The sequence below is a fragment of the Heptranchias perlo genome, chromosome 6 (assembly GCF_035084215.1).
Source record: "Heptranchias perlo isolate sHepPer1 chromosome 6, sHepPer1.hap1, whole genome shotgun sequence".
Lineage (NCBI taxonomy): Eukaryota > Metazoa > Chordata > Chondrichthyes > Hexanchiformes > Hexanchidae > Heptranchias > Heptranchias perlo.
This window is the reverse complement of record NC_090330.1, coordinates 55604371-55676459: the sequence shown is the minus strand read 5'-3', so window position 1 is coordinate 55676459 and position 72089 is coordinate 55604371. Positions and strand designations below refer to the sequence as shown.

Here is a 72089-nt window from a genome sequence, read left to right as displayed (position 1 = left end):
CAGCCTTCCCCCTGGGCTGCTCCATGCTGTAATTTTTTCTATTTGTTGCAGCATCTGTCAGTGGAGGACTGCCCCTTTAAATAGAGCTCCTCCAGCTGACACATCTTACTGAGCATGCGCAGCCCGCCCGACGCGCAGATCAGCAGCGGGGAACCCGGAGGAGCAGGTAAGTGGATCCAATTAGTAGATCGGATGCTACAATCGCGCGGGAAGCTGACTAATTTCACCGGGTGCGTTACCCACGCGCCCGATAGCCCCCCCTCCGAGAATCCGCAACCCTGCTAACATCGGGCCCGTGGTGTCATAGTAACCTTAAAGAGTTGTAGATCGTGAGTCAGGTTCTTTTATTCCTAGAGATTGTACTCAACCACTGAGCAACCTCACTCGGGCCTCCCTCTCTTTATGCATGGATTTGTGGCATAAACACCACTTCCAAATATTGCGGAACTCCTAGTCATAGACTTGTCTGCAACAAATTAATTGCTCAAAAAGTCTGGATCTATTGCTTGTTTCAAACAAATATGTCATTTTCTAATTAACTCTTCTGGCAGTATAACAATGTAGTGACTTTTGGGCTCAAAGGCCTCAACTCCAACTTTTTAAGCTAGGTAACTGGGGTAATTGCTGGTGTCTGATGATTGGACTTTTTAACTTACTGGTGGCAGTCAGTTACAATGTGATGGGTAATCAAGATTGCAGGCTCTCTGCTAAATGTATTCGCTCACCGTGTATAAAGTGCCTTTATTCACATTAGTCCAAAAATCACTATTTAGACTGCAATTTTGGAATATAGAGTATCACTTTAGAGGAGTTGCAGGAGTTATATTTCTTAATGTAAGACATTCCTTGTAGATCTATCATGAGCAATCTGTCAAATATAAAGAATATGTTCAAAAAATTAAATCTAATTCCAAGTCATGTTGCACTTTATTTTGCATGTGGGTGGGTTGAGCAGATTGCAGCTGTGCATTCCAATCTACCTGGAGCCTGACCCCATTTTTTATAAAGCACCTGGTATAGTGACAGATGAGTCAAGCTCAGTGTTGTGTCCAATATTCTCGTTGACATGGCAAGATAAGCCTGGAAATTTCAGTCGGCAGTGTTATTGTGCAAATGCTTGACTTGCTTGTATCGAATTCCTCTCTGCTTTTTTAATGGAGGCGTTAACCTGTTTATTTTAAACAGGTCAATGCATCCATTAAAATAACAGTGGAAGGAATTTGATATGAGTATGTTAAGTGTTCATATGATAACATCACCAAGAGTCATTTTTATCTTATTGTGGAACACAGTACACTTGCCTGTTTAAAAAAATGCAAACAAAAACCCTTGGGAGAAATAAGGGTACATAAAATTACTTTGCTTTGTTAAAGAAAAGATAGGAAATATACTAAATATTGATCAGTAAAAGGATAGATGGTAATTATGAAAGAATTCTAGCTATTCTAAATTAAAATTTAATGGGGAAGGGGTATTCCAAAATGTCAGATGATGAACTAACACAGGACTGCTTCTTTACACTGGACCATAAAATTATGTACTTACTCTAATATTTAGCATTGAGTCTGAGATGGTGGAAAATTTAGGGACAGGGAATATAAGGGCCCCAATAATCATAATGTAATTCAATTTGATATTGTTTCATGGGTAGCAGCAGTTAAGAAAATTAATATTGTTTATTTTAGGAAAGCTGATTTTAAAGTCATGATGGTCAAATGGAAATGATAAATTGGGATAAAACACCATTTGAAATTGTGATCCTTTTAAGGCTATATTGGAGAGAAAGCAAATTAAATCCATATCATATAGAAGCAGGTGGTCTTCAAAACCTGAACAGTTAAACAAGGAAATTAAAACACCATCAATATTTTAAAAGTCTAAAGAAAACAGGGAATGATATTAAAATTACTAAAAGAATAATCCAAGTTGAAAAGTAAAAATATAAACCTCAGTAAATATTAAGGGAAACATGCATCAAAGGTTGATCTTGTTGAGTCTGTGATGCGACAATGTTAATCTTTATAGTTCTGAATCCTGACTGTTTGAAAATTGTCTCTAAAAACTACTTTACCACCAGTCAGTGGCCAACTTTATGATGCAGGTCTCTCCCTTAAAATAAACTGGGCACTGGAGGCTCAAGCATAAAAGTAAGTAAAGTATTTAAACTTAGAAAAAAATTTTAAAAAACAGAAAAGTTAGAATAGATTAGGTAAAAATAAAATAAATGCAAAGTTAAAGTAAGAAAAAAAGGGGGTTGAAAAGAAGAGAGAAAATGGGGAAAGGAAAGGAAATGCTTAGTAAATGGTAAATTTTTGACTTTACGATCCTTTCTCAAAGGGGAGCTTTGCCCTGTGGGAGTGCAGATCTGCAATTCAGATGCACTCTGCGCACTATTTCCTGACTATTAATTTAAATGATTGGAAAATCATGCACGTATGACAGCCCTCACTATTGAAATTAATAGAACTGACATTGTTAGCAATTATCATATGAAATAAATTTCTACCAACTTGTTATCAAGGAATGTGTTTATAGAACATATAGAAATGTATTTCATATAAATATGAAAGATGACATTCCAAATATGAAGGATGGCAGTCAGTATGAAAGAAAGAAGGGTCTTGCATTTATATAATCTTTTCATGTCCTCACTTCACAGCCAATGAATTACTGTTGTTTTTGTAGGTAAATGTGACAGCTAATCTGTGCACAGCAAGGTCCCACAAACAGCAATGAGATGAATGATCAGGTAATCTATTTTGGGTAATGTTGGTTAAAGGATAAATATTGATCAGGATGCCAGGAGAATTCCCATGCTCTTACATAACTTATATGACAGAATTAATATTTTTTGTGAAACACCTGTGGCCCTCTTCTGGGATCAAAAAGACATTCAGAAAAAGACCATTTAAAGGGATTGCTTTACAGATAATCAGATGTGCCCTGGAAACACTGACCTGGCAGAAAAAGGAGTTTTCCAATCGAGCTACCCCATATTGTTATGGAATGGAACTTAATCCAAACCTCCAAGGAACTCTTATTGATTTGTTACACCTATACTTTTAGTTAAAAGTAATGATTGTTCCTTTTCCAGTAAATGGTTTGACTACAAAATCAATAGGTTTCAGGCTGAAAGTACTATTCAATAAATGTCATTTGTTGATGAGATACAGAGAATGAATATGTATTAGGACTGGGATTTTGCTGCTACTGTGAGAACAACTTTATGGCTGTTTAAATCTCTCATGAATAGAATAACATTATAAACAAATACATAGTTTGTATTTATAGAGTACTTTATCAAATTAAAACATCTTAAAGTACTCCAAACAATCAATTGCTTTTTTAGAGTGCAGTAACTGTTGTGTAGATTAATACAACACCAATCCTGCATTAGGAGTGCCCCACAAACAGCAACAGGGTGAATGACCAGTTCATTTGCTTTTTGGTGGTAGTGACTAAGGAAATAATGTTGTGACATCACAATTTATTCCTTTGCTACAATATAGAAATGTGGAATGTTATATCATGACATTAAAAGGAAACATTATTTGGTAATGACTAATTCTGTCCATGTGTTTGCAAAGTGCCATTATAGTTTTCTGTTGATTAGTCCTAACAAACAGTTTGGACAATTCTATCCTTGTGGCCTGTCGACTAGTTCTTAATGCAGTTGTATCAATTTTCCCATCAGGTGATTCAGTCATTTTGATTGGTTGCGCATCATTTGTAGGTGTTAGATCTTGACCTCTCATAGAAGTAGGTCATTCAGTCCCTCAACCTTGTTCCGCCATTCAATTAGATCATGGCTGATCTGTACCTCAACCCAATTTACCTGCATTTTGTCCATAATATGTCTTGCAAATTGCAATTGACCCAGCATTTACAGCCTTTTGGGGGTGAGTTCCAGGTTTCCATTACCCTTTGTATGAAAAAGTGCTTCCTCACTTCACAGCCAATGAATTACTGTTGTTTTTGTAGGTAAATGTGACAGCTAATCTGTGCACAGCAAGGTCCCTCAATGACCTAGCTTTACTTTTAAGATTATGCCCTATTGTTTTCGATTCCCCACCAGAGGAAATAAACCTGCCTGCTCTTTTTCAAATAGTGCCATAAGATCTTTATCTGATCCACCAGAAAAGGCAGGTCAAATTATGGTTTATACGAACCATTTAAAGGTATCTCAAGTATTATTCCCCATCTGCAGCGGTTGCAGTTTGTTTTGATTCACTGATATTCTTAGCAATTAATCAAACCTATCCAATTTTGAATTACTTTTACATTGACAAATAAGAGACAAAAGACATTTTTTGATGTGATTAACTTCAACAAATAAAGCTTAGCCAAACAAAATTTGACTTAATTAGATTTAGATGCTGGACAAAGGTGTGTAATTCATTGGGCTCTGAAGCTATGACAAAGGAAATCTTAACAAATGCACAAGCTGTATAAGGCTTGGCCCAGTGGTAGCACTCTCATGTCTGACTCAGAAGGCTGCAGGTTCAATCTCCACTTGAGAGACTTGAGCACATAACATAGACTGGCACTTCAGTGCTGTACTGTTGGAGGTGCTATCTTTTGGGTGAGTGATTAAACTGAGGCCCCGTCTGCCCACTCAGGTGTATGTAAAAGATCCCATGGCAAAATGTTGATGTTTCAGGCATAGTCCTTCATCAGAACTGGAAGATATTACAAATGAACAGCTTTTAAGAAGGAAAAAAGTGAGGGAAAAAGAAGGGAAACAAACACAAGAGTTTTTAAAGTGATCAGGTGGAGAACAGGAGATGGTGAACTGGCAGAAGTGATAATAGCAAAGGACAAAAGGAGGTATGATGAGAGAAATGAAAAACATACTTGAGACCCAGATAATGTATGAATATTTCTAACAGGTTAGCCAAGTTGGAGAGAGGGAGCATGAAAGCATGGTGAACTGAAGTGAGCTCCAGTAGCCCAGGAGTCCGGTGGAAGAAAAAGAAAAAGCCGTAGGGTTGAAGAGAATACAGTAGTTGCACAACATCAGGTTTAGTCTGAACAAGTAGCAGGGGAGGGGGATGGAGTTTGGGACGGGGTACAAACTATGTAGTGCGAACCAAATAAAATGGCTTTGGACTTCCAAATGTTCAATTGGAGAAACTTCTAGCTTGTCCACGACTTAATGCCACATAGGCAATCTGACCCATAGAGGTAGTCCTGGAATTAAGGGTGGTGAGGTAGAGCTGGGTATGGTCAGCGTACAAATGATAAATGATCTTATGCTTGAAGAGAACGGGCCTGAACATCTGCAAGTTGTCCACTCTCAATCATCAGCAAAGTGATGGAAGGTGTCGTCGACAGTACTATCAAGTGACACTTACTCACCAATAACCTGCTCACCAATGTTCAGTTTGGGTTCCGCCAGGACCACTCAGCTCCTGACCTCATTACAGTCTTGGTCCAAACATGGACAAAAGAGCTGAATTCCAGAGGTGAGGTGAGAGTGACTGCTCTTGACATCAAGGTAGCATTTGATCGAGTGTGGCATCAAGGAGCCCTAGTAAAATTGAAGTCAATGGGAATCAGGGGGAAAACTCTCCATTAGCTGGAGTCATACCTAGCACAAAGGAAGATGGTAGTGGTTGTTGGAGATCAATCATTTCAGCCCCAGGACATCGCTGCAGGAGTTCCTCAGGGCAGTGTCCTAGGCCCAACCATCTCCGACTGCTTCATCAATGACCTTCCCTCCATCATAAGGTTGGAAGTGGGGATGTTTGCGATGATTGCACAGTGTTCAGTTCCATTCGCAAACCCTCAAATAATGAAGCAGTCCAAGCCCGCATGCAGCAAGATCTGGACAACATCCAGGCTTGGACTGATAAGTGGCATGTAACATTCACACTACACAAATACCAGGCAATGACCATCTCCAACAAGAGAGAGTCTAACCACCTCCCCTTGACATTCAACGGCATTATCATCACCGAATCCCCCACCATCAACATCCTGGGGTTCACCATTGACCAGAAACTTAACTGGACCAGCCACATAAATACTGTGGCTACAAGAGCAGGTCAGAGGCTGGGTATTCTGTGGCGAGTGACTCACCTCCTGACTCCCCAAAGCCTTTCCACCATCTACAAGGCACAAGTCAGGAGTGTGATGGAATACTCTCCACTTGCCTGGATGAGTGCAGCTCCAACAACACTCAAGAAGCTCGACACCATCCAGGACAAAGCAGCCCACTTGATTGGCACCCTATCCACCACCTTAAACATTCATTCCCTCCACCACCGGTGCACCGTGGCTGCAGTGTGTACCATCCACAGGATGCACTGCAGCAACTCACCCAGGCTTCTTCGACAGCACCTCCCAAACCTGCGACCTCTACCACCTAGAAGGACAAGGGCAGCAAGCACATGGAACAACACCACCTGCACGTTCCCTCCAAGTCACATACCATCCTGACTTGGAAATATATTGCCGTTCTTTCATTGTCACTGGGTCGAAATCCTGGAACTCCCTATCTAACAGCACGATGGGAGAACCTTCACCACAGGGACTGCAGCAGTTCAAGAAGGCAGCTCACCACCGCCTTCTCAAGGGCAATTAGGGATGGACAATAATGCTGGCCTTGACAGCAATGCCCACATCCCATGAATGAATAAAAAAAATCTGCAATTCCGGTGGTTATGCCAGATCATGTTTGCCGGTGTCTCAGCCAACCAGAGTTTGCGGGATCAAATGGGAGGGTAACTAATTTGCATGGGGCAGGTGAGCACTTGTGGGATTTTCGGATGACGGATGCGTTGGAGGCGGGGGGGGGCTCTGAAAATTGCTAAAATCCGGAGTGGGTTCTGAGCCCGGCTCCAACCTGCTGACTTCCGGGTTCCCCAGTGATGCGTTCGAGTGCGCGCATGCCTCTAGAATGCAGGAGGCCTACCGGCAATTAAAGCCGGTGGGATGATAATTTACATAGTTTATCAGATAGTTAAGGTACTTGAAATATTTGATTGAGTAGACATTTTGACAGGGGTGCAATTTTGAAGGATCCTCAGCGTGTTTTCCGTGCTGTGGGAAACACTCCCTGTTGCAACAGGCATGTTTAAGCCAGCAACCAATGGGAGATGCAAATGATTATTTGACAGGTGGGGAGAAAACCTCATTTATTGCAGCAGGGCACTCTGTCACTTCAGACAAAGTTTTGGCTGCAAGACCTTTGCGTTTTCACTCAAAATTCTTACTTTCCACCCAAACCTCTGCTGTGCAAACATATTTACCTACTTTGCGTACTCCCTCAAACTCACACCGTCAGGATGGGGGGGCGCCATGGCTGCATTCATCACTTCATCCGAGGACGAACAACATCACCAGCCTCACCAGGCATGGCGTCCACCTCCGCCATATGAAGCTCCACAACACAGTGCTGCGCCACAGGCACCTGCACAAGAGCACAGAATGCGACAACAGAGAGAGTGACGTCGCTGGAGGCACTACCCTCGCAACAGGGTCTACAGACCGAGACTCAGCTTCCCGGACCTCTCTGAGGAGCAGTGCCTATGGAGGCTCAGAGTGAGTCACAAGTAATCACAGACATCTGCAGCCTCCTTCATGCCAAGCTGCTCCCAGCTGGGCCGAGCAGCATCTCCTTACCTGTCGCTGTCTAAGTCACCACTGCCCTCAACTTCTTTGCCTCTAGATCATTCTAGGGTGCCACCGGGGACATCGCCGGGGTCTCTCAGTCGTCTGCACACAAGTGCATAAGGCAGGTCACCGACGGCTTGTTTCATAGGGCCTTACAGTACGTCAACGTTCCCATGGACGACCTCAGCCAGACGGAGAGGGCAATGGGATTCCATGCTGGCTGGCTTCCCACGGATGCAGGGTGTAAATAATTGCACCCATATAGCAATATGAGCACCTCCACACGAGCCAGGACTGTTCATCAACAGGAAGGGCTATCACTTCATCAACACTCATCTCATTTGTGACCACCGCAAGGGATTCCTTTGTGTGCGCCAGTTACCCTGGCAGCTGCCACGTTTCCTTCATCTTCCGGGAGTCCAACATCCCGCCCCTCTTCCAAGCACCGAACACCCGCAAGGGCTGACTCCTCGGGGACAAGGGATACCCCCTGCACACATGGCTCATGACGCCTCCGAGGAACCCCACCACTGAGCAACAGCATCAATATAATGACAGCCACATCGTTACCAGGTCTACAATTGAGCATGCTATGGGCTGCTCAAGATGCACTTCAGGTGCCTTGATCGTTCTGGGGGAGCGCTTCAATACGCACCAGACAGAGTGGGACGCACTATAGTTGTGACCTGCCCAACATGGCACAACAGAGAAGGATGCTGCTTCAGGAGGCCCCATCCACAACTGCCACCCACATTGAGGAGGAGGAGAAGGGGGAGGAGGAGGAGGAGCAACCCATGGGCAGAACAGTGGCTCACCTGGCTGCTCGTGAGGCTGGGGAGTCACTGATATGTGAACAGTTCTCCTAACATCAGACAGTGTGAAGAGTCCATTCCTCACCACCTGGATAGAGCAGCGGCCACACCAGCCCCCACTCCCTGCACAAAACAGTCCTGCAACTACACATACGCCCACTGTAGAGTGACCCAATGGGTAGCATCAAGTGTGGGCGTTCATGGTGAACCCCATGAAAGGGCCTTATTACAGAAGCCAGTCAAACATGGCCAAGACGTGGCAGTAGTGGTGACAGTAATAATATTTAATGTGTGTTTAACAAAAAGCAAATATAAATAAAAAACATGACCAACCATCAAACACCCTTGTGCATCCCCTTTGTGCTTACAAAACCTTCGCCCTTTGCTTCCGACTACTTCTACATGGTGCATCCCCTGTGGCTGCAGCAGAGGTAGTGGCAGGTTGCTCTTGTTCATGCCTTGACCGATTAGATGCTTTGGGCCTACGCCCTCTGGGTTTCGGTGCCCGTGAGTGCCCTCCAAAGACTGCTCAACCTGCACTTGTGCAAGGGCAGACTCGGCCGTTTGGAGAGGAGGCAGCATTGCGAGTACTGGTTGAGAGGGGGGAAACGGGTGAGACATGGGGGCGCTTTGAGTGGCATCCCCACTTCCATGTCCCCTTTCGCCATCATCCCTCCCCTGGGCCAGGCCCACACCACTCCTGCCACTCTGCTGGACGACAGTTTGGAGGACATGTGTGAAGCCTTATAAGGCAAGTGCTAGTGTATTTGCCTGCCTGTTTAAGGCTGCAGAATGTTGTTCACCCTGAGTCCGAACGGCTGTTGTCAGGGCCTGAATGGACTCATTTGTGAGCCGTGCTTGAAGCTCCATGGAGGCTAGCCTTCCATCCATCGCAGACATTCCCGCACTTACCCGCGACACTATCTCAAAGATGCCCTCGCGTCCCTGTGACAGTATCTCAGAAATTCCCTCCCGTACCCCTGCCACCATTCCACTCGTGCAGGAGTTGGACTCCTCCATCCTCTGTGCGATTGTGGAGAGTGTGCGTGGCACCTGTTCCAGCACTTTGCAAATGTGCTGCTGCCCCTCGATCATTTTCCTTTTAAAGGATGGTCCACAGGGTTCAGCATCTATGTCCAGCTGAGCAGAGCCTGGAGAGGAGAGCTCCCACCGACGTGGACTCTCCACAGCTGCCCTTGCCACCAGTGTCTGCTTGTGCTCACGTGTGTGGTAACTCAACATGTGCGACCCCAACTAACTGCGGACTGGGACCCACCGAGGTGTGTGTATCTGCGCTGGTGGATGGCTCCTTCAGATATGACGGTGCCCCCTCAGAGGCAAGCAGGTCCTCTGAGGATTTGCCCTCTGCTGTCACAGCGGTCGCTGACGGCCCTGTAAGAGAACAGAAGGCAATATTAAGCATGATCACAGATGTTGAGGTGCTGAAGATGGCAAGGCATGTTAATATCAATTCATATTGTGTGTGCTGAATGTTAAAGTTCTGTCACCGGACGTTTGTAGGGTGACAGTCTCGGCGTCCCCAACGGACAGGCACTCGAGGGTGCGGCTCAGCTCCAGCGCCTCCTTCTCCGCATCTGTGAGGATGACTATCTGTTGCGGACCCCCTCCAGTCCTCGCCCTCTCCCGTGCATTCTGGGCTCTCCTCCTATAAGGGGAAAAAGTACAGACGCTTGAGTGAATGATGGTGGCATGGCCAGCTGATGAATGTCTTGGTTTGGATGAAGCGGACCATGAAAGAGATGCATCAGAAGGTGAGTATGCGACAGAGCCATGACATTGTATGAGGATTGGGGTGAGTGGTAGTGGTGGGGTGAGTAATGGGGAGGTGAGGATGTGCTGAGGGAGTGCAGGTAAGTTGAGGAAGAGCTTTGAGTGGGTGTGAGGAGCGATGTGATAGAGTAGTGTGGGCAGTGCAGAATCAGTTGGGGGGTGGGGGCGGTGATGTGAAAGATGGAGTATAGGAGAATGAGTAAGTGTACTCACTTTGGCTGACCTAGTTAGGTCATTGAAGCGCTTCCTGCACTGGATCCAGGTGCGGGAGGAGATGCTGCTGCTGGTGACCTCCTCTGCCACCTTGAGCCAAGCCTTCTTGGTGGCAGAGGTAGGCCACTTCCTCCCGTCCACCGGGTAGATCACATCCCTCCTCCTCCTCACCCCATCCAGTAGCTCCTGGAGTGAGGCATCACTAAATCTAGGAGCAGCCTTTCCCCTGTGTTGCTCCATTGTGCTGTTTGGGTTTGTGCTCCAGGAGCAGCCATTGGAGGACTGCCCCTTTAAATAGGGCTCCTCCAGCTGACAGCCTGTGATGCGGCTGTGCAGACCGCCCACTGCGCAGCTTTTCGACGGCAAACCCGGAAGCCACGTTAAGTGGTTCCAATTTACCCGCGATCGCGTGGGGAATGGACAGATTTTATTGGGCGGGTTACGCACGCGCCCAATCGCCCCCCCGCTGCCATTCTGCCTCCCCCGCTAATATCGGTGCCCAGGTGTCTGCCTCATGCATGTAGTTAGAAGATCCAGCATGTCTCCACTGCCCGGCAGGGGGTTGCCTAGGTGTCCCTCCCAGTACCTAGCCATGTCCCCTTTAGCCTGCTGTGTAAGGGGGCGAATAATTTGTTTTTTAAAATGTTGGCTCATTCTTCGGGAGTCCAGGTCATTTATGCCCATCTGGAGGCCAGTATGCCTGACCTCACTGGGCCTCCTGTGCAATGCTGGCTCACGAATGAGCCAGGGGTAGAGAGTCCCTGCCCTGGCTTCACAACCCTGACAACATTTGTCTTGAAAGGCACGGGATAAGACTCCGCTCTTAAAAGGCAGGCTGGAAAATTCTGGAAATGGCTAAGATATGGCACAACTAGGTCCGTGCCTTTTTCCAGTGGGTTCTACAGGTCTCCTGCCAGGGTTACGGTGAGAGAAAATTCCCTGAGAAAATTCAAAGTCAATAGTTGCAAGTGGGGGCATGTAAACAAGGAAAAGAAGGGTGCCATGGATGCAAACTTGGGGCAGTGTGGAGGTGACTTTGTGGGGCTGAGAGGAGAAGCCATTGCTGGAGATATGCTGGCTATTAGGTAAAGCTGAAGGCGGAACCATGTGAAGGCAGCATCCCAGAGATGGAGCACAGAGGAGTGACGATTGTGGAGATTGGACTGGTCAACCATGTCAAACACAGCAGAGAGTTTGAGGGGGACAAGGATGGATAATACACTACGTTCAAAGTTACAAAGAATGTCATTGTTGACTTTGACTAGGGTGGTCTCGGCTGTGGCCAAGGTAGAAATCTGATGAATGGAATTTTGGGAGAGATTTGCATAAAGCTGGGTAGTGGCAATGTGTTCAAGGACGTTGGAGAGTAAAGAGAAGTAAGATAACGGGTTGTCGTTGGAGAGAGCAGAGGGTCGAGAGTGGATTTTCTGAGTGCAGATCGGGAAATCACAGGCACACCAGCGCCATTTCTTCATCCGTTACTTTCACTCTAAATGAGGGGTATGCTCTGTAACATGTTTTCTCCCCAACATCTAGCCTGCTAGTGCAACTGCTGATAGACTAATTAACATTGGGACAAGTTTGAATTTTTATTATCATTGCTTTAAAATTTTCGAGTAGAAAAGCAAGATTTTGTTTCATGCTCTGTGATAGAGGCTGGCTTTAAATATGATTAGGTCTCAGGTTGCTTTCCTCTGGGGGACGGGAGTGCAGACATTCTGGAGCATCAATTCAGAAATATTTAAAATCCTAAAACTGTTGTTAGCCTTACTGCTGTGACAATTTATCTTTATTAACAGTCAAAAACTAATGGCTACTGGAGCAAAGAAATTGCTTTTTTTGAATGGATGTAAATATGTGAACATTTGAATTTCACTTGGACTCTATCTTTCTCCTCTCAATCCGTTGTTTTAGCTGATTATTTATTTGCAGATAGCAAGCAGTTGCTTGAGATGTTGTGTACTGCCTGTGTTAGAGTAGCTTTATTGATCTGGCTAAAATTAATGGAAAAATCAATCTGAACATCTTGGGTACAGGCCAACAAATGAATGTGGGAGACTAAACTGAGCTTAATGCTGGGAAGATAATCAGATTGATGGATCATGATGTCCTTTAGCTCCTATAGCTAGTGCTTACTGTTCTGACAATAATATACTAAAATATATGAAAAACATAAGAGTCCCAATTTTAACTCAGGGTGCAAATTGAGCGGGCAGAGGGCAGGGGGAGCGGGAAGCCCCCATGATGTTGCCAGCATGAGGCCCGGATGATTTTAACTCCTGGGCCTCATTTGCAGTGGACCGTTAAGTAGGGGGGCTCTGTGTAAGTTTTCAGGGCAGGAAAATGAGTATGTCACCAGAATCGCAGAGCAATTAGCTGATCCCTTGCATCTCTTGTTACAAGGCATTGAGGTGGTCCTTCTTCTGCTGCTTCCTCGCCTTCCCCCTGGTCTTCCTTGTCTGATGAAGACTGCTGATGTGCCTCTGCCAATATGCAGCATACCACTACGATGCGGGAGACTCTTCATGGGGAATATTGTCTGGAGCCCCTGACCTTTCGAGACATCTAAGCCTCTGTTTCAGCATCTGTGCTCAGTGTTGATCCTGGTGTCCCTTGGCTTTGATTATATCTGTGATGCTCAGGCGTGGTGGGGTTGCGGAGGGGTGTCATGAGCCACGTGTGCAGGGGATATCCCTTGTCCCCCAGCAGCCATCCTGCCACATTCCTGGGAGGGTCAAATATTGGGGGAATAGTACACTGTTGCCAGATAAATGCGTTGTGTCAGCTGCCTGGCTAACTTTCACAAACTTGCATGATCCTGTTTCTGTGATAGGACACTGGCTGGACATTAATGGAGTGGTAGCCTTTTCTGTTGACGAGTGTTGCTGGCTGGTGTTCTGGTGCCCCGATGGCAACGTGTGTGCAGTCAATGGCTCCCTGGACATGAAGGAAGCCAACCAATGAGCTCTCTTGTGTTGACTGTTGACATCAATGAGGTAGATGATGTCCTGGTCAGCCCTGGCAAACAGGGCTTCAGTGACCTGCTGAATGCAGCTGTGTACTGCAGACTGGGAGATGCAGTTGATGTCCACTGTAGCAGACTGAAAGGAGTCAGTGGCAAAGATGTTAATGGCTGCGGTGACTTTCACAGTCACTGGCAAAGCATGGCCCCCTGGTCCAGCAGGCAGCAGGTCCTATTGAAGAAGGCTGCACAGGCCTGCTACAGCTTGCCTGGTGACGCAGCCGCCCGAGGAACTGCTCTTCAGATAGAACCAAGGAAGTGACTCTTGGCCTATACACCCAGTGTGCTGGATTCGGCCTTATACTAGCAGCCCCCTCACCTGTTCTGATAGGCCCAGATGCTGCTGTTACTGCTGCTCCTCTTCCTCCAACTGTTCCTCCATTCAAATAAAACTGGCAATGATAGAACCAATGATAAGCAAATAAAGCTTACTGAAGGTATGTAAGGCAATAAAAGTGGGAAAGAAACAATCTGAAAGATGGAAACTCTCCTGGCAATCCAAATAGCACAAAGATCCTGTGATTCAATTAGCTTCAGGTGAGTGCCAGTTTAAATATTGCTTCAATGACTCTGAGGCCTCAATCCTGCCAGGTTTTACTGGCGGGTGCAGCACTGGGCGATTTTTTTAGTTAAAATGATGTTGGGTTCCTAATTGCGCCATAGGATCCTGATTGAAATAAATTCACGAGGCCCCCTCAGAAAAGTGTGTGAATAAATTGGAGGCGGCGGGAGGGCAGCAATAAGTACTCTACCGCTATTTTAACCACCCGCCTGCCTTGTTCCCACTGGGGCTAATGTCTGTGAAGGAGTTACTGTAAGCAATGCAATGTAAGCATTCCCCCTTTGTACTTGAACCTAACTGAAAGATATTGAGAACTGTTGAATTATAACACATGGAGAAGATTTATAAAATGCTTTTCAGTTGCATTTCAAGTATTATTTAATAGTGGCATTGTCCACTCACATTGTGTTACACAGCTATTTGTCCTCAATCATTACATTGTTGCATTGGGCCAGATTTTGCTCTAAAAATAACGAGCCTAACAGCACTCACCGTTATTTCAGTGCAAATGGCAAAGGAACTTCCGGCGACCGTACATGCCTAGTTAAACATGGAAATCCGGAAGTTGCTCTACCAGATGCCCTGCTCCTCTGTAAGCTGCGCGAGAACTGCATCTCGCTGGCTGACTCACCGTTGAAATTAATGCAACAGCACAAAGTTCCTCTACTGCCCTGATGGAAACAAAGTAATCTCGCCAGAAAAAAGTACATCAAGTTTTTTAAGTCTAAGCAAACTTTCAATGGCGTGGTAAGTCTTAATGACTGCCAAACAACTTATGTGGCACTGAAAATTAACTTTAACAAGTGTAGAGTTTCATTCCTTCAGATTTTAATTGTCATTGGACGTTTTAAAAAAAAATTCTTTAATTTTTATTTTTTTACTTTTTCTTTCTGTCTCCTTTATCTCTGCCTTTTAATTCAATATTTCTTACCCTCTTTTTATTTTGCTTTCTATAACTGATTTTACATTGAATTTACTATTCTAACTTACATTTCCTGGTTCTGTGTCTGTGCTGCTTATTAACATGCTTCAATCTGATTGGTTAAGGGGATACACAGCAGCGTGCCCCATTCACACAGGTCCCAGATGCCCGGGAGAGGGCACCGCACTGGATTGAGGACCCGATGAGAGGAACTTGCAGTGTAAAAGCCCATGAAAAGTCTATGGGCAAGTCCAAGTCCAACAAGCGCGGGTGCTGTTCGTTCACCACTCAGGGCATAATCCAACATCTTTAACGGAAGTGCTCATATTCTAAGGACTGGAAAGCACACATTAACACAGATGCAGCAATTATTTTATGGTAAAACTTTATTCTGCATCCAAACAGGTCAAACATCTTACAATAAATATAACAAATGTACAAATACATCACAAGTGTTAATATTTGTCAAGCTCAAAATGCTTGCTACTTCAATGAATAGGAGGCAACCAAAGCCACTCAGCAACTTTAGTCAAACAGCAGGTCCTTGTCCTATTCTTCTTCAAGTAGGTGTCACTTGTATGGACAATAAATGTTAAGTATTTTGAGGGTCTTGTTTTAAATCAGAAGGAGTCACTTTCTCTGAGACTTCTATGATATGCATAGAACAGGATTCCACTCTACATATGATCTAAATCTCTCTAGAATTAGAGCCACAGGAAGAACTAGAAAGTTAAACATAACCAGAAGTAAGAGGAAACCCAACATTTCAGTCAGCCTTGCTATAGCTGACTGGGGATCAGAGTGCAAAGTAGAAAAGTATTTAATTCTCAATCAGTACTTCCTCAGTCTAATGAGAAAGAACATATGTAAGACTTATGTGATTATATAAGATGCCTGAGTTATTAGAATAGCTTCCTTAATATAGTGAATTTGAAAATGTAGGGACAAGCAGCATATGTAAGATGTTAATAAAGGATGAAGATCCAATGGGAGTACTGCTGGCACCAGCATTTTTATAAATCTCAATCTGGCAGGAATGGGAGTTGAAGTGCTTCTGGCAAACATTACAGACAGGGCTGGAGGAAGGGAGTATGTTATTATAAATAGGGGCCAGTTAAAGAAACATCCAACCCACCCCTAATTTTACTTTTGTGTGGTTGTATTGCAAATAGCAAGTGTAAAAGCAACTGGAAACTAATCCCCACTAGAGTGTTAAGAAAAATATATTAAGGTGCTTCCCACATCAGATACAGCTGGAGACCTGAGGATAAGGATGTAGCTGCGGGAGTTGGCGAAGTCCATAAATATGCATTTCATTATATATTTTTTTAAACCCACACTGACTTTTTGACCTTTGTTTCATCATTGGTGACCAAAATGCTTAAATTCAGCTCAGGAGATATCTATTTAAATTTACAGGAGGAGAAGAATTTTTTTTGTTAAATTACAATTTCAGAAATCCTTTCACGGTTGTTTTCTGTTGGTCAATGAAACCTACACTGCAGCCACCAGAGGAAAATGAACGCTGAGGAAAACGGGAAAGGCTCAGCTGCTGATAGTCTGAGAGATTTTGAACAAATACTTCTCCCTATCACACATCCTCTAGCTTTCTGTCACAAACAGGCCAGGTCTTAATGAGCTTAGACATTGCAACTAGTTGATACCTGTGCATGAGAGAGATTCAGAGTGAACCTTCCAACCATCATTGTAACCATAGTGATACAAAGAAAAAGCAGGTAATGAGAACAATGGGAGTAAGCAAAAGTCAATTAATGAAACTGAGTTTTATAACAAGTGAGATGGATAGTTAATAGCAGCAAGAGAAATCAAAAGACTAACAAATGCAGTAGACAGAGTGCTTTAAAGAATAAGATGAGTTGAAGTATCACAGGGAATCAAGAAATAACATCTGTATTACATAAAATCTTCATTAATAGAGAGGATGGACAAATTCCACTTGCAACTAAAATGGTTTTGAAGCCCTATAACACATATAGAGATCAGTGTCTATTATGAGGCAATTCAAAGCATGTAGAATGTCATTAAATTCTTTACCCAAATTGGAGCGTGGATGAAAAATGTATTATTAGTTGATTTTCCAACAGTCAGATTTTTCCACCCTTTGTTTATTTCAGTGGAAACTGTTTCCTGGAGGACAACTCTAGATATAACTGGCAATGTAGCCCATTTTTTGTGTGCGTGCATCCAATTAATTTTAGACTTGTTATGATTTTCAATTATAACTGCAGCTTTCTGCAGATGAGCAATTAAGAAGTAATGAAACTATGTTTAAAAATTGCGCACCCTAAGAAGGTAAATACAACTTCTTTGGAGTTTGTTAGCTTTTAGGCAGTGGTCAGGCTTAGAGAAATGGTGGTCTCCCCCGGGTCGATTTCTTTTGTCACAGATCATTTATGCATGTTTGACAGTCCTGACCAAATGTATGACTTTTGAAACCTTATTCATTTTTTTGGCAATTATTTGATAACCAAATGACAATGCTTATAGTACATTTTATTCTTTGGTTCTCAGTAATGTATGTAATAATTTTATAAATTAATTAATCAATTTATCCTCTCTGTCATAGATAATGTAGCTGAGGCTAGAAAAAAAATGTTCCTCCAAGGGAACTCTGAATGCAAAGATACTAGTGGATTGAAATTGTGATGTGCAGTATCATGTTAAAATTAGTGGGTTGGTATCCTCATTGAAATAAGCTCTAGATTCCATACAAATGCATTAACCTGCCCAATACTAAGATCACAAAGCTGATAGAAAGGCACGTGGACTAATGTAGCAGCAAGAAGGTTTGAGGTTTCCACTGGGATACTACAAGCAGCATCAATGAATAGATGAACAAAGAGAATTAGGATTGTTTGTAATCAGGATTTACGATCCTGCCATTTTCAACCTCACCAACATAGTTTCAAATATGGGAATCTAGTAAATGATTTTTTCTTCACAAGGAAGATATTTTCATGATATTTCCCATTGTTCCTGTTGGAAGTAATATCATTCTAAGATCCTGGTTCTTTAATTTAGATATTTTTAGGAAAATATTTGGGTAGTTCTGCTGGCATAATGGGATGTTCAAGAGGATGTCAGTTATGTAAAAAATACAGTTCTGTGCAAACAAAAGTACAATTTATTGTTACTATCTACAAACATGATATTTGAATTCCATCAAACACATAGGGCTCGATGTTATCAGGGCTGCGGGTTCGCGGCGGGGGGGTCTATTGGGCACGTGGGTAACGTGCCCGGTGAAATTAGTCTGCCCCCCGCGCGATCGCAGCCTAATTGGTCTGGTCTTCCGGGTTCCCCACTGCTGATCTGCGCGTCAGGCGGGCTGCGCATACGCAGTAAGCTCTGTCAGCTGGAGGAGCTCTATTTAAAGGGGCAGTCCTCCACTGACAGATGCTGCAACAAATAGCAAAAATTACAGCACGGAGCTGCCCAGGGGGAAGGCTGCTCCCAGTTTAATAATGCCTCACTCCAGGTATCAATACATGGGGTGAGGAGGAGGGGGAGGACAGAGATCTTCCCCCCGGCGGGCGGGAGGAAGCGGCCTGCCTCTGCCACCAGGAAGGCCTGGCTCGAGGTGGCAGAGGAGGTCACCAGCACCAACAACATATCGCCCACCTGCATACAGTGCAGGAGGCGCTCCAATGACCTAAGTAGGTCAGCCAAAGTGAGTACACTTACTCATTCCCCTACACTCCATCTGCCACATCACCGCCCCCACCCCACATCTCTTTCTGCACTGCCAACACTACTCTGTCACATCACCCCTCATACCCACTCAAACCTCATCCTCATCTTACCTGCACTTACTCACCTCGCCAGTACTCATCCCGCCACGACCACTCAACCCAATCCTCATACAATCTCATGGCTCTATCTCATACTCACCCTCTCGTGCATGTCTTTCACAGTCAGCTTCACTCAACCTGCCACTACCTGTGCTGCAGCCACAGGGCATGCATCACATATGTGCAGTAGGCAGCGTAAGGCAAACGTGTCGTGAGCATGAAGGGGATGCACAAGGGTGTTTGAGGGTTTGTCATGGTTTTTACTTATATTGAATTTCTGACCAACTCACATTACATATTATATTGGCACCACTACTGCCACGTCTTTGCAAATCTTGTCTAGTTTGTGCAATAATGCCCTTTCCTGAGGATCACTATGAAGACCCACAACTGATGCCACCCATTGTGTCACTGCGGAGTCGGTGTAGGTGTATTTGCAGGGCTCTTTTGTGCAGACGACTGAGAGACGTCGGCGATGTCCCTGGTGGCACCCTGGAAGGATGCGGAGGAGAAGTTGTTGAGGGCAGTGGTGACTTTGACAGCGACAGGTAAGAAGATGGTGCTTGGGCCAACCGGGAGCAGCTCGGCATGAAGGAGGCTGCAGATGTCCACGACTACATGCTGCTCAGAGAGGTCCAGGAAGCTGAGCCTCGGTCTGTGGACCCTGTGGCGAGGGTAGTGCCCTCTGCGATGCATCTCTCTCTGCGGTTGCCCTCCCTCTTGCTGTACAGGTGGATGTGTCACAGCACTCTGTCATGGAGCGCCACGTGTCAGAGGTGGACGGCGTGGCCGGCGAGGCTGGTGAGGCTGTTCGCCCTCCGAGGAGGTCATGACTGCAGCTACAGCGGCCCCCATCCTGAAGATGTACATCTGAGGGGGTCCGGGGTAAGTGTGCAAGTTGGTGAATTTTCTTGTCAGGAGGAGGGTGGTGGAGGCCAGACTTTGTCTCATGTGACAGAGTGGCCTCCTGCAATGAGTGAGGGTCTCCCCCCCCCCACCTGTTAAATGGACCTTTGCAGCTGCCACAGGCTGACAGCTGCAACAGGTCCATTTCAACTGGGAGTGTTTCCCACAGTATGGGAAACAGTCCCAGTTGTCAATAAAATCCCACCCCTCTTCACATATTCACTTAATCAGGTCTGTTAATGACCTGAAAGACCAAGGAAAATATTGTTAAGTGGAACCCCGCTGGCTTTAATTGCCTGTGGGAGTCCCACATGCGGGGGCTGCGCGCACACGTCAGCGCGTCTGTGGGGAACCCGGAAGTGGGCGGGTTGGAGCCGGGCTCCGAACCCGCTCCGGGATTCCCCGATTTTCGGAGCCCCCCCGCCAGGAACACACCCGATAGCGGGTGCTAAAATGAAGCCCATATTATACGAACATACGAATTAAGAGCAGGAGTAGGCCATTCGGCCCCTCAAGCTTGCTCTGCCATTTGATATCATGGCTGATCTGATTGTGACCTCAACCCTACTTTCCCATCTACCTACTATAACCTTTGACTCCCTTGTTAATCAGGAGTCTATCTAACTCAGCCTTAAAAATATTCTATGACCCTGCCTCCACCGCTCTCTGAGAAAGGGAGTTCCACAGACTCATGACCCTCTGAGAGAAAAAAATTCTCCTCATCTCCGTCTTAAATGGGAGACCCCTTATTTTTAAACTGTGGCCCCTAGTTCTAGTCTCTCCCACAAGGGGAAACATCCCTCTCAGCATCTACCCCTTCTAGTCCCCTCAGGATCTTATATGTTTCAATAAGATCAGCTCTCATTCTTCTAAACTCCAGTGTATACAGGCCCAACATGTCCAACCTTTCCTCATAAGATAACCCCCTCATCCCAGGAATCAGTCGAGTGAACCTTCTCTGAACCGCCTCCAAAGCAATTATGTCCTTTCTTAAATAAGGAGAGCAAAACTGCACACAGTATTCTAGATGTGGTCTCACCAATGCCCTGTATAACTGTAGCAAATCATCTCTATTTTTATTCTATTCCCCTTGCAATAAATTACAACATTCCATTTGCCTTCCTAATCACTTGCTGTACCTGCATACTAACTTTTTGTGATTCATGTACTGGGACACCCAGATCCCTCTGTACCTCAGAGTTCTGCAATCTCTTTCCATTTAAATAATATACTGCTTTTCTATTCCTCCTGCCAAAGTGGGTAAGTTCACATTTTCCCACATCATACTCCATCTGCCAAATTTTTGCCCACTCACTTAACCTATCTATATCCCTTTGCAGGCTCGTTATGTCCTCTTCATAACTTACTTTCCTACCTACCTTTGTGTCATCAGCAAATTTAGCAACCATATATTCGGTCCCTTCATCCAAGTCATTGATATAGATTTTGAAAGAGTCTTGCTTTTCTCATATTAATTTCAAAGCTAGTTGTCTTTGCAACTCTACATGTAAATTCCATTTATATGCAAATGAAAAAACCTGTTAATCCTGCTCATTTTAGATATATGTATGTATAATTAACACATTTTACAATGTACCTAATCCTGAGACATAAATAATGTACCTCCTTAGCCCAGTGCATAACCATATTTCTTTTACTAAATCTTAAAATGATTATCATATTGCATTCGCAATTTTCCCATAGTTTATCATTCATCTAGTTACTACAATACTGTAAAGCAACCTAACCACTGCTTCTGTTGAAAACAACACCGAATATCATCATTATCATAGAATTTCGCGTTTTGTCATAACTTTCGGGTCTGTTGTCTACATCATATCCTTTGCAGCCATCTGTCGGCTTTTTGGGTGAGAAATTGAACTCACTGCCACTTGTTTTGTGCCTGAAAAACGGGTGGCCAGCAGTTGATAATCGGGGAGGGGGGAGGGGACACCTTGGCCGCCCCTTTGACACCCAAAGTCTGCCTGATGCAATACTCAGATAGGCCTATAAATGGTTGGGTACCCGCCAGTGGTATTCGAATGAAGGGACCTCTCGAGACCCCAGGAACTTTGGCAGGGTCAATGGAGGTCTCTGGGGGGTGCATCTTGGCACTTACACTTACTCACATGTTTTGCTTTGCCACCTTTCTGTAGGCAGCCTGATTGGCAAACTTTTGGGGTGGGTTCACTTAGACCCAAAGATGGCACACCTTTGCTGCACACCCCTCAGCATTATCTCCAGGGCTTTCTATGTAAAGGGGACAATCTTCCATATTCCGTAGGCCCTTGCCCTACCGACAACCATCTGTGCAATTTCTTCAGTTCCATTGCTGTACAATTCAAATGGTATTTCAGCCCCGTTAAAGGACAGCAACTCTTTTAATCTGCTGAGGCACAGGACAATCCATCCCTGTGGATTTTGTGCTCCTTGCAAATGGCCTGATCTGCAGATGGAGTATTGAATAATTATCAAAATGAACAGATATCGCAAACTCTCATCAAGTCCAGTCTATGTCCATGGAACATGAGATGTGCTTACAAACTTCCTATCCTGCTGCCACTATGCACCTGGCGCTAAATTGATCCTATACTTCTTTTACCTGAGACAACTCATGTAAGAATATTGGGGGCAGATACAAATTGATATCTTTTCCTTAACATTAATAACCACCATGCTTTGTAAACTGTGTTGCTTTAATTTGTAACTTGTGATTTTTTAATTTGCTGAATTGTAAAATACTGACCATTGACTAATGACTGACCTTGGTCATTTCCATTGTGTGGCAAGACAGCTATGGACAATGACTCAGGAAAAGCGGTAAGGATGATGATGGTGATAAGAACAGGATTCTAGATGTATAAGGGTCAACCAGATGGTCACTTGATCTCTGTGAGAAATTACTTTGCAGAGGGTTTTGTGACAGGTTGAGTCAAGCTGACCACTTGAATTCTGTAAAAAAAACAACCTTGCAAGGGATCTTGTGACTGGATGGGTCAAGCTGGCAACATTGTATTTTGTAAAATAACAACCTTGTAAATCTATAAGGGTTTTGTGAATAACAACACCATATATAGTATGAGGTTCCTGCCATGGAGCTTTAAAAACCCAATATCTTTTGAGCTCAGAGCAGAGGACGGCACAGAGGAATCAGCGAAGAACACACAGCTGTCAGAAGACTACAACCTCTGCCCAGAGATCAACCAAGATGTCAGAAGATTCAAAACAACTACACCGCCAACTTAATTACAAACTCTGCCCAGAGATCAAACAGGGTAATGGTGTTTTTATCTCTGTATTATAATTGTCTTCACTCTATTATTACTGTCTTATAATATTGGATACTTTTACATGTTTGATTTGACTCTTAATAAATAAGACATTGACTACCAGAAGGAGTCTGATTAACACAATTTGGGGTCAAGTAGTAAAATTTAGATTACTGTGTGTAAGCATAGAAGACCAAAGAGAAATGGTTCAGTCCCAGTGATTAATAAGTAAGCAAACTAAACTGCAATCTGAAATTGCTTCCAGTCTGGCAACTTAATATTTTGCACTTTTTGATCTGTCCTTCATAGACATAACTGGCGTTTCAATTTTCTTTACTACCTTAAGGGCATATAATATTATAAACTGTGCAGAGTGTGAGTTGAGAGCACTGTTCAGTGCTCTTGACATAATTTAAATAAACATATCACTCTTGATGTGAGGTAGGAACAGGTAAGAGGTTGCAAATATAAATAATGATGAACCATGGTTTGCACAGGCAGATTGCAGCAGAAGAGATAATGGAGTAAGTCAGGCAAGGTTGAAAGTGTGTTCCATAAGAAACAGTCAGAGAGCCCTGACAGGATTATTTATTGAGATTATGGAGAAACAAGGTGCTCTAGAGCAAAAGTGGGGGTCGTCATTGACATAAGTTAAAGAAAATAGGAATCATTGGACAACCATGTAGCTATGTCTGTTACTAATAACTATATTGAGTGTTTTTAAAGAGCACTTGTGGTTAATGTATAGTAGATAGAGAAACTGTCTGGTGGGAGTTTCAGAATAGTACTGTGTTACAGATAAAGAATAATTTTGCGATTGTAGCACTATCTCCTCTACAGCACTTGCCTGTAGAGAGGATCTACTCTCAGATCTTTGCCTCACAAAATTACAACAATTTGCATTTATATTGCGGCTTTAACGTAGGAAAATGCCCCAAGGGACTTCACAGGAGTGTAATCAGACAAGAATTGACACCAAGCCAAAGAAGGAGATATTCGGATGAGAGATCAAAAGCTTGGTTAAAGAGATAGGTTTTAGGCAGTCTTAAAGGAGGAGAGAGAGGTGGAGAGGCGGAGAGGTTTAGGGAGGGAATTCTAGAGCTTAGGGCCTAGACTGTTGATGGCACAGTCACCAAAGGTGGGGCGAAGGGAGTGGGGATGCGCAAAAGGTCAGATTTGGAGGAACGCAGAGTTTTTAGAGGGTTGTAGGACTGGAGGCGGTTACAGATATAGGGAGGGGTGAGGCCATGGAGGAATTTAAACACGAGGATGAGAATTTTAAAATGAAGATGTTGGTGGACCGGGAGCCAATATAGGTCAGTGAGCACAGGGGTGATGGGCTAGCCGGATTTAGTGTGGGTTAGGATATGGGCAGCATAGCTTTGGATGAGCCCAACTTTATGGTGAGTGGAGAATGGGAGGCCGGACAGGAGAGCACTGGAATAGTCGAATCTGTAGGTAACAACAGATGAGGATTTCAGCAGCAGATAAGCTACAGCAGGGGCGGAGACGGCCAATGTTATGGAGGTAGAAGTAGACGGTCTTTGTGATGGGGGGGATATGGGCCTAATCTAAGATCAGGGTCAACATATTTAAGAATTTTGGAGAGGAAAGCGTGGTTGGAGATGGGACGGTAGTTTCCAATGACAGAGGGGTAAAGAGTGGATTTTTCGAGGAGGGGGTGATGATGGCAGATTTGAAAGGGTGGGGGACAGTACCTGAGGAGAGGAAACTGTTTCCAATATCAGTTAGCATGGGGGCCAGGAATGGAAGTTTTGTGGTCATTTGTGGCTGGAAGTGCACCACCTGCCACACTGGGTAAATAGACAAACAAGAGGCATCTTTTATCCATGCCCAAAGCAGACATTAGGACCTTTGCATATGCAAATCAGAAAATCATAGAAAGATTACAGCATGGAGGGAGGCCATTTGGCCCATCGAGTTCGCTCCGGCTCTATGCAAGAGCAGTCTAGCTAGTCCCACTCCCCCGCCCTATCCCCGTAGCCCTGCAAATGTTTTCCTTTCAAGTAGTTATCCAGTTCCCTTTTGAAGGCCACAATTGAATCTGCCGCCACCACCCCCTCGGGCAGTGCATTCCAGATCCTAACCACTCGCTGTATAAAATAAGGGGCCTAACACCTGTTTGAAGTCCCCTCTTCAAGACTGATTTGCCCTGAGGCAGCCAGTGCCATGGCTGAGTACACTCAAGGAAACCAGCCCTATGGATTGCATGCTATGCCCAACCATGAAGGTAAGTAACTTATCGGAATGTGGAGCCAGCAGGAGTGCTCCTCCCAACCCCACATTAAAGAAACCAATCGCCACCATTCCTCTCCCATCGCTGGGCGCTCTCCCTCCAGTGCTGCCACTCCCAGCCCCGACCCCCGATCACCCCCACTCCGGGCATGGAACCCTGATCTCCTGGTCCCAACACCCAATCTCCCAGCCCCGACCCCTGATCTCCCCCACTCCGGGTTTGGAACCCTGATCACCTGGCCCAACTCCCAATCTCGCAGTCCAGACTCCTGATCTCCCCTGCTCCCGGCCCCGACCCCCGATCTTCTCTGCTCCCAGGCTCGATCGCCCCGATCCTTGGCCCTGCGATCCCCGATCTCAACCCTGTAGACTCACTTACCTTGGCCCCTGATCCCTGGCCTCGCATTTCCTGGCCTCCTGATCCCCAGCCCCGCCACCTCGAGACCCACTTACCTTAAACCTATGTTAACAGCGGCCAGATTTGCCACTACTCTGCCCCAGCAGGCTATGAGACTGCTCAGGATCCATTATAATGAGGCCCAAGGCCCAATATCTAGGAAGCCTCGGGCCTCACCATTCAGGCGCAGGGAAAGGACTGAATTTCTGGGCAGTCGACTCAAACTATTGAATCTGGCACTTACCTTCCTTGACATGAAAGACCTCTTTGATAAAAGATATCAAGGGAGTTTGAGTAGAGAGTTAAGTCGATGTGACTGGAACAAATGAGTAGATATTCTGAAATTATTCTTTTACAAATTGTAAACCCGCGGTCCTACGTAATGTAACAACAGAGATGTGGATCCCAGAAATATGTGTATTGTTACCTGGTCTATGTTTCCTTTAGGATCCTTAGGGAAATCAATCATACTTTCCCTTTATTCCACATAGACTTGTAGGAATATCTGATTACATGAGCAGAAAGGTGGGAATATAGGGCGTTAAATTGGGTCATGTAGCGCCCGTTGTTTCGGCGCTACACGGCCTCTCCAACAATTAAGATGGCATCTTAGCTGCGCACGCACATTTCCAGCGTGACATGCGCCAGATGCCATCTTGGTATAGGAGTTAGCGCATGCACAAATACCGAACGCTGGAAGCATGTAAAGTAGGGAGAAAATGCACGCAATCAGTGTGCAACGCTGATTTAAAGTGATAGACACCATTTTGGACCTTAACGCTCAACTCAACGTACAGTCTTAACTCCGACCATCTAAACGTGTCTTACTGTGCCTGAAGGACCCCCCCCACCAGTGCTATTTAAAGGGGCAATGCAGGTGTTGCAGGTTAGGTGCTGGATTATTGCTTTTGGCTGCTGGTGGAGTAGGAAGTGTTTTTTGAAGCTCCCTATTCTTATTTAGAGTATTGACAGTTACTGCCATACGGTTCGGAAAGTTACAACCGTGGTTGAACAACATTCCTGGCAACCATGGGCAGTCTGCTAGGGCTCCCGCTGAATATTGAGCACGACTGGGAGCATGCAGAGAGGCCACGCACAGCAGGTCAAGTTGTGAGGAGATGGAGGACATGGACACTGAGGGAACTACCCAATGAGGGCCTTCTGGGACCAATTCTCTTACCTCATCATGACCGAGGAAGATTGCATCTACGCCTAAGGTTCACCAAGAAGGCCGTGACCAAGATCTGTCAACTGGTGCGGCCACAACTGCAGCCTCAGAGCAGGGCGAGGACAGCATTGCCTGTGGCTGTGAAGGTCACCGTGGTGCTGAATTTCTACAGCTCAGGATCATTTCAGGCCTCTGCTGGCGACATGTGCAACATCTCGCTGTATGCAGCGCACTGCTGCCTAAGGGAGGTCACAGACGCACTGTACCAGATGAGGAACAGGTTCATCACCTTCCCCCTTGACAGGGACGAGCAGAACGAGTGAGCAAGGGGCTTCGCTCACATTGCTGGCTTCCCCATGGTGCAGGGTGCCATTGACTGCATGCACATTACCCTGCATGCCCCGCATATCAATTCAGCAGGCCTATAACGAGACACATGCTGCCACACACATCATGGAGCACAGCACAAGCCTCCTCAAATAACGCTTCCGTTGCCTGGACTGGTCTGGATGAGCCCTGCAGTACTCCCCTGAGCGGGTGGGCAGATTTGTGGTGGTATGCTACCTTTGCCACCAATGATTGGAGAAGACCCTGAGCCAGAGGTGGAGGAGAAAGAGGCTGAGGAGGAGGAGGAGGAGGAGGGGGTGGAGCCGGAAAAGTAAGTGGAGGAAGACACAAGGATGCAACAGGAACCACATGCGTTGTCTGCAAGGGCTCTGTGTGCTCGCCTGATCCATGCCCACTATCAATAATGTCAACTACATCCCCCAACTCACCAACAGTCCTACACTCCCCACCTTTCCACTCCCACAAGACAATCAAATCGCCCTCCATCTGATTACACATTGGTTTCCCACTCAGCTCATCACACAAATAAAAACCACCACCAAATGCAAATTCAAAGTCTCATTTATTAATGAATAAATGAAATTATGCAAACAGAACAGAACTATTCATCCTTGTGCATTTCCTCAGTGCCTTTTGTTCGAGTACCTTTACCTATCCTAGTGCCCACAAGGTGCATCCCCAGTGGCTGGAGCATGGGTGGTGGGAGGCTGCTGGCTTTCAACAGAGGAGCCTTGGAGGACGACCTCGAGCAGCTCTGGGCTGGGAGACCCCGGCTTCAGACTGAACCATCTCAGCACGGGCTGCAGCAGTCTGACCTGGCTGGCCGATAGGTAACAACAGGGGCACTGGCGGAGTGGCAGGTGTAGGAGCAGGAATGCTGTCTTCCTGAGAGAGGACAGTAGGTCCGACTGCCATGGCACCACTGCCACTCTCCCGGGGCGGCGCCTCAGCAATCCTGGTGATCAGCTGGAGAACGGATTGCTGGAATGCTGTGACATCCTGGAAGCCCCGTTCCACAGTGGTCCCAAGAGCCACAGTAGCAGCAGTCTGAGCTTCCAAGGAAGCAGTCTGAGCTGCAAATGCAGCAGTCAGACCTTGGATGGCAGATGTTTGTGCTGCAATGGAGGCTGTGACATCGGTCATCGGACGCTGCATCATGGTGGGTTCCACAGGTGTGCTGATGGAGGTGACCGCCCGTTCTGTGTAGGAAAGAATGGGCTCCAAGCTCTGCGCAAAACCCTGGACTCCTCCATGCCCCTTCTCATTGTGCACAGGCTTTCCAGTGCCCCAAGCATTTGGTGGTGTACGCCCATCAGCCGTCTTCTGTAACCTGGCCCATTGAAGTCCTCATCTGACACATTCTGCAGCAGATCTAGTGAGCGACCTTAACCTCCGGTGAGCTGGCACCTGTGGTATCCGTTCCCCCCGCCCCAGCTCCTGCGCACTTGTGCCCGGTGACTCAGCATGTGCAGATCCCTCCTCTAACCTAACCTCTAAAGGACGCGCAATGTCAGTCTCTGAGCTGGTGGAAGCAAGTGTCAGGTCAAGTGACAGTGTGGCTTCAGTGTCCCCCTCCTTCTCCTCCTCCCCCTCCTCCTTGGACAGCACCGTCACTTGTTCTTGGGTATCTGCAATGACAAAGGGAAACAGGTTGAGTTGTGGAGCGAGGAGAGGACCAAGTAAAGATGTGCGTGCCGACAGCATCTGCAGCACGTGAGTCAGAAAAGATTATGGGAGGAGGGAGATATAGGAAAGGAGAAGGAACATTCGATATGCAGAGACCCCCTTCATCGGGACCTCCAGCACGGCATGTTGTGACGGCTGCACCGATGGCCCACCCAATGATCCTGAGCACTGTCTCCTCTAGGGGGATGAGGATGTGTAAGCATTCCCGTCCTCCCTCAGGTCTCTCCTGCTGCCAGCTGTTATGCTCCACCTTCTCCTGCAAGACAGAGGACAGTGTGTCAGTGAGCATCCTGCAAGGTTTGTGGGTTATGTGCCTGTCATGGTCAAATAGCTGCTAGTGTGTGTGACCTGTGAGTGGTGGTTGCGTGGCCTGCAAGTGTGGTACTATGTGCGGGTGAGATGAAGCATGCCGAGTGCAGCGTTGCATATGGATGGGCAGTGTTTGTTGGTGGGTGGGTGACAGGGGGTGTGATGCAGGGAGCAGTGGTGCAGTTGGTAGGATGTGCCAATTGACACTTGCATTCTCTCACCTTGACCACTTGTATCAAATCATTGAACTTCTTTCGACACTGCAACCTCGTGCGTGGTGCCATGCTCCTGGCGTTGAATTCCTGCGCCACAGCCTGCCAATGCCTGTGGAGCTCCAGTCTGGAAGGTCTCCTGCTGCCCTGCGGGTACATATTGGCCCTCCTTTCATCCACCCCTTCCACCAGGGCCTCCAGTGCATTATCGGATGCATGGAGCCCTCTCTCGTGCCGGTCCTGCTATCCTCGCGGCCATCTTTCCCTCCTCCTAGTGAACTGTGTACCTGCCATTTGAAATGTGCACCTGCACCTGCACCTTTAAAAGGTGCAGGTTGCCGATGACGGGCGCTGAACACGCCCCATTTCCAACTTCCTCATTCTCCGTGCAGCATCTCTGCAGCGCAGGTAGCGCTGGCTGCACGGAAATATCATGATAATTAGCAGGCAGCACGAAGTTCACGTGCTGCCAACATAGGGGCTATCAGACGCGGGGTACTAGCGCATCACGCTAACCCTGCCTGAAAACGGCCCTTATCCAATTTTTCCCCCATATTGTCTGTCAATTATAAGATGTTAGAGCAATTAGACCAGAAATGGAAGAAATATGGACTGTATTGATACAGCTGATGTAAGACTATGAGGGAGGGTAGGAGATATAAGAAAATAGTCAAGTACTGTTGAAGGAAGGGTTGATAATGATATGTTATGGGAAGCATCATATAGTGTCAGGGGGATGAGAAATAAAATCAAGCCAATAAAAAGAAAATAGCAATACCTTGTGCTCCATATGGACCAACAGGAAATCGTTTATGCAGCAGAATGCATCAGTGAAAACCTGTCAGTCCATATTGTTTGTCTTGATCTGTAAAGTTATTAAACAAATAGAACTTGAACAAAGTAATACCAGGGTTGAAAAATCTGTTTGGGAGGCAGCTGGTCTTTCATGAATCTTAGATGAACTAATGTAATGGATTCAGGACGACAGGAGCAGGATTTGGAAGAAATTTGAAAGGTAGCAGATCCATGGCTTTAATTGGCACAGGTTTGCCTGTGATCTTGGGTGAGAAAGAACAAAAAATAAGTTAGTTGGACTAGAATCTCAGTTAGAGAAGAAGGGGCCAGATTTTCCTCTCTGATGCAGCTGGGGAATGCTCAGCTACCAGGCACAAAGGACAGGTAAAAGGGTGGAGACACCACCTTCACATTGCCCAGGAATTTCCTGGGAATTCCTCGGAGGAGGGGAGATGGAGTACTTGCGCATAGAGCAAGCACAATCACGGGGCAGCTATGTAAATGAGGCAGGAGGACCCTAACAGAGCCTTCCACTTCATTTTCCTGCAGGTAAGCTGAGAGGACACTCAAATGTAGGGGCACGCAAAGAAGTTGGCTGTAGCCCTTGCACCCAGCTCGCCTCAGATCAGAAGTCATTACTGCTGCTGGCCTTTTAAGCAATATTGGGCCAATGCTAATGACCTTAACCTGAAAATCCTGGCAGGTTCAGGTGGTGTCAGGCGGAGCACACTTTGGGTGCACTCTGCCTTACTTGTGTCCAGGAGCAGGTTAGAGAAATATCAGGGGCCAGACCTTTTTATATTTTTTTATTATTCGTTCATGGGATGTGGGCGTCGCTGGCAAGGCCAGCATTTATTGCCCATCCCTAATTGCCCTTGAGAAGGTGGTGGTGAGCCGCCTTCTTGAACTGCTGCAGTCCGTGTGGTGAACGTTCTCCCACAGTGCTGTTAGGAAGAGAGTTCCAGGATTTTGACCCAGCGACGATGAAGGAACGGTGATATATTTCCAAGTCAGGATGGCGTGTGACTTGGAGGGGAACGTGCAGGTGGTCCTGTTCCCATGTGCCTGCTGCTCTTGTCCTTCTAGGTGGTAGAGATCGCGGGTTTGGGAGGTGCTGTCGAAGAAGCCTTGGCGAGTTGCTGCAGTGCATTCTGTGGATGGTACACACTGCAGCCACAGTACGCGGTGATGAAGGGAGTGAATGTTTAGGGTGGCGGAGATTGAGGTGAAAGATTATGCGAAAGCATTCCCGTCTCTGAGTCAGAGGGTTACGGGTTTGAGCACCACTCTAGACATCCTCGACGAGTGGAGAGTTCCAGTCCCTGAATACTGGGCTGACATCCAGCGGAGTACTCACGTCCGATAGGAGTGGAGAGGCGAACCCCCCATTGCATCTTGCTGGTTCTCCTGGCACAGTGTTGTGAGTAAGGCTAACGACCTGCCCACATAAAGCGGGCCTTTGTTATGAAAACAACCCAGAGCAGGATCTGCTGGATGTAAAGCAGTGGAAGAAATGGGTTTCCTCATGTGCCACTAGACATGGAAGTGAAGAAGAAGAGAAGATTATGCAAGAAAAAAAGTTGAACAGATCTAATCTGGACAAAGATTAAAAGTTTCTGCCTTGAAACTAGGCTCTTCAAATATTAGTGTACAACTGTATTGCACATTCATATTAAACTTCTGTTTTTAACTTATACTGAATGCTCATAAAAGGACATTCATATGTAGATTTTATGAAGCCATTGTACATTTTGATTGTATGATGTTTCTGTCAGGAATGCATTAATGCATCTTGTTTTCTTGATGTGGAGATGCCGGTGATGGACTGGGGTTGACAATTGTAAACAATTTTACAACACCAAGTTATAGTCCAGCAATTTTATTTTAACTTCACAAGCTTTCGGAGGCTTCGACATGGCTGTTTTTGCACTGGGAAAAATACAGATCAAAGAGTTGAAGCAACTTGTTTAGTCTTGGTTTCTGTGGCTTAGGCTTGGGAATTGGCAATGTGGTGGAAAGCTTTGCATATTAGTTGCTTGGGGTTATTGTCCTTTATGGTCAGTGAGCGGGTTGCTGTACTGGGGTGAGGGCAGCTTGTGCTGCATGAACCTTCAAGAAATGATCCCAGACAGCTGGATATTTCTCCACTTCCAGGTGGAGATCGAACATTGCTCTAGTTGGGATAAATCCTACATGCATTTCAGCCAAAAGTTTGTTGGGGGAGGACTATCCTTCAACAGAGAAGGAGAAGATGCAGCTGTTTTCATCTCATAGCAAAAGTTGTGCTAGCCTGCTTATTGCAGAGGGCCCTCACTCTCTAGTTGACAAGCCCAGCAAGCGCTGATTTGGGTCTTCTGGGATTGATAGACTGGCCAGGGTCTTTGCAACCATTTTTTCTATTATTTTAATGGTGGAGTTGCCAGTTATTTTAAATGGATTAGTGCCTCTGTTAAACTGGCAGGTGTAGGAATTTAATTCAAATGTGTTAAGTCTTAGTATGAATTTTGCTGAAGATTTTTTTTCTGAATTTTTTGAGATGTATTTTCTTTAAAAACATTCTTGGTATTGCAATATGTAAAGTTTTTTTGTAGGAATAGGAATAACCAAATATTGTCTGTAAAATGACTGAAAAGCCAATTGCAGGTGTGTCAAGGCCTATTGATATGATTTGTGATGTGGAGATGCCGGTGATGGACTGGGGTTGACAATTGTAAACAATTTTACAACACCAAGTTATAGTCCAGCAATTTTATTTTAAATTCACAAGCTTTCGGAGGCTTCCTCCTTCCTCCTTCTTCACATCGTTCACCTGACGAAGGAGGAAGCCTCCGAAAGCTTGTGAATTTAAAATAAAATTGCTGGACTATAACTTGGTGTTGTAAAATTGTTTACAGATATGATTTGTGGCAGATGTGTTCAATGTGGCTTGGCTACCTGCTGATCTCGTTGGCATGCTTATTTTAAATTGATCTACTGCAACCATGAAATACACTGGGGGTGAAATTGGTCTTCTCCAGTAGCATGAAATGGGCTCATTGCAAATCAGCAGTGTGTCTTGCAGCACACCCGATTGTCTTTTTTATGGAAAAGCTTCCCTAACTTTGCCAAAGCATCACTGAAACCCCCAAGGAAACAGAGGACACCCGGCTATGTTGGGTCTCTTGCCAGTTTCCACATTGCCTTTTAAGGGGAAGAACTTCTGTCCATCCTTTACAAGGAAAATAATGGGCAGAGGGGGCCAGGGTTGGGACTTATTAAACCAACAGTTCTTCCTGCTGAGCCACAGTTGGGACCTCACGTTTCAGTGGTGGCCGTTACAGCAAAGTAGATGAGGTGTACTGGACCCTCAAAGAGGACAACTAAAAAAAAACTTCCTAGATTGGCCCCCTCGTTCAGGGGCTGATTGGAGCTATGGCTGAGATCGAGGGGGCTGAACCTCTAGTGGGCGTCAGTGTTACGGGGCACTGGTGGGTGTGATCCTGGCACAATTGCCGTGATCATAGCCAATGAACTTTGGGGCCATTGTGAATTAGGTAAGCTAAAAATGGATGGTGTTCTCCAAGAGGAAATTGTGAATATTAGGTCGAGTAAGATTAATGACTCAGTTAATATGTTTAATTAGAAATGCATTTTCATAAAAAATGTAATTTGTAGGACATGATTTGATCAGCTAATAAAATGTGATCTTTCTATTAATTTAAAATCTTTGTACAGGATACCTCAATTCATTTACAAACAGCTAGATCATTGGCTTCTGGTGGCAAGCTAAAGGTTTAAAGGGACTGTCCACATTAAATATTATTTTAAATTTCATACTGGCACAAATATCAAACTTTATAAGAAAGAGCAATCTATTGAAAAGAACAAAAACAGTATTTCATTTTAATCTGACCAATACCAGAAAGAACATTTCAATGAAATTATGAAAAGTTATTGATTTATTCACCAGATCACTTGTTCATTTTTCTACATTGATCTTTTTGAACACGATAATGATTGGTTAGAAAATAAAGAGAAACTCTTTCAATGTTCTTTGAAAGCAGGATCTGGCCAATGATTTTACTCCACCTGAAGTTAACATAATAATTGAACCAGAAATTGAAGATGATGGAAAATTTAAATCGAAAGATTGGGACAGAAACAATATAAAAGAGTAAGTACTGTAGCTGAGCAGCTTGTGGGCAACAGCACATTTGACTTGGATTCCAAATGATAAAACTCATGGGAAATAGTTTAGCAAACTCATTAGCACATTTGTTTAATCAATCATTTAGAGCTTGTACCTTCCCCAATGAATGAAATATGACATTAATCATATTGCTATATATAAAATCCAGGGAGCAGGCAGATTTAAACAACTTCTGCCCCAAAAGGATAAAGCCAGTCATGAACAAGTTCCTGGAAAAGGTTGCATATGAACAAATGACCTTGCTCTTAGATTCAGGTGGGAATGTGTGTCAGGTTCTAATCTGTTTCCAAAACAAGACATTCAACTGAAATTGCTAATATCTATTTTTATGATGTGGTTAAAGCAATTGCTAATAAAATCTTGTATAAAAAGGAAGACAGGGTTGCATTTATAAATAATCAAGAGTTTAGGGCTTTTTTCACTCGAGCTGAGAAGGTCAGGGGTGGTCTTCAAGATTATGAAGGGTTATCACAAGAGATCACAAATTTAAGATAATTAAAAGAATTAAAGGCTAGGTTAGAAAAATTGCACAGAGAGTGTTTAGATTGTGGAATTCACTGCTACAAATTTTTGTTGCAGCAAAGTCCATAAATTCTTTTAAAAAGGAAATTAGAAAGATGTTTTAAAAAGAACATTAAGGGATATGAGGAGTGAACAGAAGAGTGGAATAGGAATAGGTGGCCCATGTGGAGAAAAGCAGTAGCACAGAACTAATAGCTTGTTTTTGTGCTGTGTCGCTCTATGATTCTATGTTGGGGCTGTATTCCTAGATGTTAAAAGAGAATTGAATACATTTAATCAACATTCTGTATAACACATATGATACATAATTTGTCTCATCAGCCATTATGAGTGTGCTTCAAAGTTAGTTAAACAGAAACAAGTTGGATGCTTACTTGGATCTAGAGGGGAATGGTGCTCAGGTTCCCCAGGGCATAATTCTTGTTCTCCTCTTGATTTTACTCAATAAAAATGACCTTGCATACAACTGTAATAACACACACTTATAAATGTATGCAGTTGACAGTGTAATTTATTCTCAAGCAAAATCATTAGCACAAATGTCTTATCTCTTGAGGTTAATATTGTCTCTGACTGGCTTGATTAAAAATCATGTTTCTTTAAGTGTGAAAGGCAGACAGTGATGTCCATTGTTAAATGACAACATTTGTTTTAGTCCAAATCGCTATTAAAACAATCAAACATTTTGGATAACGTATCAACAACAGTTGATGTTCAAGGTTCAGAATTCATACACAAAATTCTTTAGAAGCTCTTTCTAAACCATAACATAAATGATTGCCTTATTCACAAATCATGGCTTACCTTTTAAGCTTTTATTTTGAAAAATTTGGCTTAATGTTCCTCAGCATGGAGCCAAGATATTCAGATAATCTATGAAAAATTAAATAAAAGTATTATGTTATTTGTAGTGAAGCTCAATCTACTCAACATTTTTTTGCCTTTGAATAGTCACAACATGCTAGCCATTAAGGTCAGAATTAAATTCCACTGTCTAATGTTATTCTCTGTAGTACACTATGGTGCACTAGCTTCAGTCTCTCCCAAATAGACAAAAATCATCAATGACAGGTTGAACAAACATGAGAGCCACACTAAGTAAAATGATTTCTGCCTTGCATTTAAGACTGAGTAAGGAAGGATATTTCTACTTTCTATAATGTATGATTGGGTTGAATTACATTCTGCAATATGAGAATGATGATTAAATCTTCCTCTGTTGAAATGTCGACTCTCCTGTCATCTCAAGAGGATGCACATTTGCTCATTTCGTAGCTAAATTGGCTTGGAAATTGATATTAAATTGTTTCAAATGTTAATTTTCCTAGTATTGTGAAATTTAAATTGGCTAGCTTTTATCTTTTTTCTTCATGATAAGTCTTTGCTGCAGACTAATTGTCCTTGACTAAGGTGGGTTTCTCATGCCTGCATATGGTTAGTGACTATACGCTACCAAAATGTTGTAAAAAATAAAACTGTTTAGATTTGATAGTTAAGGACATTTTAGACCATGCATACTTTTAGAAAATTTAAGCAGTGAACTGCAGAATCGAGATGATTTAATTCAGCAAAGAAAAATAAATTGTTAAACTGTGGTGTGTTGTAGGTGTACCACTGGTGGATATATCAATGGAGACATTTGAGTGCAAGTTTCTTCTGCAACAAGTTTGAGTGAATTAGGTGAAGAGTGGCAATCGAGGACTGTCTCCCACGTGGCATGAGATAGCTGATATGAGAGATCTGGGGGGTATCACCTTGTTAAAGTGGAAGAAGGAGTTTTAAGGTTCTGCATGCAAGTGATTGCTATTATTCAACGAAAATGAAAATTGGACAGTTTCTATAATGAGAGGCCGTCCACAACACTAGTTTTATGCTTGGGCAAAAAATCTAAAATCTGCCTCAGTATTTCATCTGGTTGGGGAATCAGTGACAACAACAACTTGCATCTATATAGTGCCTTTAACATAGGAAAATGAAAGTGCTTCACAGGAGTGTAATCAGACAAAAAATATTAACACCAAGCCAAAGAAGAAAAATTAGAATATTAGGAGGGGTGACTAAAAGCTTAGTCAAAGAGGTAGGTTTTAAAGAGAGTCTAAAAGGAGGTCAGAGAGGTGGAGAGAAGAGATTTAGGGTGGGAATTCCAGAGCTTAGGGCCTAGACGGCTGAAGATACGACCATCAATAGTAGGGTGAAGGGAGTGGGGGATGCACAAGAGGCCAGAGTTGGAGGAATGCAGAGTTCTTGGAGGGTTGTAGGGCTGGAGGAGGTCACAGAGATAGGGATGGAGGGATATGAACATGAGAATGATAATTTAAAAATCAAAGCATTGGTGCAACTGGGAGCCAATGTAGGTCAGCGAGCAAAGAGGTGGAAGATAAGAGGCCAGCCAGGAGAGCATTAGAGTAGTTGAGTCTGGAGTTAACAAAAACATGGATAAGGGTTTCAGCAGCAGATGGGCTGAGGCAGGGGCGGAGATAGGTGATGTTATGAAGGTGGAAGTGGGCAGTCTTTGTGATGGAGAGGATATGAGGTTGGAAGCTCAGCTCAAGGTCAAATAGGATGCAGAGATTGCAAATAGTCTTGTTCAGACTGAGACAATGGCCAGGGAGGGAGATGGAATCAGTGGCAAGGAAGCAAAGTTTGTGGAGGGGGCCAACAACAACAACAACTACTCGCATTTATATAGCGCCTTTGACGTAGTAAATCGACCCAAGGTGCTTCACAGGAGTGGTTATCAATCAAAATTTGACACTGAGCCACGTAAGGAGATATTAGGATAGGTGACCAAACGCATGATCAAAGAAGTGGGTTTTAAGGAGCATCTTAAAGGAAGAGAGAGAGGTGGAGAGGCGGAGAAGTTTAGGAAGGAAATTCCAGAGCTTAGGGCTTAGGCAGCTGAAGGCAACCAACTGCCACAGCGAGCATAATATTGACTAGATGCAGTCAAAGTCAATACAGCTCTGAACATCTTTGGCTTTGGCTCCTTCCAGGTTGTAACATGGGATATCAGCAACATCAGCCAAACAAAATAATGCCAGTTTCAAGGACAGTAGCAGATGCTGAGTGTGTGAGTGAGAGCAGTGGAGATGTAGTGAAGTGTCCAGCTGTGATTGGAAGAGAGGCTTGTACAGTGATTGGGGGGGGAGGAGTGGTAGTTCTGGTGGGGGGGGGGGGCGGTGAGCCTGTTGTTGAAGGGCTGTATTTAGAGTAAGAGAGATGTGAAGATGAGTCTTACCTTGGAGGTCGTGGTAAGGTCATTACATTTTTTTGTGGCACTACAGCCAGGTTCTGGGAATGATGCTGTTGGCACTTATCTGCTTAGCCACCTCTCTCCATGCCTGCTGACTTATTTGGCTTAGCACCCATATGCCATCTGAGGGAAACAGAACCCTCTTCCTGGCTCAATAAGCATCTCCATGGCACTATCCAAAAATGGGGGGGGGGGGGAATGGGGGCGGTGCAATGGCCATCAATATTGTGCCTGCTGCTCCAGCAATGCAGCTTCCACACACCACCACTTCCCCATTCAGTGGTGCAGGTTGGTTTTAATAGGCAGCAGGCTCACCGGATCTCCTGTGCTTCCAAATGGCGAGCTGCCTATTAGCAGCACTATTACTGCTGGCAACTCACCACTCAAATTCAAATGAGGCCCGATCATGAAAATCGATCAGGCCTCCTGCCTACATCATCGGGTATGCGGAGCGGAGGTTCCGTCCAACGCCCACTCAATGTTTGCCACACAAGAAAATTCAACCCCAATGAGATAGGAGATCCATTTAATAGTAATATATGCTCCATGCATTAGAATATAGTACTGGAGATGTTACCTTCAGAAGTTGCCGAGCATATCACAGCCCTATCAGCAAAGTCCTAACTTTTCAAAGCTAAAGAAATCTTCACCATTACAGGTGTGAGACCCATTGGCATTTGCCAACTGTTGTTTACAAAAATGTGTTGTATTATGGAATTTTGTAATTCACCTAATATTCTGATTGATTTCTTACAGCACGGCTATTTTGAAAACACCTTCTGAAAATAATTCTTTGTGATTTATTTTCATTTACAATGCTTCATCTAATGACATAAAAATAAATTGTTTCACAGAGAGAGATTGCGTGCCATCTGCTTAAGAAGTTACCGTGATGAAATGTAATATGTTAAGTCACTGCATTATTTAGTAATTAAATAACATTCTTTATTTTAATATAATTTCATGGTTCTAAGAGATGAAAATAAATAATTCTTGCATTCAGAATTCGAGTGCATTGTAGGTTCCAGATCTAAAAGAGCAGTGGAAGTTGTGGCAGGAAGAGATTACTACCAGTCAATCAAAGAAAACAAAAACATTTGTAGAAGAAAGCAAGTTAATCTAATACACCTAATTAGGCATTATATATCGACTCCCCGCTTCAGTGAGTAAAGCTGCAGTCAAGTGCTCTTTCGCTTATTGATCCTGACGTTCAGAGTTTTCAACAACAATGATAAATAATGTTACTTCAGGAGGATGATACTTCATTTTGACAGTTTCTTCCCCTTCCTTAATGGTCTGCACACAGCAGCAGTGTACAGTTCATTACTAGTGAGCATCAAATGGGAACTGATAGGTTTGGTAGTCTTTCATAATGTCCAAATATCCTTCATTATTTAGAGTGTAACTAATGGTAGATTAGAGGGTGACTGTGACTACTATGATTTGTTCCAATTCATTTAATTTAATGCTGAAATGATTTCCTGAATAGAACTTTAAAAGAACTTCCTCCATAGTTACTCTTCATAGAAACGTATAAGATTTCAAGCCAATAATGAAAAGTAAAAAGTTTATTAGATAATATTAAATCCAACGCAAGAAGTTTGAGCCAGTAACTTAATCTTTGTAGTTTATATCCAAAATCTATTCCTGTTGTTTCTCAAGTAGAAATCAAGTTGTAGACATGATTAATAATTCTGCAGAGACATGCAAAATTGCTTGCAGCACTTGTAGCACCTGTGCCCTGGCGATGGCAAAGTCTGTACTCTGCCATTGGCTTATTTGGTGTATTGCATACCCTCAGACCTACTATGCTGCAGGATTCTTCCAGAAACTCTTGGATGTGGCCTGTAGCAACTCTGTGCACTCGCCTCTTTGTACATAACCTGGACAATGATATGGGAGATCCAACCCCTCCTTATTGATCATCAGCGCCTACATTCTTCCCCATCCACCATGCCCATCCTTCTTCCGCTCACTGAGCACAATTTGCAGCTTTGGTCTCCTGCATCATATAGCACTTCCACCATTCCCCCAATTGTGCAACAGTTTACCCATCCTGTTCCCCCTGCAAAAGAATATCAATTGCACAATCATGTCCCCTCAATGAGCACCATCTTCCCGATGCTTCCTCCACTCCTTACCACCTCCACAATCACCCCCTCCACTGAGCATCATTTCCACAATTTCAACACTCCCAACCCAGCAGCATTTCCACAATTCATCCCAACCCATAGCCCCCTCCATTAAGAGGGGGAGTGGAAGAAGGGAGGCATTGAGAGTAAAGGGTAGAGAGATGGGGGGAAAGGGGGGAGGGGGGATTGCAAGGGAGGAGAAGAAGGAGAGGAGAGAAAGGAGGAAGCTGTAAATGGAGCTGAGAATGGAGAAGAGATGGAGATGAGGGAAGAGGAAGAGGAGGAGTGGGTGGGAGGTGGAGAGGCATGAAAAGAGGAGGGAGGAGAAAAAGAAGAGGGGGAATTTTAAAATGACCACATCCCCTACCTTTCTTCCATTGAACTACGCACTCAACCTCTGCATCCTGTTCTTCCCTTCTTCCCTTCCCTCCATTTTTCACCCCTATTCCCCTTCTCCTTCCTTGTCCTATCTACTCTGTCTAGGTCCTTCATGATTTTCCTGCTAAGTATCCTAAGTTCCAATCCTAAGTATCCTGTTTTTACACTCTCAAAGTACTCGGGGTAACTTAAGTAACAGGACTCACTCACCTGACGAAGGAGATAATATCCGAAAGCTTGTGATTTAAAAATAAAATTGTTGGACTATAACCTGGTGTTGTAAGATTCCTTACATTTGTCCACCCCAGTCCATCACCGGCATATCCACATCATAACTTATAAGACTCAGCCTTTGCCAAGATCAGCTGAGACAGGCATAAGTGAGGAGTTTCTGAGCCTGATGAATTTCACTAGTGATTTCTGTAACTGGGAATGACTTTTGAACACATTTCTTCCGCACTGTGCCTACATAGACCTGGACTTGCTTTTCACTGCTTCCCACCAGGAAATTTGCACTGCCCATCCCCCAGCCCGAATAAGACTTCTCATGTATGATATTCCATATGGGCTGGTATGCCATTATCACGGAGGAGGAGGAACAGCAGCACAGGAGGAAGCACCCCACTAGATATTAACCCCCCACAGAATATATAGGCAACAAAGGTCATGTGAGTGGCTTACTGTGCAAATCTATATAAGATGAGTGCACTTCACCAAAGAGGCAATAGGGCAGCTCTGCCACCTACTGTATGAGGACCAGCACCCACGGTCATCTGCCCGCACTGCTCTCTCTGAGGCTAAGAAGGTGATGACTGCATTCAACTTTTATGGCACTGGCTCATTTCAGGGGAATCTCCGTAATATTCGCTAGGCTGCAGTATGGACATGCATTCAGCAGGTGGCTGACACACTTTACAGGAGAGCTGGGGAATTCATCACCTTTGGCATCACTGCAAGGCAGCAACGAGATAGGGCCATCCAGTCTTACTAGGTTCCTGCATTTCAAAACATCTAGGGTTCAATCGATGCCACCCATATTGTTTTGTGAGCACAAACACCAGCCCAAACAGCAGCAGAGAAGGTCCATAACAAGGCACATGTGCCTTTCTCGGCTGCCTGTGCTAGCTGCTCCTGTGACATTCTTGAAAAGTGGCACAGAAAGATTCAGGAAACATGCAGTTAAGTTAGTTGACAGTCAACTGAGTGAGCCAAGCATGGTTCCTTGCTTACCTTCTGCTCCCTCGGACCGCTACTACAGTCTCCAGGCAGCACTTTCTTTTTATAGGCTGCACTCTAATTTCCATGCACCTCAGCAGATCACTCCCGCACGGGATTTACGCCAAACACTACTCCACAGGATATGCAAATAAGCTGACCCAAGAAACTCTTGTGTAAATACCTCTCAACACCACTGTGGGGCACAAATCTTTCTGCATTGTGTACAGGCCAAGGTAAATACAGCTCCCTATTAGCAGCTGAACGTCACAACTGTCGCAGACCCCTGAATACCCATGAGCAATGCCGCAGGAAATCCATTGTGAGAAATAAACTACCAAAATTCTATTGCATATTATGTACATTGTTTTTGCCAGGAAGAATTATAATGAAATTATTTAAATTCTTGTATGGGAAAAGAAAAGATAATACCAACCATGTTTATATCTAACTCAACTGGACTAAGGCAGTGACAACAGATCAGGTATAATTCTTAATAACAAAAATAGCAACTGCAAAAATGAACATTATAATGAGCTATCAATAAAGTATATTGCCTGCTCATGACCTAGGGCATGCGTCATTGTTATTTCTGCTGTTTGCAGTCAACATTGGTAAAGAGAAGTGACTGTGTTTCAGATTTTTGTCTGACATTGGAAAAGAACATCATGAGGATTGTTGACCTGATTTGAGAAGAAACTGAAGCACTATCCTGATAGTAACAGGTCCACAGCTGTGCAAATGATATATGGAATCTTTATGATGACCCAAAGGGCCTAGTGGAAAAAGATTTATAAATATAGTTGGTAAGTCTGGTTATTCCACAATGGCAAAGAAAAAAAATTAAATACTAGAACTTCAGTAATGACAGGAATGAAAGAAAGAAGAAAGAAAGACTTGCATTTATATAGTGCCTTTCAAGACCTCAGGACTTCCCAAAGCGTTTTATAGCCAATGAAGTACTTCTGAAGTGTAGTCACTGTTGCAATGTAAGAAACTTGCACTGCAAGGTTCCACAAACAGCAATGTGATAATGACCAGATAATCTGTTTTTAGGTGTTAGTTGAAGGATGAATATTGGCCAGGATACCGGGGAGAACTCCTCTGCTCTACTTTGAGATAGTGCCATGGGATCTTTTATGTCCACATGAGAGGGCATCAGTTTAACGTCTCATTCGAAAGATGGCACCTCTGACAGTGGAGCACTCCCTCAGTACTGCACTGAAGTGTTAGCCTAGATTTTGTGCTCAATTCCCTGGAGTGGGATTTCTGACTCACAGGTGAGAGTGCTACCACTATGCTACGGCTGACACCATGACATAAGGAAGGCAAATGAGTTAACAAAGTCACAGGCAAAGATTGTGCTTTGAGTCAACCAGGTGGTATCACTTAGTTCTGTTTTCACAGAATCAGAATATCTGATGCAGAGCAATTTTTCTGTGATACTAGAGTGTGAGCAGCCAGATAGGAGCAGATGGTGACCTTAAAGCTCTGTACATGTACCGTTAGCAACTCCACTGTTTCTTCCCCTAGTAAACATGTATAATTAGTGAACTGTATATGATATCTGAATGGCAGACAAATGTAGGATGAACTAAAGCAAAAACTGCTGGAAAAGCACATCAGGTGAACCAGCATCTGAAAGAGAAAGCTAGGTTAACATTTTGGGTAGGGATCGTTCATCAGAACTGGCAGTGCCAGGTTAAAGAAGTACTTTTATAGGATTGACAATGACAATTCAGGACATGCCCAAGAAATCAAAGAGGGGAGGGGAGGGAAATTCCATAGTCGAGAGAGCGAATGGATGTCATGAATTGCCCAGAACGGTAGTCAGAGGAGCTTTGAATATTATGGGTATATTGGTGATCATAATTGACCAAAAGAGGAGGGGTGAACTTTCAACAGGAATCCACAAGGAATGATTTGGAGATGGAGGCGTGCACTGAAGAAAGAAATATGGATCCGTTAACATGTTTTGGCAAGTACACAGTCACAACACGAAAGGAAAAGAACAACACTGACAAATAATCATGAAGATAAGAGGAACAGATTTTCTTCAGTGCTGGCATATCTGGAAGAGATAATCAAAGAGAGGTAAAAGGAAAAACCAGGAAAGCTGCAAATATGAAATAAAAGCCACACATTTTGAAAATACAGAGCAGGTTGATCAGCTGCTGAAATAGAAAAATAGGTTCACATTTTAGGTGTAATCCATTAACATCATTTGTGTTCTGATGAAGGGTCACACCCAAAATGTTAACCTATCTCACTCTCTGAGAAGCTGACTGACCTGCTGAGGGTAAATTTTCAGCTTATGGGCCTCTCCTGCAGAGATTTTCATGCTGGGAGCATATATCAGGATCTCAGGCATGGACCCAAATTCCCAATACGCACCCCTGCCATGCAAAGCTGCATGCTGGGAGCACTAAAGATGAAACTTTACCCCCCTGGACACCTCCAGCATTTTCAGTTTTTATTTAGATTTCCAACATTTACGTTTTTTCTTTTACCTTTAGCTGTAGGCAGAATAATTGTGTCTTAACTCAATTTAATTCTGCTTGCTTGCAAAAGTTTAAAACCAAAAAATGAACTTATGCAATTTCATCTCCAAGCTGTCTAAGTTCATTAAAAAATGCAACACTTTGAGTGAATGGATGTTGAATTCTGGTAGGAAGATAGAGCTCCCTACCTAGCTCAAGCATGAAGCAATAAACGTATTGTATTATTTAGGCCTCAAAAGTATTGATTTGATGGGACAGTCAACTGACCTTAATCTAACAGAACAAATATGGCATGAATCAACAGCAAAAACTAATCATATCCCCCAGGAGTTCTTCACATTTTTACTAAATAGTGGACACACAGTTGAGGTTAATTTGTCACATAAACTAGTGGTAAAAAATTGGCAGATTGAATAGAAACTGCTAAAAGCAGAAAGAAACTGCAATACCCTTCAAAACAAAAGGAAATAAGATTTAATTTGCCTCTAATTTAAATAGCTCTTCTGGGGCAAACATTTTCAGATATTATAAGGTCCATGCTGAAGTAATCATTCAAAACATAAAGGAGAACAACATGGAACAAGGTCTTGCTCATCTACTTTGATCCTAAATCTTTTGGTAAATGAGCATATATGAGCACCTTCTTTCTTTCAGAAATACCTGCAAAACAAATTGCTTATTGCTTGAATGGACACTTCAAATTATTTGTACTGAACTACAACTTATGTTTATGACTGTTCAGAAATGATGTGATAATTCTTACTTCAGATCACAGTTTGTGCTTGCAAATTTGGATAATTTGCTGGGGTTCATTTTATATCACATTATAGAAATAATAAAAACAAAGTTTATAATGGTGTCCTTTTAGGCCTATCTCCAAATTGGTATAACATTTTGATGGTATTGTAAATTATACCAAATATGGCACATGCTGATGATTTATGTGACACATTATGGGATTCGATAGTAGATAATGCTTTTCTGATTCTGAATTGACATTGCCCAAGGCAATTCTTTTCAACATTTTTGCATAGTTCTAAAGGCTGCTAATTATAATAAAGGTTCAACTTTTGCCCAAAGGGTAATATAACACTATTTTTATTAATTGTACATTATTCATCAACACATTCTTCTGCCTAGTATTTTGGGCCATCTGTTATTATGTTGTGGAGAATAAATATCACTTGAGCTCCTGATTGCATCAGACTATATCTAAAAAGTGATTGCATACAACAGCTACAACCAGCAGCAGTACTGTATCCAGAATGCATTGCAAGAAAAGCAATAGAGTCACCCTTGTGGTCACAAAAAGCAATTACCTGCTAAGCATCTTTACAGCCATGGTTCAGAACTCTTTGCAGAGAATTAATGCTTGTGGGCAAACTCAGCCAACATTTGTGAAGGGTGAAGGCCAATTGAGTAGTCCTTGCACTGGCAGAGCAGTTGCCCAACTGGCACAGAGGCAGCACAGAGCCTGCTCTCCCAATCCTGTGCCAGTTTATTCTGGGCTGCAATTCAGTGCTGTCCCACATTTAATGAGCTAGTGTCTACGTTCATTTTGTGCCTTGGCCTCATTAAGGTCCCAGATTTGATGAACGCTTATTTAAATGAATAACTGGCACAGTTCTGTGGTATTTGCGCCGGCTTTGCTCTTTTTCCTTGTGCACTAATTTAGAGGGAAGCTTGATGGGTGAAGGAGTTTTTAAGGCACATTCTTTTTGTAACATTTACCACAGTCATATTTCTGAGCTTTTTATTTATAATATTTATTTATCCAAAAAGCGTTTGGGGACCAATTTTTTCTTAGTCCTTAAAGTAAGTTTGTCTTTGAAGTGCCTCAAATACAATGGGCAGAACCTTCCACTTTGGCGGGGGTGTAAAACTGGTGGCATTGGATCGGCCTCCTGTCAATGGAAAAGAGAATTGGGCTGGATGTATAAAGCACAATCGATCTGATATCGCCAGTTTTACGCCTCTGCCAAAGTTGAAAGTTCTGCCCAATGTTTCATAATTGAGATGGCACAAGATGGAGATCAGTAGATCCCAGACCATATCAGCAGACCTTGGCACACCTACCTGCTAATGACTGAGGACAACTTCCTGAGCTTTTTTCTGGACCAACAGGATGGAGCTTTTCCATCTGCATCAAGCAAACATAGAATCATAGAATCATAGAATGATACATCACAGAAGGAGACCATTCAGCCCATCGTGCCTGTGCCAGCTTTTTGAAAGAGCTATCCAGTTAGTACCATTCCCCTGCTCTTTCCCCATAGCCCTGAAAATGTTTCCCTTTAGGTATTTATCCAATTCCCTTTTGAAAGTTATTATTGAATCTGCATCCACCCCCTTTTAGCCAGTGCATTCCAGATCATGCTTAAAAAAAATTTTCCTCATCTCGCCTCTGGTTCTTTTGCCAATTACCTTAAATCTGTGTCCTCTGGTTACCAACCCTTCTGCCACTGGAAACAGTTTCTCCTTATTCATTCTATCAAAATCCTTCATGATTTTGAACACCTCTATTAAATCTCCCCTTAACCTCCTCCGCTCTAAGGAGAACAATCCCAGCTTCTCTGGTCTCCGCATAACTGAAATCTCGCATCCCCGGTTCCATTCTAGTAAATCTCCTCTGTACCCTCTCTAAGGCCTTGACATCCTTCCTAAAGTGTGGTGCCCAGAATTTGCTAAAAGGGGGTGGATGCAGATAATACTCCAGCTGGGGCCTGACCATTGATTTACAAAAGGTTTAGCGTAACTTCCTTACGTTTGTAATATATGCCTCTGTTTATGAAGCCAGGGTTACCGTTTGTTTTTTTAACAGCCATCTCAACTTGTCCTGCCACCTTCAAAGATTTGTGTACGTACACCCCCAAGTCTCTCTGTTCCTGCACCCCCTTTAAAATTGGTCCATTTAGTTTGTATTGCCTCTCCTCATTCTTCCTACCAAAATGCATCACTTCACACTTTTGTCTGTTGCTGTCCTCCTCACTGCTTACTACATTTCTGAGTTTCATGTCATCTGCAGACTTTGAAATTATACCCTGTATACCCAAGTCCAGGTCATTAATATATATCAAAAAGAGCAGTGGTACTAATACTGGGGAATGCCACTGTATTCTTCCCTCCAGTCTGAAAAACAACCGTTCACCACTACCTCTGCATTTTGTATCCATGCTGCCACTGCCCCTTCAATTTTGCTAACAAGTCTATTATTGGGTACTTTATCAATTGCCTTTTAAAAGCCCAAATACACAACATCAACCATACAACCTTCATCAACCCTCTCTGTTACTTCATCAAAGAACTCAATCAAGTTAGTCAAATACGATTTGCCTATAATAAATCCGTGCTGGCTGTCATTCATTAACCTATATTTTTCCAAGTGACAATTAATTTTGTCCCAGATTATTGTCTCTAAAAGTTTCCCCTCCACCAATTTTAAGCTGACTGGCCTGTAATTGCCGAGTTTATCCTTCTCCCCTTTTTTGAACAGTGGTGGAACATTTGCAATCCTCCAGTCCTCTGGTACCGCTCCCATATCTAAGGGGAATTGGAAGGTTGTGGCCAGAGCCTCCGCTATCTCCACCCTTACTTCCCTCAGCAGCCTAGGATGTATCCTATCCGGATCAGATGACTTTTCTACTTTGAGCACTGCCAATCTTTTAAGTACCTCCTTTTTATCTATTTTTATTTTTTCCATTTTCTCTACTACCTCCTCCTTTACTGTGACATTGGCAACATCCTCTTCTTTAGTGGAGACAGATGCGAGGTATTCATTTAGTACATCAGCCATGCCCTCTGCCTCCACACGAAGATCTCCTTTATTTTCCCTAATCGGTCCCACCTTTCATTTGACTACCCTTTACATTTAAAAGTTTCTAAAAGACTTTGGAATTCTCTTTTATGTTACCCGCTAATCTATTCTCATACTCTCTCTTTGCCCCTCTTATTTCCTTTTTCAGTTCTCCTCTGTACTTTCTGTATTCAGTCTGATTCTCTACTGAGCCTAACATTTATCATAAGCCTCCTTTTTCTGTTTCATTTTAATCTCTATATCTTTAGTCATCCAGGGAGTTCTAGCTTTGGATGCCCTTCTTTTCCACCTCATGGGAATGTGTCTATTCTGTACATGAACCATCTCCTCCTTGAAGGCTTCCCATTGCTCATTTGCTGTTTTACCTGCCAATCTCTGAATCCAATCCACCTAGGCCAGAACCCTTTTCAACTCACTGAAATTAGCCCTCCTCCAGTTGAGTATTTTCACATTTGATTGCTCATTGTCCTTTTCCATAACTACTCTAAACCTAAAGATATTTTGATTACTGTTTCCCAAATGCTCCACTTGCTCCACTTCTTTCACAGAAACAAGTTCAACACTGCTTGCTTCCTCGTTGGGCTGGAAACATACTGATCAAGAAAGTTCTCGTCAGGAATTCCTCCCACTCTTTGCCCTTTACACTGTTACCATCCTAGTCTATATCAGGATAATTGAAGTCCCCATTATCACGACTGTATAGTTCTTGCATCTTTCTGTAATTTGCCTGCAAATTTGCTCCTTTATCCATTTTCTGCTATTTGGTGGCCTATAATGTACACCCAGTGACGTAATAGCTCCTCTTTGGTTCTTAATTGTAACCAAATAGATTCTGTCTTGAACCCTCAAGTACATCACCCCTTTCCAGTGCTGTAACAGTACCTTTGACCAACACTGTCCCCACCCCCTCCCTTTGTTCCTTCCCTATCTTTCCTGAATATCTTGTAGCCAGGAATATTAAGTGCCCATTCTTCCCCTTGAGTCAGGTCTCCATTATTGCCACTATATCATAATCCTACGTGGCAACTTGTGCCTGTAGCTCACCAACCTTATTTACCATGCTCCGTGCATTTATGCACATGCACTCCAAACCTAGTCTGCCTAGTGTTTCCCCCCTGTCTGATCCCTCCTATTTCTGAACTACTCTTTATTCTAATACTTTTTATCTCTCACAGTTCTCTGTGCATGTTGTTTTTCCTTTCCAATGCTTCATCCTGGTGCCCCTCCCCCTGTCGAATTAGTTTAAACCCTCCCACACAGCACTAGTTAACCTTCCCGCAAGGTCCCAACCCTGTTGAGGTTCAACTCATCCTTCTTGTACAGGTCCCTACTGCCTCAGAACTGGTCCCAATGCCCCGAGATCCTGAAGCCTTCCCTCCTGCACCATTTCTCCAGCCACGCATTAACCTGCTTTATCTTACTGCTCCTATACTCACTAGTACATGGCACTGGGAGTAATCCAGAGATTACCACCTTTGAGGTCCTGCTCTTTAACTTCCTCTAATAGATCCTGAAACTCCGACTGCAGGACCTCAACCCTTTTCCTTCCTATGTCATTGGTTCCAACATGGACCATGACTTCTGTCTGTTCCCCTTCCCCCGCAGAACGTAGCTAACTTGCAACATAGGCACCATGATTTTAACTCCGAGCCAGTTTTTAGTGGCTGAGCAGTGGTGTGAGTTAGAAGCTCACCCACTCTTCCATAAATAGGGCTTGGGGTATTTTAACTCCCAGGCCACATTTAAATCCTGCCAGTCAACTACCCAACCATGCTGGATGGGAAATTGGTGGGAAGCAGGGGAAAAATCACTTGGCCCAGAGGCCACCTGGCAAGAATGGTGGATCGGCTGCTGGGGCCATCGCATGGTGGTGGGGGCTCGAGACTGGTTGGGGGGTAGGGGGTTCGTGGCAGAGGAGACCTAAACATTCCTTATAGACACTTTTGCTCCTGGCCCCACAAGGAAAGTAACAAAAAATTTTAAAAGCTTACCTTTTAGGGCCTGTTCTGGCCCCAATCCACTTCCACACCAGTTAAGCCTAGAGGGAATCCCACTGCCGCTTCTCGCTCAGCTCGCCAAGTTAAATTTGCAGTCGGGCACCGATGACGTTAAAAAGGACCCCACTGGGTTTTGTGGGTGTCCTAGCTGTCTGCTCAGTTGAGCAGGTTAAAATTACAATTGCTCATGTCCCAGCGGCTCCAGGGCAGGTAAGTAACCTGGGCGATTTTAAATGCCCATCCGGCCTGTTTCCATCGGGCAGGTATGGTTAAAATTGACCCCAGGGATTGCACTGCCAGTGGTTGGCAAGATCACTTTATATACTCATTGTTGGCTAGATATTCAATCACTCCTCGTGGAGATGAAGTCCCGTCTTCGCACTGAGGACACCATCCAACGTGTTGTGTGGCACTACCACCGTGCTAAATGGGATAGATTCAGAACGGATCTAGCAGCTCAAAATTGGGCATCCATGAGGCGCTGTGGGCCATCAGCAGCAGCAGAATTGTATTCCAGCACATTCTGTAACCTCATGGCCCGGCATATTCCTCACTCTACCATTACCAACAAGCCAGGGGATCAACCCTGGTTCAATGAGGAGTGTAGAAGAGCATGCCAGGAGCAGCACCAGGCGTACCTAAAAATGAGGTACCAACCTGGTGAAGCTACAACTCAGGACTACATGCATGCTAAACAGCGGAAGCAACATGCTATAGACAGAGCTAAGCGATTCCACAAACAACGGATCAGATCAAAGCTCTGCAGTCCTGCCACATCCAGTCTTGAATGGTGGTGGACAATTAAACAACTAACGGGAGGAGGATGCAAACATCCCCATTCTCAATGATGGCGGAGTCCAGCACGTGAGTGCAAAAGACAAGGCTGAAGCGTTTGCAACCATCTTCAGCCAGAAGTGCCGAGTGGATGATCCATCTCAGCCTCCTCCCGATATCCCCACCATCACGGAAGCCAGTCTTCGGCCAATTCGATTCACTCCACGTGATATCAAGAAACGGCTGAGTGCACTGGATACAGCAAAGGCTATGGGCCCCGACAACATCCCAGCTGTAGTGCTGAAGACTTGTGCTCCAGAACTAGCTGCGCCTCTAGCCAAGCTGTTCCAGTACAGCTACAACACTGGCATCTACCCGACAATGTGGAAAATTGCCCAGGTGTGTCCTGTCCACAAAAAGCAGGACAAATCCAATCCGGCCAATTACCGCCCCATCAGTCTACTCTCAATCATCAGCAAAGTGATGGAAGGTGTTGTCGACAGTGCTATCAAGCGGCACTTACTCACCAATAACCTGCTCACCGATGCTCAGTTTGGGTTCCGCCAGGACCACTCGGCTCCAGACCTCATTACAGCCTTGGTCCAAACATGGACAAAAGAGCTGAATTCCAGAGGTGAGGTGAGAGTGACTGCCCTTGACATCAAGGCAGCATTTGACCGAGTGTGGCACCAAGGAGCCCTAGTAAAATTGAAGTCCATGGGAATCAGGGGGAAAACTCTCCAGTGGCTGGAGTCATACCTAGCACAAAGGAAGATGGTAGTGGTTGTTGGAGGCCAATCATCTCAGCCCCAGGGCATTGCTGCAGGAGTTCCTCAGGGCAGTGTCCTAGGCCCAACCATCTTCAGCTGCTTCATCAATGACCTTCCCTCCATCATAAGGTCAGAAATGGGGATGTTCGCTGATGACTGCACAGTGTTCAGTTCCATTCGCAACCCCTCAGATAATGAAGCAGTCCGAGCCCGCATGCAGCAAGACCTGGACAACATCCAGGCTTGGGCTCATAAGTGTCAAGTAACATTCGCGCCAGATAAGTGCCAGGCAATGACCATCTCCAACAAGAGAAAGTCTAACCACCTCCCCTTGACATTCAACGGCATTACCATCGCCGAATCTCCCACCATCAACATCATGGGGGTCACCATTGACCAGAAACTGAACTGGACCAGCCATATAAATACTGTGGCTACGAGAGCAGGTCAGAGGCTGGGTGTTCTGCGGCGAGTGACTCACCTCCTGACTCCCCAAAGCCTTTCCACCATCTACAAGGCACAAGTCAGGAGTGTGATGGAATACTCTCCACTTGCCTGGATGAGTGCAGCTCCAACAACACTCAAGAAGCTCGACACCATCCAGGACAAAGCAGCCCGCTTGATTGGCACCCCATCGATCACCCTAAACATTCACTCCCTTCACCACCGGCGCACTGTGGCTGCAGTGTGTACCATCCACAGGATGCACTGCAGCAACTCGCCAAGGCTTCTTCGACAGCACCTCCCAAACCCGCGGCCTCTACCACCTAGAAGGACAAGAGCAGCAGGCACATGGGAACAACACCACCTGCATGTTCCCCTCCAAGTCACACACCATCCCGACTTGGAAATATATCGCCGTTCCTTCATCGTCGCTGGGTCAAAATCCTGGAACTCCCTTCCTAACAGCACTGTGGGAGAACCGTCACCACACGGACTGCAGCGGTTCAAGAAGGCGGCTCACCACCACCTTCTCGAGGGCAATTAGGGATGGGCAATAAATGCTGGCCTCGCCAGCGCCGCCCACATCCCGTGAACGAATTTTAAAAAAAACTAGGTAACGTGTTGCCCACACATGGATCAAACTCATGACTAATATGTCTGTCAGCATAGCCAGCACTTTCATTTCCTTTCTCACTGAATAGTGGGTCCTATGTCACTACACTCCCAAAGCAGAAGGGGTCATAGATGGCTGTCATGTCTTGAAGTCCATCCTTGGTGTCTGTAAGTGACCAAGTTTTGTTACAGTGGTTTGATATGTGAGGTTCTTAGAAGATATGGGTGTGACAACCCTTTCAGTTGTATGTTGCATCTTGAATATATGCTTTGTTGGAGTATGGGCACCATGAAACGCAATCACAGAACAGTAAGTTTGTGCAAGAGCTTGACATGGGCGAGCAGCATATGTGGAACAGGCTGATGGACAACACCCTGTGGCAAAGAATCTTGAGCCATTTACCTGGTACATTGCACCTTGCTGATTCTCTAAAGTGTGCCATCTTCTTTTGCAACTTTCCCCAACACCTAAAGCTAATGCTTTGAGCCTGGCTGCCACCTCCTGCCAGGCCTGGTGCATTGCTGTCCTGGAGTTCCAAATAGGGCAACTTTCCATGTACCTACCTCATGCAGCAGTTTGACCACTTCACCAGTTATGAAACAGAGGGTTGGGGAGTGTGGTGCATTGTTACTTGCTCACAGACTCAGTTCAATGACCCCATATTGGCCTTTCTCTCTTTTCATTCTTTTCTTCTGCCTCTGTAGCCTTTATAAAGGCTGTAAACTTAAGCAAAGCATTTCTAAGCCCTTAAAAAACATTTTTATCACCAAATGTGGCCACTTACCTCTAAGTGGCTATGTTCCTTTAATTTTGAGCATCATAACCCCTGCATCATGCTCCATGTGTAAGACTAATGGGAACATACTTAAATGGTATTCATGAGATGGTGTCCAAAATTAATAAACTGTTCGCAAAATTGTGAATGTTGGCAAACTAAACGTAAAGATATATTTTCATAATATTATTGAAGGAAATAGGTTTTACATTTTTCTTCATTTCCCACCCTGCTTAATGTTTTGACTCAAGCTGGGGCTTAGTTCCATGAGCGCTGGACGCACACCGGTACCTCTCATTCTTCAGAGTTTTGTATCTGCAGCAAGCATACCTGCCGTCAATTTGTAACATAGTGAATGTAGGTGGGCTATTGACAGCGGGAAGCATCATTGCCAAGCTTCATTCTGTCCTCACTCAAAATGTGCACACGTGCAATTTCTAGCAGGGACCACTGGGCATCATCAGGAGCAGGGATCCTGGCTGGTTTTCTACTTTCTAACCCAAAAGAACTGGGGGCAATTGTAGATATCTCAGCTGACATTAGCTGACTCAGTGCAGATGAGGAATTAAACTTGGGATCTTCTGGCCGGTGTGACTCCCTTTATCAACTAAGTCGCAGGGTGGGGGAGGGGGTGGTTTAGAAATAGGCTTTCAACCCTTCACCAGGCATTTTTTAAAATTAGAAAGCTCTTATTAACAGTTCTAATGATATATTAAGCTGCATCTTGAGACCATTTGATTCCTCATTGAAAGAGGTCACTTTAATCCTGTTTAACCCTGTAAAGTCACTTTTAGAACGTTGTGTGCAGAGTTTAGCAAATAGGATCATTGTAGGATGCAGTGATCTATGTTGGGACGAAAGATTCACAGAACTTAATTTGTTTTTAGTGGAACAAAGAAGATTGAGAGGGCATGATTTAACAATTTAAAGTAATGACTAGCTTGAAGAATGTCAATGCAAGCAAGTTACTTAACAGAAACTGGAGGATAGGAATACAAAATTAGCAAGCAACAAGGGAGACTGGAGTTCAGAAGAATTTGGTTTTTTTTAAGAATAATTGATATATGAAATAGCCTCCCAGCAAAAGCAATTAATGTTATGTCAATTAATTCTCTTTTAAGGAAAAGGGATAAATATCTGTGTAAGAATGGAATTGAAGATTTAAAGAATACGGATAGACATAAATGATCAATTACTGAATGGAATAAAATGGTTCACACACTTCATGGACCATGAATGGCTCATGGGTAGAATAGTGGAATACAACTGGTCAGATTTGTAAGCATGAGTTATAAGATTGTTTAATATTCAAGAATTTTACTTGATTTCCTTTGAGGCTTTTTAGAAATTTCAAAGCACTTTATCTTCTTGCTGGTTTCCTCCTTCAGGAGGTTGAAAGGGCCGGGCTGAGTCTGTGATACAAGATTTGTGGAAGGAATCAATTCGATAGATTAAATTGTCTTATTTTATGATTTCTTGTGTTCTTATTAGCACACCAAACTTTGAAATCATGTATAAAAAAGGTTTGCTGCCTGACCTGCTGAGTGTTTCCAGCATTTTCTGTTTTTATTTTATATTATATAAAATTTTGCCTGTTCTTGTTAATAGAATGAATTGTTACATCTTTCTCTTTGAACAATTTGCAGTAATCACTGTGAATAACCACTTGGTTACAGAAAATAACTATTGCCATTTTCCCGTGACTATGTGGATTCAGCTGAAAGTCATCTACATAACCATGTTATAAAATGATTGACCTACTAGCCCATGAGGGCAAAATGGTTCCCACTGTTCTGATTGGTGAGCATTTTTCTAACTATTTAGAAAACACACGATTGATTGTAGTCCTGAGAAAACCATGTTGTATAATGTGCTCATGCTCATTCAAATCCAAACTGGCTATCCTCACTGACCAATCAGGAAAATATATATTCATATTGTATTGCATTCCCTTCCATTTCATCCATATCATGGGCTTTTCATAAACAGAATGCAACCAATATGATTAATTTACAAGAAGAGTATATATCAGAGTATAGGTTAATTCCGCCTAGCAGGTATTCTGTTCAAACCTAAATGCAAACTTATGCCACTGAAAATTGTAAAGGTATGAAAATTTCAGTACAGATAATGAAAATCTACATGAAAATTGAATTACTGAAATGCATCACTTTGATCTATACAGAATAGTCAAAATGTATTCCACATAACATTGCATTCCCAAAAGCTTCCGGAATCCTATTAGCTTATTCCACAGTAAAATGCCAATGATTCCATTTTAACTCTTGGAATACCAAAAGACCTTGTCAGCTTTCAAAGCATGTCCTCTTCCATATTATATCTATAAAGAAGCAGTCCCTGTGAATTCCTACTAATTGCCATAATGTAGAATTGGATAGATTTTTAAAGACAAAGATGGTTTCCTAATTCTCACTACCAGTGGAACAGATACACACAGAAAATTGTTAATCATGTTATATTTTTGGTGCTGAAATGGTATTGCAGTCTTCAAAGCAGTAGGCATGGATCAGCTCCAAAAGCTGCCTTCCTGCAGGAAGCAATACGCACTGTAGAATACTAATATGATTTTCCCAAGTGATAACGTGGGGGTGGAAATAATACTTCCACCAGTCTGCTCCAGTAGACATGATCTGAATCTTTTTCCCAGTTTACTTATTTACCAATATGTTACCACAGGAAGCGGAATGAAAATAAATGTATCTGGCAGCTGGGTTAGTTCTCTTATCGCACTGCTTCAGCTTAGAGTGACAATGACATTGGAGCTTCTCAGAGCTAGTAATAGGAAGCACCTTTTAAAATATTTCTGATGCTTTGAAGTCACTCTGTGATCTCTGTGTGCACTAGACCTGGTAAAATATAGTTTGTTGTTGACTAAATGTTTTTGACAGATCCAACTACGTGGACAGAAAATGTTATATTTCTGGTATGATTTCTAGCTATGAATATTTTATTAATAATTTCATAGCTGCATTATGGAATATAAATTGACTCTGGGGATTAGATAAAAGTTTTGATTTTCAATTGTAATATGAGCGACTGGGATGAAAATAGCTATATATTTTCTATTAAATCATAGTCTTCTTATTTGAAGTCTGCCTCTGAGGTGTCTGTGGGGAAAGTTAACTTACTTTTTCTTCTTACTGGACTTAATTACTGTACCAAGAAGCAAATAAGGGAATATTAATCAAATAAAATTAATAGCTCTGACCTGATCAGACATGCTTCTTTTGAAAACCATCACCCAGGCATTAAAGATATGTTTATTCTGTTGTAGATTTTTGAGCATTCAATAATGGAAGATACTCAGTGCGGGCAAAACTCTATCCTGCAAGAAGTATACACCTTCTGAATTGGAAGGGAGGGAGAAAATTGGCAAGAAACAAAGGAGATAAATTTATCTGCGTTGCTATGGCTTCAGCTACAGAGTAGGAGCCACTTGTCCCTGTCATAATGAAATGCATAGTTATGTCTGGGAAATGTAAAAGTAAAAATACGTAACACAAGTAAGTTTTATTTCCTTTTATTTTTTTTTCTTCCCCATTTCTCTCTCTCGTCTCAGGAAGGTTGTTTTCTCCTTGCTGGGATACAGTTTTACAGGCATTGAGTTTCCGATGCTTCAAATGTTCACAAAAGAATAAACCTATTACAAAATACTGTGATACAAATTGAGTATTTTTCAATTTTAAAAAAATTCGCAAGCTGGCCTGATGTGAACAGACATGAAGAGGAGCAGGAGTAGTGGGCCAACAAAAAAACATTGGGCCACTTCTGGCCTGTCCAAGGCCCCTCTGGGATCCCCCCCTCCCCACCACCAACACAAGACCACAACCCTGCCTGTTGACTCACTGTGGGAGTTGGCTAATTTCCTGCCGTCCCACAACCAGCAAGCTGTAACAGGGCGCTGTTTCAGACCTCAAAAAAGCTTGGGTCTCTTGCCTGAAAGAATGGGCAGACGGCGCAGCCACTCTGCCAACTTTGTGTCTGTTTCGGGGGCAGTATTTGTTGGCCAACACATTCAAAGCTTATAATTTGCCAATGTGGCAATGCAAAATGTGGTATGTGTGCACAGCATAATTTTTTAGAAGTTTAATGTTTGAGGCTAATAAATCATTCTACTTGTTCCACTTGTTCCTTATTTTATCTCCCTATGTCGGTTTCCCCAAGCAAAGCGCCTCTTGTGTTGGTTGGATAAGTTGTTCTTAGGCCTCCAGCAATGTTGCTCTTCTGCCCGTTACTGGGAGGCCTATGATAATAGCCTTGTGATGACTCTCCCTCCAGTTTGCCCTTTCGTATAGGGAAGTATATGGCCTCTCATAGAGGAGACTAAGTATTCAAGATCCTTAAAAGAATAGATAAATTGAACCCCAATAACGTGTTTGAAATTACCACAAACTACAGAACTAGGTACTATGAGCCCAAGCTTAGAGGAATGAAGGTGCACAGACAGTTTAAATTTAACTGCTTTGCATAGACAATGGTGAATGAGTGGAATAGAATGCCCGGGGAGGCAGTGGAGACATACATTGAAAAAAAAATTTAAGGAAGAACAGGAACTATTATCCCTTGCAGAATATTTAGATTTATGCCCAGTCTTGTCATCGTCAATCTTACTCCCAACTGGATATTTATTCTACTCCTTTTTGTCATGTTATATTGGGCTGGAAATTGCATTAAAAAGAATGGTGAGCTCAACACTGCAATCTGATTAGTCGAGGGGAAAGATCGATCCTCTCGCTTCTCCCATGGGTCCTAGCTTCCCTGACGTTAACGCTGGGCTCTTCTCAGCTTCCTATTAGAGGAAGTGCCCGCAGTAAAGACCACAGTAAGTTAGTGGGTGAGTATAAATCTATGGAGCGGCGAGCGCTGTTCGTTCGCCGCTCGGAGCAAATTATGGGCCATTATGTCGTTATATAGTTAGGACGAGAAAAGGCCATCAGGCTCATACTTATCCCCAGATCCCCACCCTTCCTTCCTCCCTCCACCTCCGGGGAGAGGTAAAAAAAAGAGACCTATAGCCAAATTCAGGAACCTCTGCCAAAAATTCCTTTTAAACCCCTCACATAGGATTAGGCAAGCTCCAGGGAGTCCCAATCCATCGGTTATTACCCAAAATCTTGCCATCTTTTTTCTGTGATCTTGTAGTTTTCCAAAAATGCACCAAAAACCTTCCTGAAGGAGTCAGTCCTCACTACCATCTCCGGAATGCTGTCCCACTGGTCAATCACCCTCTGTGGAAAAATGAAACTTCCGCTCATCCAATCTAACCTCTTCAATTTAAATGGTGGGCCCTTTGTTCTATTCAGCCCTATCACCTCAAGCAATCTATCCACCTATATCTTATCAACAACCTTAATAATTTTAATGACCTGAATCAGATTCAGCCTAAGTTTTTACACTTCCAGCGAATCCAAACCCATGCCACGAAGTCTCTATTCACAGTTTAACGCACTTAGGCCAGGGATCCTCCTTGTAACCCTCCTGTGTACCTTCTCCAAAGCCAAAATTTCACTATGGTGGGGGAACAGCTCAGAGGAAATTTCAGGTCTGAGTCTCTCTCCACTCTCAAGTCTCTCTCCCATCTTAAGAACATAAGAACATAAGAAATAGGAGCAGGAGTAGGCCAATCGGCCCCTCGAGCCTGCTCCGCCATTCAATAAGATCATGGCTGATCTGATCCTAACCTCAAATCTAAATTCATGTCCAATTTCCTGCCCGCTCCCCGTAACCCCTAATTCCCTTTACTTACTTAGGATCAGATCAGCCATGATCTTATTGAATGGCGGAGCAGGCTCGAGGGGCCGATTGGCCTACTCCTGCTCCTATTTCTTATGTTCTAGGAAACTGTCGATTTCTGTTTTAAATTTATTTAATGATGTAGCTTCCACAGCTTCCTGGGGCAGCAAATTCCACAGACCTACTACCCTCTGAGTGAAGAAGTTTCTCCTCATCTCAGTTTTGAAAGAGCAGCCCCTTATTCTAAGATTATGCCCCCCAGTTCTAATTTCACCCATCTTTGGGAACATCCTTACCGCATCCACCCGATCAAGCCCCTTCACAATCTTATATGTTTCAATAAGATCGCCTCTCATTCTTCTGAACTCCAATGAGTAGAGTCCCAATCTACTCAACCTCTCCTCATATGTCCACCCCCTCATCCCCGGGATTAACCGAGTGAACCTTCTTTGAACTGCCTCGAGAGCAAGTATGTCTTTTCTTAAGTATGGACACCAAAACTGTATGCAGTATTCCAGGTGCAGTCTCACCAATACCTTATATAACTGCAGCAATACCTCCCTGTTTTTATATTCGATCCCCCTAGCTATAAAAGCCAACATTCCGTTGGCCTTCTTGATCACCTGCTGCACCTGCATACTAACCTTTTGATTTTCTTGCACTAGGACCCCCAGATCCCTTTGTACTGCAGTACTTTCCAGTTTCTCGCCATTAAGATAATAACTTGCTCTCTGATTTTTCCTGCCAAAGTGCATAACCTCACATTTTCCAATATTGTATTGCATCTGGCAAATCTCCGCCCACTCACCCAGCCTGTCTATATCCCCTTGTAGGTTTTTTATGTCCTCCTCACTCTCCACTTTCCCTCCCATCTTTGTATCATCTGCAAACTTTGATATGTTACATTCGGTCCCCTCTTCCAAATCGTTAATATAGATTGTAAAGAGTTGGGGACCCAGCACCGACCCCTGCGGAACACCACTGGCTACTGGTTGCCAGTCCGAGAATGAACCATTTATCCCAACTCTCTGCTTCCTGTTAGATAACCAATCCTCCACCCATGCCAGAATATTACTCCCAATCCAGTGATTCTTTATCTTGAGCAATAATCTTTTATGTGGCACCTTGTCGAATGTCTTCTGGAAGTCTAAATACACTACGCCCACTGGTTCCCCTTTATCCACCCTGTACGTTATGTCCTCAAAGAACTCAAGCAAATTTGTCAGACATGACTTCCCCTTCGTAAAGCCATGCTGACTTTGTCCTATTAAATTATGTTTATCCAAATGTTCCGCTACTGTCTCCTTAATAATAGACTCCAAAATTTTACCCACCACAGATGTTAGGCTAACTGGTCTATAATTTCCAGCCTTCTGCCTACTACCCTTTTTAAATAAGGATGTTACATTAGCAGTTTTCCAATCTGCCGGGACCTTTGCCGAGTCCAGAGAATTTTGGAAGATTATTACCAAAGCATCCACAATCCCTACTGCCACTTCCCTCAAGACCCTCGGATGTAAGCCATCAGGTCCAGGGGATTTATCCGCCTTGAGTCCCATTAATTTACTAAGTACCAATTCCTTAGTGATTTTAATCGTATTTAGCTCCTCCCCCCCTAGAGCCCCCTGTTTGTCCAGTGTTGGGATATTCTTAGTGTCCTCTACCGTAAAGACTGAAACAAAATATTTGTTCAGCATTTTTGCCATCTCCGTGTTTCCCACCATTAATTTCCCGGTCTCATCCTCTAAGGGACCTACGTTTGCCTTAGCCACCCTTTTTCTTTTTATATAACTATAGAAACTCTTGCTATCTGTTTTTATATTTTTTGCTAATTTATTTTCATAATCTATCTTCCCTTTCTTAATCAATCCTGTCACATTTAACTTACACCCATCCATGTTATATTCTTTACCTGAATTCTGTGCACCTAGGTGCATAGCTGCACACTTATCTATATTAAAGGACATTTGTCATTTCCTTAATCTATCCAGATCTAGTTGTAATCTATTTCCTTCTTCTAAGGCCCTGACTCTCCTGCACAATTTAGTGTCATCTGCAAATTTAATAACCATACTATCCATACCCTGCTCCAGATTGTTAATAAACATAAAAAACAGAAGGGGCGCAGCACAGGTCCCTGGGAACCCCACTATTGACTAGACCCTAATGAGAAACAGCTCCATTTAAAACTGCTGTTTATCTATGATCATTTAGCCAATTTACAATCTATCTCGGAATATCCCCTATGACACCATAAGATGGCATTTTAGCACATATTCCTTCATATAGTTCTTTACCACAAGTTTTTAGGACGTCCAGGTTGATGGCATCTACTGGACCTTCCTGATCTGCCTGTCTAGTAACTTCTTCAAAAAACTGGATCAGGTTTTTCAAAGCATTGAGTATCCCCTATAAAGCCTGAGCATTCTAGCTGATCGTTAATAGCATCTCTAAAGATGCTTTCCTTTAATTTTCCCACCACTAAGGCTAAACCCACAGCTTTGTAATTACCCAGTTATGATTTTAATCCTTTCCTAAATAAGGGCACCACATGGATCCCCCTCCGACTGCCTGGCCTTTTCCCAGTTTTCAGTGAAGTATTGAAAATATTTACTGGGGACCTCCAACAACTTTAGCCATTTCCTTCAGTACCCCAGGATAAATTAAATCTGTCCCTGGTGTTTTTTCCACCTTGACCTTCTTTGGTTTAGACTGCATCATTTCCCTTGAGCTGTGTAAACGACCCATTTGAGTTTTAGTTTTATCCGCTATGCAAGGGGCCAGTCCAACCTTCTTGCAGTTGAAAACACATAGAAAGTATCTAGTCAACTCTTTTGCTATGCACTTCTCGTCGTTTATAATTCTATATGTTCTCTAACATACCTCTGATTCCTAACTTAAGTGAAATTTCTTTCTCATTATTTTGATTATGTTCAATTTTCCTCCTTTCTAGATTAATTTCAGCTTGCCTAATTTTTTTTTTGTTCACACTAACTATCTTTCCTTGTCCGAATGGCTCATTTTATGAGCCTCGAACTGTCATTTTTGAGTGTGGGTTGCCTTTCAAGATTTTTTTGAAAGTGGCCTACTTCTTTTGCATGTTGCAATTAGCCTAGCTCCCTCTCCCAATTAATTGCCTCTTAAAAGGACTAATCAGCACAACATCAATTGCTTTCACCTTAGGTCTCTTCCAAATGCCCACTACTCCGTGATTAGAAAAAAAATCTTTTAATCTTTAGTATCATTTGAGGTCTGCTAATATTTTGGATCTGTCTTTTATTTCTGCACACAAAGTCCAAGTTAATTAGACTCCTTACATCTTCATCAATCGATCAACATTTTAAAGATGTAGATCATGTTCCCCTCAATATTCTTTTCTCCAGTGAACACAAATTCAGGTTTGAGTCTCTCCTCATAACTTAGATGTCTAATTCCCAGAAACATACTTGTTGCACTTCTCTGAATCCTCTCCAATGCATCAATATTTTTGAAGGTAGGATGTCCAAACTGCGTGCAACATTCCAATTATTGCTCACCAGCAATCCGTGAAAGGTCAGAACTTGTTTCAACTTGTAGAAAAATCCCCTCCAAATGTATCATAGTATGCGATTAGCTTTGTTGATTATAGCTTCACATACTGATGGTAAATTTTCAGTAAATGATCAATAACAATTCCCAAATCCTTTACTTTTTCCATTCATTGTGCAAGTATTTATTGTTTTCTGTTCCAATGCATTTCTTTGCATTTATCTACATTAAAATTCTTCTGCCATTACTTGTTCCATTTTTGAAAAGTGGTGTGGAATCTTTAAAGTCTATCATTAGTTTAATTTGGCATTACATATGTGGAACTTTATTGAATGCCATCTGAAAATTATATCCAAATTCTATTATGAAATTATATTCACACTGGATCTCTCCTTCCTGCTAGTTTAATTATCTTCTCAAAGAATTCCAATAGATCAGTCAGCTTGATATATTCTTTATTAATTCATGCTGACTACTTCTTATACCCTCTGTGCTCTTTAGATGGGCATTGATAGCACCCTATATAACATTCTAAAGCATTTTCTCTCCTACAGATGATAGACTAACTTACTTATGAATTCCAATTCATGGGGCTGATTTTAACGTGGTCAAATTGGCATTAATGAGGTGCTAATAGCCTTAAAATGGGGGTCGGTAGACTCACCGTCTTATTTACGCTGCCGCTTCAGCAGAACACCCCCTTCCCCCCGGGCCTTATGTAACTCCGGCCAAGTGCCCTCCAGACTGCCTGATATTGCGCCAGCCCGAATCCGGTGAGATGCAATCGGATGCCCATTTGGTTCAGGTAGCTAGCTGGTTTGATTTAAACGAGGCGTAAACTTAGAAATAGCACTGGCCTCTGCCGGAAAGTTACTCCCACGTCTCACTCTTTTTCTGAATATCACAAGAAAATTTGCTATCCTCTAGTAAACTCTACCGTTTACATTTACCAGAAACTCGTTTATCTCCTGTCTCATTTCTCTGATGATTCAACGGTGAATCCCATTTGCCCAGCTGAATAGAATAATTAATTATTTGAGCTTTTTCATAACATTGTTTTACTGATCTGTCCATCACATATAATCACATTTGCACAATTAAAGTTTTTTATTTTCCAACTCCAGTTTTCCTACAATAGTACTTGTCATTCTTTTAGGATTTTATTGACAACCTGTTCTTGGTGAATTCATTGCACAAGGACACTCTCTTATGTTTCCCTTGTTGGAGACATCAATCAACAATGAAAATGGCTTATCCTAACACAGATCTTTGAGAACAAGTTTAGCAAATGCTGACAACGGTGATTTTGTTCTACATTTAATTCTGCCACAGTGTGTTTCTTGGCTAGCTAATGCCATGCTGCCCACACAGCTGATGCTGTGCCTCTTTTCAATTTCATTTTCCCACTACCTGAGCACAAAATAAAAAGTGACTCATCTCACAACCAAAAGAATAATGGGCCAGAAATGGCTCCTGAAATAACGGAGGAGCTCAACAGCGCTCTCTGTTTTTAATGGCGAATCGACGGAGTAAGTTCCCGCGTTTACACATGTGAACTAAAACGCGAAAATCGTGAACTTGCTCCTGTTGGTTCACCGGCGATTTGACAGCTTTGAATTAAAGGACCATCGCACGCTGCAATCAGAGAAAACATTGAAAAAGCACCAACTTGCTCTTCGGTCCAGCTGGAAAGTAACTAATATCGCCACCAAACAGGTACGCTTAAAAATACCAGGTCAAAACTAAGTTTTAAAAGCACCGTTAGTCTTAATGACTGCCAAACAACTAAAAATAAAATTTTAAAAATGTGGAGTCTTATATTATTCCATATTTCAATAGATTTTGGTCGTTAAAAAAAATTTAAATTAAAAATTATTTTAAAAAAAATTTTCCCTTCTGTCCTTTCAATTATTTCTTTGGCTTTTTATAAAAAAGATTTAAAATCTTTATTTACAATGACATCCAGAATACTAACTTTAAATGAATGAAGTCTGCTTGCCTGCTTGAGCAATGCAGCCTGAATCTGTGGGCGTGACTTGTCTTCCTGACAGATTTTATGAGCGTGTCTCCTGTTCTCACAGACTGTTCCATGCGCGTCAACTCACGCTGCTCAGAGGCTGGGTTGTTGGTGGACAATTTTTTTGAAGTTCAAAATCAAGCAATTTGACGCCACAGAGCCCGATGTAAGTATTTTCGTTAATTTAATTCGCAGGAGCTGCGGTGAGCTTTGCCACACCGCTCTGTGCGATTTCCGGCCCAATGTCACTCTCGCTATCTGCAGCAACACGTGGTTGTCTTTTAATCATGAAGGAACTAGGCACCACATTAAACCCAGCGCTGTAATTGATTGCAGTCGGATCAGTCTATAAGCATGCTCCTTATAGTCTGTAGCAATTTGTAGTTTTTTTAAACTCCCAACTTCAAGTTCAAATTTGCTTGTTCACTTCAACTCCAAACTAATAATAAAAATACTTGCTTTATTGTCGAATGCTGGTCTTTCATTAATTAGCTGAAATCTGCACCATTTTTCCTTTCAATTCCTGGGCAGCTCCTCCATTAGCTCAAACACTCAGCCGGTCAGGCAGCATCTGTGGAGCGAGAAACAGGTTGATGAGTTTTCAGCATCCACAATATTTTGCTTCTGTCCTCCATCAGCTTGTTGAGTTTATCCAGTGAGTAGCTGAGCCATACAGACCATGAAATCCCATGATCGATTGTCAGTCTGTGCTGAGTTAGCCGGTTTCAGCTGGGGCCTCAGTTGAAACACTGCCATTGGCCTTGGGTTCGTGAAATGAAAATTGACCAAGATTCCGGCTGCTAATTGCATTCCAGCAACCCCTGTTGGAAGTTTGCGTGTATGGACATTGGATAAGAAAGGATCTGGCTCAGCTGTGATGACCTAACGGTCAAATAGCCTGCTGATACTTCCTGGTAAGATTTACCTATGAATAGCGGTCATTTGGGGAAGGTACTGGAGAGTGACTGGCACCTGTGGAACTGTACCCCAGCAAGAAGTCAATGTCTTCTAGGAAGGAGGAGAGAAAAATTTGTTGATAAAAGAACCTCCCATCCTCCAAAACTCACTAAGTAAATAAATAAAGGAACACATTCCATGAAATATTATCAACTGCTTTGTCGAAATTGTATAGGTTGTTGTCTTCTCTCGAGCTGATAAGTATTAAATGTGAGTCCTGGCACTTGCCACAGAGCTGTGAAGCCAAAGAATATAAATATCTGTGCTCTGTACAAAGAAACTCGCCATACATGGGCAGAATGTCTTTCTGCAAACACCCATTTTGCTGTCCAGTTTTCAATCAGGTAAATTGCTGGGCAGCCAACCCCATGAAAAGAAATGCCCAATTCAAACCCAGATGGCCTCAAGACCTAGAGATCAGAGCTCAGCAATAGACTTGCAGCGCTAGGGTAGACCCACAGGCCCAAACATAAGGATGTACACAGACCTTAAACCAAACTAGCATAATCAAGGAGGTTCAGTTTAATACAGGTTAGTAAAGAAATGCCTGCACTGAAACATACTTCTGTGAATAAAAATGTTTCTTTCATGCATTGGAAATTTGACCACTGCTATCTGTTCTTACACCATTTTCAGATGAAGTTGACACAAACCCACCAGAATCTCACAAATGACTCCCTCTTTAAAATAGATGAGTAGCAAACCAGTGGAGATATAATAACATCAGAAATAAATTCAGGATGGTTTGTTCTGTTTGGTATTTTCAGCAAAATCATAAACACATTCTTTTTGAATGCGTTTATATTTTTTCTCAAAATATCAATCGAGGCAATCTTCCCCAATTAGCTTACAATGTTACTACTCCCAGTTACCAGAAGAAATCATACGCACTGGATATTGCCTCTGTGGCTCTGGCCTCACACAACCATTTGCACATGGCCAATATTGTGCACATTCCTAACTTAGTTTCCCTTACCTGTAGGAAACAACATGCTTAGGAATTTTAAGGAGCCTTGAAATTAAAGTTAGAATGGTACAGTACCTCGTGAGTCATCAGATAAATCACTCATGCATTATCTTTATTTTTATTTTTCATTAGCATGAAATATCACTCCAATGGGCAGTGAAATTATTATTCATTGTTTGGGAATACATGTGTGTAAATCTATGTTCTTCCAAGCTGAGCATTCTTTATTTCAGGATATCTGAGGTCCATGGAAATGAATCGTGACATTTTCAAATTGAGGGACTTATTATTCATGTCATGCTTTCACATTAAATGACTAATTGTTACATTTGGCATGATTTACTTTTCATTACATGATGAAAAACAATGGATCGTGTATAAAGTGGGAGGCAGTGATATACTAATGAATATAGATAGGAACAACTTCCCACGTAAAATCTTTAATTGTTTTACTTTGAGCTAGGAGTCAAAACTGAAAATAAATAACCCCAGGTCATTATATTTAATACAAAGGGTTGTATTGGTTTCCTTGAAAAGTATTCCTCATCTTATATTTTATAGTGAAAAATATCTATTGAAATCAAAAATAAAAACACAAAAAGCAAGTTGGTCAGCATCTCAAAGAGAAAAGATTCGTTAATGTCTCAGAGGAGGACCCTTCCTCAGAACTGATACATTTCAGATGAAAAGTCTTCACCTGATACATTCATTTATTTTAAATATACTCAAGGAGATTTCACAGAAATGACACACTGTGCAAAACATTTTTTGATAGCGTGACTGATCTGATCATACAGTTTACAAAAAGCATCAAGGTCTCAGCATTTCCTTAATCTTTTATCTCTTTCTTTCTTTTATGTCAGATTTCTTTTGGCCCAGTACAACCATTGTTAAGTACAATGGACCAAACTACATTGTTCAGCTCATCCATAATATAAGATTTTGGTACTATTCTGTATCCATATAAGGTGTTAAGTCACAATCAAAACATAAGAACATAAGAAATAGGAGCAGGAGTAAGTCACATGGCCCCTCGAGCCTGCTCCACCATTCAATCAGATCATGGCTGATCTTCGACCTCAACTCCACTTTCCTGCCTGATCCCCATATCCCTTGATTACCCTAGAGTCCAGAAATCTGCCTATCTCAGCCTTGAACATATTCAACAGCTCAGCGTCCACAGCCCTCTGGGGTAGAGAATTCCAAAGATTCACAACCCTCTGAGTGAAGAAATTCCTCCTCATCTCAGTCTTGAATGGCCAACCCCTGCAACTATGCCCCCTAGTTCTAGACGCTCCAGCGATGGGAAACAACTTCTCAGCATCTACCCTGTTAAGCCCCCTCATAATCTTATATGTTTCAATTAGATCACCTCTCATTCTTCTGAACTCCAGAGAGTATAGGCCCATTCTACTCAACCTCGCCTCATAGGACAATCGTCTCATCCCAGGAATTAATCTAGTGAACCATCGCTGCACCACCTCTAAGGCAAGTATATCCTTGCTTAGACAAGGAGACCAAAACTGTACACAGCACCCCAGGTGAGATCTCACCAAAGCCCTGTACAATTGTAGTAAGACTTCCTTACTTTTGTACTCCAACCCCCTTGCAATAAAGGCCAACATGCCATTTGCTTTCCTAATTGCTTGCTGTACCTGCATGCTAACTTTTTGAGTTTCTTGTACCAGGACACCCAAGTCTCTCTGAACACCAACATTTAATAGTTTCTCACCATTTAAAAAAATTCTGTTTTTCTATTCCTCCTAGCAAAGTGAATAACCTCACATTTCTCCACATTATACTCCATCTGCTACCCACCATCTTGCCCACTCACTTAACCTGTCCATATCCCTTTGCAGACTCTTTGTGTCCTCCTCACAGCTTACTTTCCCACCTACCTTTGTATCGTCAGCAAACTTGGATACATTACACTTGCTCCCTTCATCTAAGTCATTAATATAGATTGTAAATAGCTGAGGCCCAAGCACCGATGCTTGTGGCACCCCACTAGTTACAGCCTGCCAGCCTGAAAATGATCCTTTTATCCCTACTCTCTGTTTTCTGTCCGTTAACCAATCCTCTATCCATGCTAATATGTTACCCCCAATCCCACGAGCCCTCATCTTGTGTAACAACCTTTTATGTGGCACCTTATCGAATGCCTTTTGAAAATCCAAATATACTACATCCACTGGTTCCCCTTTATCTACTCTGCTAGTTACAAAACTCTAATAGGTTTGCCAAACACGATTTCCCTTTCATAAAACCACGTTGACTCAGAGTCATAAAACTTAAATTATAACTTTGTAAGTCACAATCATATTGTAAGTTACTTAGCAGCCATGACAATCAATTATGTCACATCCTTCTGTGATATAAAAGTCATCACTCAAATCACATTTGATGTTAGTTCACCAGTAAGTTTGCATTGTTACATATCCCTAATAATATAGAATTTCAAGTAAAATTTGCTGCTTGCAGTTGATTTTACATTGTCCTCATGTGCAGATGTGGATCAGGAAATCCAATGGATGAGATCATGGTGTCCAATTTTTGGTGCTAATTGCTAAGAAATTTTTAAAAATTTGCGAGGCATGATTTGGGGAAGGGGCGGGTGCAGGCAAAGGCTGCCATATGGGTCCAACAACAAAATTCACAAGTTTGGGCAAGGGTCTGTCATTAGCCTCACCCATAAAAATAGTGCAGACCAGTGTTGAGAGGGCACAGCATGAGCTTGTTGTAGCACTAGTTCTCCATCCCGCGCTCTCTGTGAGCGAGGTTTCATGCTGGTAATGTGGAATTGCAGATTGCCCTTATCTTTTGCCTTTCAGATACCATTTGACCTTCTGTTCTTTCAACATTTTCTGCTTCTATTTGGAAATTACTTAAAGGTGTGAAAGAACAGAGTTTGGTATTCTGAATAATAACAACAATGCCTAGAAAATCTAGTCACATACATGCCAGTGAGAGATTCAATGAACCATTTCTTTGATTTTTACATCAGTGACACAGAATTTAAAGGACATAGAAGATACAAGCCAGGCATCGCTCAGGTGAATGTCGTATTCAATAGATCAGGCTTAGGGGCAAAGTGCCGTTTGTGTAAAGTAAACAGTGGCGCAGCGTAAATCGGAGCAAGTTCGGAGATTCGCAACTCATGGAGTAGCTCTTAATTCCCAGAATTTGCTGCCGATTTGCACATTAATAACGGCGTGCGTCGTTAACACGCCATAATTTTTCCAGCAAGATCCGGCCCATTATGAACTCAAGAAAAAATCATTCCTTTTCAAAAGTAGTTCTACATTTGGTGAAGTACAGGTTTCTCTTTCTTCTTACTTCAGTTTTTGAGCTTAAGTTAACCTAATTTTATGTGAGTATTTTCATTATTTAAATATTCATTGAATTATATAAGGAAATATGAAAATCTAAGTAGACTGTATGAAAGATTGGGATTCACAGCGATTAATTCTGGATCATTCTACAAAGAATTAACTTTGCACCAGTGTACTTTGATGATTTATGAAGGTGTTTTTCATTGTTCAAAGGAATAATAAATTAACCTATGAAACAAAATGAACTCACAAAGGATTTGTTTGCGAGCAGAATTCTGCTTTCTTTAAGTTACTACTGAAGAAAACACAGAGGTTAAACTGAAATTCCCCCTTTTAACAAAGGCCAAGACCCCGATATTAACGGGGGAATGGGAAGGGTGCGGAGGGAGCCCGGCAGCATGGGAAGAACCTAGCAAGGCCGGGGACATGGAGGCCTGCTGATCTTAACGGCAGGGCCTCATTTAAATAGCTTTCTGCAGACTCCTGCCCGACAGCCGGCTAAATTGACAGTCTGGTTGGCGGGTGGAAGTGCAAATATTAGGCAGGAGGCCGCAGGCATGGGCCCGTCAGGATGGTCACCTGGCAGTCAGTAGAGGCAGATGGCTCCAGGCTGCGATCGGGATTGGGGCTGGGGCTGGGGGGGGGGGGAGAGCCAGGATATCAGGGCCATGACCGGGGTGGGAGCTAGGACATTGGGGCATTGACTGCGGCTGAGGGGGGGGCTGAAAGCTTCTGTGTGAGGTCTGAGGGATGCACTCCTGCTCCCCCTGGCTCACAAGGAGTGCTAAAAGGAGCTGATCTTCAGCACTTACCTTGGCCAGCCGGCGCCTCCTGCCTCGGATCTGCTACCGAGCACTCGACAGCGTGGGCCTTCCCCTGTCTCACTGTCATTGGGCTGTAACTTTTGAATGTTAATTAAGCCCCTTCCTGCGAGAGCCTCGTCGATGGCCTGATATGAGTAAAAATTTAAACAAGCGGGTATGGGGTCAGGTTGCTTGATCCCGATATTTTAACCTGACCCTTTCCCACCCATTGGGTGGGGTTAAAATCGAGGCCCAAATGTTTCATTCCTCACTAATGCACCAGCTTTATAGAGAAATCATAATTGAGAAATACATTTACCTTCACAGGTGTGTCTTCAGTCCTTACCCTTGTGAGAAAGCTTCATGATTGAAAAACACACAGTGTAGAAACAGGATAACTGTAATTTTTTTTAAAAGCTGGGGCAAGGGTAAGGATTAGAACTACTGTAACAAAAATGCTTCAGAGAATTTTAATTCAAGAAGCTAATCATTACAAAAAGGGGGAGGGGGGTTGGGGAGGAGAGAAATTATTGATCTTGTGGTAAGTATAAGTCTGTGTGAACCCTGCTAGCTTAATAGCTATTAGCTGGAGACTGTGCAACTTTTAGGTGGGTGTGTAATTATCCAATCCCACTGTTAGGACGGCTTCTCCTATAAAAACCATGGACGCTCTTATTCAGGCTCCTTAGTTCAGATGCATGAGTCAGGAGTGCCATCTTCATGGCTTATGTATAATATCATTCAAATTTGTACTTGAATTCAAAATATTCCTGTTTTAAATTCTACAGCGCTAATTCTGAACTTAAGATCTGATTTTAGCCAAATGATTTTCTCTATCTGCAATGACAAAATGTAGTTTCATCTCAAAAGGCTGATCAGCGTTATGTTCATATGGAACATAACAATGTCGATATCACCCTTCCCCAACAAAGGAAATAAAAGCCAGGGTTTAGGTTCTAGTATAGACTTACTGTAAAACTGACTACATTTGCTAAGTTTTTTTTCTAACTCTTTGTAATTGGATCTAAGCAATCAATGTCTCATCAATTGCTGTTTTAGCATCAACTTGGTGATTAACTAATATGTAAATGTGAGCATGATTTGACCTCCTTTGTTTCAGTGAGATTTGCTCCAGAGAGCTTGATGTCAGTACTCCACTGAATAATCAGTACAGCTTTTCACACAACAAAGCTACAGAACTCCAAAAAGTGAGAGCTTTGGTTTATTATGTATTGCAGCTTTTAAAGAGAATGTGTT

General features: G+C 43.2%; 1 long non-coding RNA gene across 1 annotated transcript; it reads right to left on the bottom strand.

Annotated features, from left to right (window-relative positions):
* Nucleotides 1–33963: 33963 nt before the first annotated feature.
* On the bottom strand, nt 33964–70951 carry LOC137322530 (uncharacterized). The gene is made up of 5 exons (XR_010963157.1): nt 70842–70951; nt 65233–65344; nt 35613–35681; nt 35183–35274; nt 33964–35052 (listed from the first exon to the last, which is right to left on the bottom strand). It is a non-coding gene; the product is annotated as an uncharacterized lncRNA (long non-coding RNA).
* Nucleotides 70952–72089: the final 1138 nt, after the last annotated feature.